The following is a 67,620-nucleotide window of genomic DNA, read 5'->3' as shown; positions in this document are numbered from 1 at the left end:
CCCAGCTGGCCCCCCACCAGCCCTTCCACGTAGTTCCATCTCCTGTCTGGAGTCTGTAGAGACCCCCGCACAAGGCAGGGTGGGGTCGTTAGGGGGGGTCACGTGCCTCCCCCCCGCTTTTGGGTCCCTCCCTTGAGTTGCCGTACTGGTAAGAGTTAAAATCTACTTGCACCACCGGTTGGCAGGGCCAGGATACATGGCAGGGATGCGTTCAGCCCTCCCAAATCTTGTGACCGATGCAATCTTCCCCAGGGCACGTTTGGGTGCCCTGCAGCACCGACCAGTAAGGTAGCGGGTAGCTGCACAGGGAGAAGCGTCAGAGCCATCAGACAGGGCAAGCAGAGGGCCCAGCATGAAGGAACTAAGGGAGGGCTAGTAGCCAAGCTAGGTTGCAAGCTAGCCCTAAGGAGAGGTGGCTCTTTTGGCAGCTCAGCTGTGAGCTCTGTGAACAGCTGTGAGTCCAAGCCATGCCCGAAGACACCAGGGTCACATAGGTTTGTATTCAGCAGAGGGGATCTTACCGAGCTCTTCCTCGGTCATGGGGAGGTAGTAGTCCATCAGCTGCTCAGATTTCCCCAATGCTGTGTCTATGACACTCGCAGCCATCTGCCCCATGCGGGAGCCCATCACTGTGCTCATGCTGCTGGTCACGGCAGATTTGGTCACCTCCACGCTCTCCTGGACAGCCCCTTGGGCCACGCCCACCATGCTGGTCACTGCATCCTTGGCCTTAGTGACCGGGCTGCAGACTGCATCCTTGGCACCCACCATTGTGGCACGCAGAACTTCTTGGGCATCCAAAGCCACCTAGAGGGAAAGGGATCAGAAGAGAGGTCACTGAACACCTAGCGGAAGTGAAGGGCCCACAGCCTCATCCTGCTCCAGGACCAGTCGTGACACTCGTGTGGTTACCTTCTCAATCGGCTGCTGCAGGATGGGCAGCTGCTCCTCCAGTCTGTCCAGACCCCGACAGGCATGTTCATTGGCTCCTGCAACTGAAACATAACCACAGAACTCGTTCCCTTAATTCCTTCACGTCCACAGATCTCGTGGGGCTGCTAATCTGCATACATTGGAGGACTGGTGTTCCTAAGCAAGTCTCCCCAGGTTACTGATGGGAGAGCCAAGGAAGAGGGGTTGGGCAAGTTGCCCAAGGCTATGGAGCCAGTCTATTTCAGAGCCAGGTTTAGCACTCAGGAGATCCGGCTGCCAGTCATCTGTTCATCCACCCCCAGCTTCTCCTGGAGGGTTTCAGGAGTCTCCAGTGCCTGCCATGGGCTCAGATCCTTTTAGCATTGGAGCTGCTTCCTGTGCCCTCTAGCAGGTATTGCTCCATGGTATTAGGTGCCATACGCAGTGCATGTGGCTGTGTGGTACTGGGCCAGCCACGCACACCAGGGATTGTGGCTGGGCACTGCCTGCCTCTAGGCTGGTCCAGCTCACCGCTGGTACCTGAACAGGAATCCCCCCCCACCAGCAGCTGCTGCAGCCGTCAGAACTCCTCCGCACAAGGCCAATGCCTTGGCCAGATCACGCCTAGGAGCTAGCGGAGTTGAGGGGAGCAGGAGAAGGGAGTCTGTGGATTCTGTTTCCTGCCAGTTGGAGGCCGAGCTCAGTAGTGGGCCTAGAGCCACTGTAGGCTGAGCCTGCCCCCAGACCCACCTCCCCCGCCACACACACAGGAGTGTTCCTGTCTCCCTTCCCTTACTCACGCTGTGGCTCCAGCTGGTCCAGGATAGGCCGTGCCCCAGTGATGGCAGCAGAGGTGATGGCCCTCACCCTAGTCTCTACTACCTGACAGACCCCTTTGATGGCTGGGTGGGTCTCTTTGGTGGCAGCATAGCTGGCAGAGGCCATCTCACAGGCAGAGCTGACCAAGGGCAGGCCAGCCACCCTGTTCCCTGCAGTCTAGGGGAGGGAAAGAGGAGTCAGTTGAGGAAGAGTTCCTGGCTTCTCAAGGTGCCCTTCCTGTCTCTTTTCCTCTGCAACTACTGATTCTGTAGGAGACTGCCCAGCTCTGAGGACAGTCTCCTGTCCATTTCAGCTGGATTTCAGTGGCCTGCCTGTGAGATTAGTTACAGACCCAGAAGCCTGGTTCCATTGGAACAGCTGCCTATATTCAGCAAGGTCTCAGGAACGCTGCTTTTGTCCTGGCACACCCACGAACAAAACAGAACTGTGTCACGGTCTCGTTCCATCAGTGAGAGCAGGAATGGAGAGACCTTTTGTCTTTACAAGTGCAGTCTCTCTCAATCAGGAACCATGTCTCGGTCCAGCACCTGGTACAATGCCCCCACTGGGCATTGCAATCAACGGGATTTGCCAGTGTTCTAATGCAGACAGCATTCACAGGGTCACCTGTGCTCCTCCCGGATTCAGGAGGCACTTGTGGGCAGTGACTACGGCACTCTGAGAGCTAGAATCATTGGCTAGTGTTGTGGTTACGAGTCCCTGTCTCCAGCAGTGGAGACATTCAAGCTAGAACAGCCCTTCCAGCCGCCAAGCACACCTGCCTCCCCAGGAGGGACCCACCTGTTGCTCCTCTGCCTGGATCTCCACCTGTGGGTCATTTTCCTTAGCAGACATGGTGGAGTGAGATGTCCCTGCAAGACCCAAAGAGGAATATTGAGTGGCTACAGCAGGAAACGGTGAAATCAATCTTGTGTAGGAATACCAGGAGAGCTGCTCCCGGTCCGTTTTCTCTAAGAGCCAGACCAGGTTGTCCCCCTGCAGTAAGTCTCTCTCTACAGAGAGCAGGCCAGGCCCTTAAACCTTTGATCTAAGGCAGGCTCAGAAACAGCCAGTTCTTCAAGCCCAGGGATGCACTTGTAATCCACACATCTTGTGGGTGTGTTCTTCTGTCCCATCTCGTGGCACCAGGACCAGTTAGAGAGGCAGAGATTAATTTATCGGCTTTACGGTCTTAGTAAGAGCCTTATGGCTTTTAGCTCATGCAGAAGAGGCTCATGCATTTAGGTCCAGAGGTCCCAGGTTTGATCCTGCCCATTACCAGGGTCTTTTGGCTTTACACACTCCCAAAGCGTCTCCTCAGACTTCTAGACCTGACAATGCCTCCCAAGGGGAGCACCAGGACACCTGCACAGCTGATCAGAGGCACCCTCCCAGTTTAGTCTTTTCCCAGATAGTACCGGGGCTAATTCCATTTGTCCCAGAGTACAATCACTGACAGAAGTTATCCTGCTGAAGGTAGTAGCCATTAACTACACACACAGAACACTGAATTGAGAAGGTACCACTGGGGAGCCTTCAGGGACCTCTTGAGTGAGTAGTGTAGGAGTCTCCCTGGATACTGAATTACATAGGAGATGATCATAATGGTGCCTTCTGACCTTAATATCTATGAGTCTACATAGGAGATGCCCACTATGGCAGGCTGGTTATTTTAAAGCCAATTTAGCTGGTAAAAATACAAATATCTTCTATTGTCAGGTAAAGATGGCCTGGTAAAGAAACAGATTCCAGTTCAGGTAAGTTGACACCATCACTCCTAGAGGCGAGAGTGAGACCACTAACTAGAAAGCTAAGGCCAGGAAGCATTTCCCTTATGGGAAGGCACCAGGCCTGTTTTCCTTTAGTGTTTCCTGCATTATCTGTTTCAGATACATATTGGTTACCCAGCACTCCAGTCTCAGCTGAATCAGCCACCTCAGTCAAGTGTTTCCCCCTGCAGATCTTTAGGACAAGCCAGAACTCAGACCACAACCAGAAGTCCCATTCCCCATCCCTGCGTGGGAACAGCATAGCTTTGCTCAGGTCGAGAGGTGAGTAGGAGTTTTTCCCCTAGTCCAAACTCTAATTTAGTTCTCCTTGTTAAATATTCTATTCTCCTCTAGGGAAGCCTCCATCTCCTAGAACATACCATTAATCCAGGCCTCCCAGTCTGGAAGGCAAATAGTTTCCTTCCCTGGACCATTTGCTCCGAACACTGAACTCAAAATGCTTTACACAAGTACAGCTACTAAGCACTGAAACTAGCTAAGAGCTTCTGACCATTCAATCCGAGCCACTACTAGCCATCAGGCAAGACATTGGGTCACACTCTGTGTAAGAAAAGAGCCCCCATCTTAACAGATACAGAACCTAGGAACCAGAGACATAACACAGAGGTTAACCACACATCTTACCAAACTTCCACACTACTAATCCTTCACCAATACTCAGACCTCCCTCAAGTCTCAGCCATTATATTCCTGTGATAATGTCATCATGGGGCTGGACACACTTGACAGACAGCTCAGGAGACCAGTCACACAGCTGCATTCTCTACTTTGCCCAGTGAGAGCTGTGAGCCCATGAAAAGTTACAGGGTGTGAGAGTTGCCAATCTTGGTTGGATGTGTTCCTGGAGGTCTCATCACATGACAATCTTTAATTAAAGATTAATCTTTAATTCCTGGAGAGTTCAGGACAATCCTGGAGGGCTGGCAAACCTAGTTTCAGATTATGAGCTGTTTGGGGCAGGCCTTTTACTCTGTGTTAAGACAGTACCTAGCACGATGGGATTCCAGTTCTGATTTTGGCTTTGAAATGCTACGGTCATACAAATAATAATAATGGTTCATATTCTCAGAGTACTCCAGTTGTTCTCTCTGAAGAGCGCCTTTACGCTCCATTTCCCTGGTCACATTTTCAGTGTAGAAGATTTTTGAGAGTAAAACCATCTAAGAGAGGAGGAGAATGCTGGTAGCTGTTGTATTATTTTCCTTTCCTGCCCACTCCAAAAGTGGCTGGGGAAGTTATTCTGGCCCAGCTGGCACAAGATACTCCTCAGTTCATTTATAGCTTTCCTGTTGGTTGACTTGTCCAGGGAAGAGAACATGGCACAGGTTTTTAAAGGTATTTAGCTATTGCCCCTCTCAGCATTGCAAGGCCTAAGTGAGTTAGGCCCAGAACCTCAAAGAGAGTTAGGTATCCCCACACTGGGCAATAAGGGGTTAAAGACTGAGGGCAGTTAGCAGTTCCAATATAAGGGTCAGTTCAATACGTGGAATCCCCAGGCTCAGGGGGTATCTGGGGAGCATTTGGGCAGATGCTGGGAGTGACACAGCCAAAGGGAAGCACTAAGTGGGGAGAGAAGCTCAGGGAAAAATTTGGGGGTGTCTGTCAGTTATAGCCACTATGCTCGGCTCTGCCCTCTCCCCATTATCATTCCTGGCCTAGTTACTCCAGTGCCAGGGTCCTTCCAGCCAGAGTGACAGCAGATCACACCAGGCATAACTTCTTCCCATAACCTCCCTACACCTTTCACACAGGGAGTAAAATCAAAGCAGGGAGTGCAAATGCCTGGAGCAGCTGAGCAGAGTGACAGTGGCCTGGGGCTAAGGCAGGTGCTCACCTCCCTCCTTTAAAGCAAGCCTAGATGTTCATACCCATGTGTCTGTCCCACAGAGGGATGTGAGAGGGCCTCCATCTAAACACAAGATCTTCAGCTTCAGTGGCTGCAAGGGCCAGAGTGGGGCCGTTTTAGGCTCTGATTCTACAATGAGCCCTGCACAAACCAGCCCCTGCCTTTACTCAGACCCCCAGTAACTTCAACAGGCAGTTGGGAAGAGCAGCTGAGTTCCAGAGGGCTCTGCACAGGTCCAAGTATCCCTAGCACAGAGAGACCATTGCATGGTCAGGGCTTAGAAACCACCTTCCCACCCATAGCCCTCCCACACAGGCAGCCAGAAGAAGCAGCGAGCCCAACCATGTTGAGAGCACAGTACAAGTCTTCCTACCTGGGATCTACAGCTATAATCACTCATTATCCAGAGGGTGCCACCCAGGAGAGAAAGCCAGTTGGGGGTAGGAAGCATCTCTTTCCTTTTCCCATTCCTCCTTCTAATATTCAGACCATTGGGGTGTAGCTGGTGTGATCTCTATGCTCACACCTTGAATCCTCCAACAGGCCTTTGGATTAAACACTCGAGCCCGTTGGTTTGGGGTTTGCTGAAATAACTCACTGCTCTTTGAATAAATACTGCACCCGGTGGGTTAGTCAGTCACTGAATTTGCTTTATATAACTTGAGAGTGGTGCAGCAACATTTTCCATCGGGTTTCTTAGGTCTGACCCTGCTTGGGGATGTGTTAGAACCGCTCCTTCTCTACGGAAAGATTAGCTGCAGGGGCTGCGCTCGGGAAACGTAGGCTGCAATGTTCTTCATGGCGTAAAGAAAATCCAGCTCCCACTTCTATCCAAGTTTGAAGCTAATATCTGTTGATGTGAAATCCACTCATTGACATCACACATTTTATTAGACTTGGACAAAAGAGGAAAGAGCTTCACTGGGCTTGGATACAGAAGTCATGTTAGCTGACCAGCACTCCTGAAGTCTGCACTTACTCTTCCATATTCCTAAAAGGAGCAGACTAGGACCTTTACTCACCCCAGCAGGGCTCCACCTAGCTAGTGTGTTGGAGGGGCCTCTGTTAATCCAGAACACAGCAGGGTATGTAACACACTTCCAGTTACACAGGCAAATTAGCCTCAGTGATCGCTCACTGTCAGTTAGGGAGTTTCTGACTTTTCTGCAGAAAAGGACCTCGAAGTTACAGTGGACAAGAAACTGGCTATGAGTCAACAGTGTGCCCTTGTTGCCAAGACGGCCAATGACATTTTGGGTTGTGTAAATAGGGGCATTGCCAGCAAATCGACAGACATGATTGTTCTCCTCTATTCAACATTTGTGAGGCCTGATCTGGAGTACTATGTCCAGTTTTAGGCCCTACACTACAAAAAGGATGTGAAAAAATTGGAAAGTGTCCAGCAGAGGGCAACAAAAATGTTTAGGGGACTGGAACACATGATTTATGAGGAGAGGCTAAGGGAACTGGAATTGTTTAGCCTGCAGAAGAGAAGAACGGGGGGGGGGGGGGGGGGGGATTTGATAGCTGCTTACAGCTACCTGAGAGGGAATTCCAAAGAGGATGCTTCTAGACTGTTCTCAGTGGTACAGATGACAGAACAAGGATCAATGGTATCAAGTTGTAGTGGGGAAGGTTTAGGTTGGATATTAGGAAAAACTTTTTCACTAGAAGTGTGGTGAAGCACTGGAATGCATTACCTAGGAAGGTGGTGGAATCTCCTTCCTTTGAAGTTTTTAAGGTCGGGTTTGACAAAACCCTGGCTGGGATGATTTAACTGGGGATTGGTCCTGCTTTGAGCAGGGGGTTGGATTAGATGACCTCCTAAGGTCCCTTCCAACCCCCATATTCTCGGAGTCTATGAAAACCTTTGTAGCCCCAGTCCATTGGGAGTACAAGACAGGCCCTGTTCAATGAGATCCGGAGTAACTACCCCTGGGAGCTGCATCCATCACCATTTTGATTACTAGTCTCTATCTTTGAGAGCTACACACCCATTCCTGCTCATGGTCCTGTTGCAGTGCTGAACCCGAGAGACATTTCCTTGCCTGAAGCTTATTAATAGCTCAAGCTAGAGTTAAGATAAGCAAAAGTGATGGAGCTGCCTAGATGACACTACCCCCTTGTGACTTCAAGCATAGACACAAGCTCTCAGGAAAATGCATTCCAAGCCCAGCACTGGTCCTACTATGGATCTCCCACAACCCTGAGCCATTAGCCTGGCTAGGTTTACACTAGGCAGTAGGAAAGATTACGCAGGTGCTTGGCTAATGGCAGGGAGGAAGGATGCAGGCTGGCTGATGTCCATGCTTCAGCAAGAGTATCTGCTGCTCTCTCTTGCAGCTAGTCTCCCTGTGTGTGTTTTGTTAAATCCCAGTTGCCTGGAGTTGTCAATTCACCATCTTTTCCTAGACACTTCCAACCTGTTGAGCTTCTTGCACTGAACTAGAGGCAAGGCCCGGCAGTCTCCCACCACTGTATGTGACCCTTTTAACTTTGCTCATTACCAGTAGTAGGTTCTCAGTTCTCCACACACCCCATTTCCTCTCAAGTCCATAGTGCCCTATCTCAACAACCTGGGTCTTTCCCTCTGTTAGTTGGGTCTCAGAGCCTGTAATGTTGCCTTGCTACCCACTGGAAGCCAGACGAGTGTTCTCAATGGGGAGAACACTGTTGCCTCCTTCTACATGAGGAAAGGCTCAATGGAAGAGTGTCAAATGGAGGCACCTGAGGAGATGCCTTCACCCAGGAGATGAGCTCAGCCATTCTGGAGCCCTTCCAGAGAAAGTGGGTGGAGGGGGTTTGTGTGTGTGAAGAAGAGGGGCATGGGGTCACCTGTACAGTATATGTTTCTACAGAGCATGAGCCAGGGAGGGAATCACATTAAGCAGACAGAAATTTGAATGCAGTTGAGGTTTATTGTAACATTAAACCCTAGTTTTACACATTACAAAGCTAGGGAAAAGATCAAGCTCAGGAGCACTTCCTGTGTACAGAGGAAGACAGCTGTAAGTATGTCCTGAGAGAAGCAGACTAGCCCTGCAAGGGATGCAGTCCTGCATGACTAGTGATGCCACCCTGTAACTGGTAATACATGGTTCTGGGGAAGTGGGCCTGGGAAATGACATTCAGGTTCTGCAGAAGGAAGACCTGACCTCAGTCCACCATCTGCCAAAGCAGCACTGTGGCCTCAGCAAGGAGACCCCACACTAGCTATGCAGGAAATTCAGCTGGATTCCTTCCAGCAGCAGGGGAAACCCTTCAGGCCTCCACCTTCTTTCCTTCCTCCACCAGCTCATCAGGACACGGTGGGGAGTCTCCAGCAGGAGTGAAGGGTCCCACGATCCAGTCCAGGGGAATGTTCTGCGTCACATATTCCAGCAGCTCATCCAGGGACTCCTGGGCCTTGGTCACCATCTCCCGACTCCGGGCCAGGGCACTGCTGGACAGATCCTGGAAACAGCCGGCACTGGAGAAGGAGGACTGGAGCTCTTCTGTACTGCTCGAGACCTGCTGGGCCTTGTCCTGGATAGTGCTGGGAAGGCCCTGGATGCTGCCCAGGAGAGTAAGGCAGGTGGTTTTCAGTTGCTGGGTGAGGCTCTGGGACATGGCTAGAGCCTGAGCTTCAACCTGCTGGAAGGAGAAAGAGACTGGAGTATCTGCAAGTTTCCCCTACAGATGGGGGGAGTTCACTGGAGCAAGGCTGTGAGGGCGAGAAGGAGAATACCTTGGCGGAGTCTGGATCCTCCTGCCCTTCCAACTTCCCCCTGCAGCACTGGAGCCACATCTGGTACAGACGGTCCTGGCCATTGTGAAGCTTCTGATCTACGGCCTGCTTGGCATGGCTGATCTGCAGGGGGAGAGGGCAGTTAGCTGGGAAGAGCAGGAGGCGGCTGGCCAGGGAAGCTCTCCCACAGCTAGGTGTGGGCAGCAGGCAGGCAGCACTACTGCAGCGATACAGCTGGGTCTTGGAAGAAACAGTGCCAATGGCACTGAGCATGGGAGGCTGCAGAGACCGTGTCAAGGTTCCTCCCCAACTCTGAACTCTGGGGTACAGATATGGGGACCTGCATGAAAACCTCCTAAGCTTACTTTCACCAGCTTAGGTTAAAACTTCCCCAAGGTACAAATTAATTTTACTCTTTGCCCTTGGAATATCCACTGCCACCACCAAACTCTAACTGGGTTTACTGGGAAACGTAGTTTGGACACGTCTTTCCTCCCAAAAACCCTCCCAACCCTTGCACCCCACTTCCTGGGGAAGGTTTGGTAAAAATCCTCACCAATTTGCATACGTGACCGCAGACCCAAACCCTTGGATCTTAGAACAATGAAAAAGCATTCAGTTTTCTTACAAGACGACTTTTAATAGAAGTAAAGGAATCACCTCTGTAAAATCAGGATGGTAGATACCTTACAGGGTAATTAGATTCAAAACAGAGAGTCCCTCTACGCAAAACCGTAAGTTACAAAAAAGAGACACAGACTGGGATAGTCATCACACATCTTTTCTTAGCCATTTAAAGAAATCATAATCTAACACATACCTAGCTAGACTACTTACTAAACGTTCTAAGACTCCATTCCTGTTCTGTTTCCGGCAAAAGCAGCATACAGACAGACACAGACCCTTGGTTTTCTCCCTCCTCCCAGCTTATGAGAGTATCTTGTCTCCTCATTCGTCATTTAGGTCAGGTGCCAGCAAGGTTACCTTTAGCTTCTTAACCCTTTACAGGTGAGAGGACTTTTCCTCTGACCAGGAGGGATTTTGAAGTGGTTTATCCTTCCCTTTATATTTATGACAGACCGTGACCCACAGCAGCTACAGGGCAGGGGAGAGGGGTCGTGTTCCTACCAGGTCAATGATTTGCTGGAGCTGGGAGAGGGCCTCCAGGGTGCGCTGCCTGGCTTGTCTCATCTTGCCCAGGGCGTGCTGGTAGGCTCGCTGGCGCAGCGTGCTCGACAGGGAACCCAGACGCACGTAGTAACTCCGCTGCTCTGCAGGAGCCTCTCCAGGCCCCTCCAGGGGAGTTGTGGCAAGCTCAGCTGGAAGGGGGAAGGGGTCAGTTGGCAGCAGTGGTGCAAGTAAGGCAGTACGGTCAGGTACGCCGCACCATTAAGACATTTGTTGCTGGGATGACGTACTGGAATGACATTCGGTATCCACTGAAAACCACAGGGCTCTCAGGAACCTCAGCAGCGAAAGGAGCAGAATGCTGGCACCTCCTCCGGTGTGTCTGTACCGCCCCCAGCTGGTCCCCCACCAGCCCTTCCACGTAGTTGCATCTCCTGTCTGGAGTCTGTAGAGCCCTCCCCGCACGAGGCAGGGTGGGGTCATTTGGGGGGGGGGGGGGGGGGGAGAGTCATGTGCCCCCCTACACTTTTGGGTCCCTCCCATGAGTCGCCGTACTGATAAGAATAAAAATCTACTTGTACCACCGGTTGGCAGGGCCAGGATACAAGGCAGGGATGCGTTCAGTCCTCCCAGAGCTTGTGACCGATGGAATATTTCCCAGGGCACGTTTGGAGGCCCTGCAGCACTGACCAGTAAGACAGTGGGTAGCAGCACAGGGAGCAGCGTCAGAGCCATCAGACAGGGCGAGCACAGGGCCCAGCATGAAGGAACAAAGGGAGGGCTAGTAGCCAAGCTAAGTTGCAAGGAAGCCCGAAGGAGAGGTGGCTCTTTTGGCACATCAGCTGTGAACACTGAGTTCAAGCCACACCCCAAGACACCAGGGTCACATTGGTTTGTATTCAGCAGAGGGGATCTTACCAAGCTCCTCCTCTGTCATGGGGAGGTAGTAGTCCATCAGCTGCTCAGATTTCCCCAATGCTGCGTCTATGACACTCGCAGCCATCTGCCCCATGCTGGAGCCCATCACTGTGCTCATGCTCCTGGTCATGGCGGATTTGGTCACCTCCACGCTCTCCTGGACAGCCCCTTGGGCCACGCTCACCCTGCTGGTCACTGCATCCTTGGCCTCAGTGACCGTGCTGCAGACTGCATCCTTGGCACCCACCAGGTCTTGGGCATCCAAAGCCACCTAGAGGAAAAGGGATCAGAAGAGAGGTCACTGAACACCTAGCGGAAGTGAAGGGCCCACAGCCTCATGCTGCTCCAGGACCAGCCCTGACACTCGTGTGGTTACCTTCTCAATCGGCTGCTGCAGGATGGGCAGCTGCTCCTCCAGTCTGTCCAGACCCCGACAGGCATGTTCATTGGCTCCTGCAACTGAAACATAACCACAGAACTCGTTCCCTTAATTCCTTCATGTGTACAGATCTCGTGGGGCTGCTAATCCGTGTACATTGGAGGACTGGTGTTCCTAAGCAAGTGTCCCCAGGTTACTGATGGGAGAGCCAAGGAAGAGGGGTTGGGGAAGTTGCCCAAGGCTATGGAGCCAGTCTGGTTCATCACACGTTTAGCTCGGGAGATCCCGCTGCCAGTCATCTGTTCATCCACCCCCAGCTTCTCCTAGAGGGTTTCAGGAGTCTCCAGTGCCTGCAATGGGCTCAGATCCTTTTAGCATTGGAGCTGCTTCCTGTACCCTCTAGCAGGTATTCCTCCATGGCATTAGGTGCCATACACAGTGCATGTGGCTGTGTGGTACTGGGCCAGCCACGCACACCAGGGATTGTGCCTGAGCTGGGCCAGCCTAGAGGCACCTCACATATCGCTTTGATGGCTGGGTGGGTCTCTTTGGTGGCAGCGTAGCTGGCAGAGGCCATCTCACAGGCAGAGCTGACCAAGGGCAGGCCAGCCACCCTGTCCCCTGCAGTCTGAGGGAGGGAAAGAGGAGTCAGCTGAGGAAGAGCTCCTGGCTTGTCAAGGTGCCCCTCCTGTCTTTCCTTCTGCAAACTACTGATTCTGTAGGAGACTGTCCTCAGAGCTAGGCAGTCTCCGGTCCCTCTCAGCAGGGGTTCAGTGGCCTGACTGTGATATTAGTTACACACCCAGAAGCCTGGTCCCATTAGAACAGCTGCCTATATTCAGCAAAGTCTCAGGAATGCTGCTTCCATCCTGGCACACCCACCAACAAAACAGAACTGTGTCACGGTCTCATTCCTGCTCTCACTGATGGAACGGAGAGACCTTCTGTCTTTCCAAGTGCTTTCTCTCCCGATCAGGAACCATGTCTCAGTCCAGCACCCGGTACAATGCCCCTACTGGGTATTATAATCAGTGGGATTTGACCGTGTTCGAGTGGAGACAGCATACAGAGGGTCACCAGTGCCGATGCTCCTCCTGGCTTCAGGGGGCACTTGTGGGCAGTGACTACGGCACTCCGAGAACTAGAACTTGGAGCCTTAGCTAGTGTTGTGGTTACGAGTCCCTGTCTCCAGCAGTGGAAACATTCAAGCTAGAACAGCCCTTCCAGCTGCCAAGCACACCTGCCTCCCCAGGAGGGACCCACCTGTTGCTCCTCTGCCTGGATCTCCACCTGTGGTTCATTTTCCTCAGCAGACATGGTGGAGTGAGATGTCCCTGCAAGACCCAAAAAGGAATATTGAGTGGCTACAGCAGGAAACAATGAAATCAATGTTGTGTAGGAACACCAGGAGAGCTGCCCCCGGTCCGTTTTCTCTGAGAGCCAGACCAGGTTGTCCCCCTGTAATAAGTCTCTCTCTACAGAAAACAGGCCAGGGCCTTAAACCTTTGATCTAAGGCAGGCTCAGAGACAGCCAGTTCTTCAAGCCCAGGGATGCACTTGTAATCCATACACCTTCTGGGTGTGTTCTTCTGTCCCATCTCGTGGCACCAGGACCAGTTGGAGAGACAGAGATTAACGCATCGGCTCTGCATCTTTAGCTAAGAGCCTTATGGCTTTTAGCTCATGCAGTATAGGCTCATGCATTTAGCTCCGGAGGACCCAGATTTGATCCTGCCGATCACCAGGGTCTGTTGGTGTTACACACTCCCAAAGCTTCTCCTCAGACTTCTAGACCCAACAATGCCTCCCAAGGGGAGCACCAGGACACCTGCACAGCTCATCAGAGGCATCTTCCTAGTTTAGTCTTTTCCCAGATAATACCAGGGAAAATTCCATTTGTCCCAGACTACAATCACTGACAGAAGTTATCCTGCTGAAGGTAGTAGCCATTGACTACGCACACAGAACACTCAATTCAGAAGGTACCATTGGCGAGCCTTCAGGGACCTCCAGAGTGAGTAGTGTTTAAGTCTCCCCGGATTCTGAGTTACATAGGAGATGATCATAATGGTCCCTTCTGACCTTAATATCTATGAGTCTACATAGGAGATGCCCACTATGGCAGGCTGGTTATTTTAAAGCCGATTTAGCTGGTAAAAATACAAATATTTTCTATTGTCAGTTAAAGACTGGTCTGGTAAAGAAACAGATTCCAGTTCAAGTAAATTGACACCATCACCCCTAGAGGCGAGAGTGAGACCACTAACTAGAAAGCTAGGGCCAGGAAGCATTTCCCTTACAGGAAGGCACCAGGCCTGTTTTCTTTTAGTTTCCCCTGCATTATCTGTTTCAGATACATATTGGTTACCCAGCACTCCAGTCTCAGCTGAATCAGCCACCTCAGTCAAGTGTTTCCACCTGCAGATCATTAGGACAAACCAGAATTCAGACCACAGCCAGCAGTCCCAATCCCCATCCCAGAATGGGGGCAACATAGCTTAACTCAGGTAGAGAGGTGAGTGGAGAGTTTTTCCAAGTCCAAGTTCTAATTTAGTTCTCCTTGTTAAATAGTCTATTCTTCTCTAGGGAAGCCTCCATCTCCTAGAACATACCATTAATCCAGGCCTCCCAGTCTGGAAGGCAGACAGTTACCTTCCCTGGACTGTTTGCTCCAAAGACTCAGCTAGAAATGCTTTACACAAGTACAGCTAGAAAGTACTGAAAGTAGCTAAGAGCTTCTGATCATTCAATCCTAGCTATTACTGGCCACCAGGCAAGACATTGGGTCACAATCTGTGGAAGAAAGAGCCCCCATCTAAACACCCAAAGAACCAGAGACATAGTACAGAGCTTAACCACACATCTTACCAAACTTCTACACTCCTAATCTTTCACTAATACTCAGACCTTCCCCAAGTCTCAGCCATTATATTCCTGTGATGATGTCATCATGGGGCTGGACACACTTGACAGACAGCTCAGGAGACCAATCACACAGCTGCATTCCCAACTTTACCCAGTGCGGGCTGTGAGCCTCTGAAAAGTTACAGGGTTTCGGAGTTGCCAATTTTGGCTCCCGTTGGTCTCTCTGAAGAGCGCCTTTATGCTCCATTTCCCTGGTAACATTTTCAGTGTAGAAGCAAAAAGAAAAGGAGTACTTGTGGCACCTTAGAGACTAACCAATTTATTTGAGCATGAGCTTTCGTGAGCCACAGCTCACTTCATCAGATGTGATCTGATCACATCTGATGAAGTGAGCTGTGGCTCACGAAAGCTCATGCTCAAATAAATTGGTTAGTCTCTAAGGTGCCACAAGTACTCCTTTTCTTTTTGCGAATACAGACTAACACGGCTGTTCCTCTGAAACCTGTCAGTGTAGAAGGTTTTTTCTCACTAAAACAATCTAAGAGAGGAGAGTGCTGATTGCTCAAAGAGAGTTAGGTTGCCCCACACTGGGCAATAAAGGGTTAAGGACTGAGGGCAGTTAGCAGTTCCAATATAAGGGTCAGTTCAATACGTGGAACCCCCAGGCTCAGGGGGAATCAGGGGAGCATTTGGGAAATGATGTGGATGACACAGCCACAGGGAAGGACTAAGAGGGGAGACAAGCTCAGGGAAAAGTTTGGGCAGGGGGGAGTCAGTCATAGCCACTATGCTCGGCTCTACCCTCTCCCCATTGTCATTCCTGGCCTAGTTACTCCAGTGCCAGGGCCCTTCCCAGCTGGAGTGACAGCAGATCACAGCATGTATAACTTCTTCCCATCACCTCCCCATCGCCCTTCACACAGGGAGTAAAATCAAAGCAGGGAGTGACAGTGGCCTGGGGCTGAGGCAGCTGCTCACCTCCCTCCTTTAAAGCAAGCCTAGATGTTCACACCCATGTGTCTGTCCCACAGGGGGATGTGAGTGGGCCTCCATCCAGACACACGACCTTCAGCGGTTGCAAGGGCTAGAGTGGGGCAGTGTAAGGCCCTGATTCTACAATGAGCCCTGCACAAACTAGCCCCTGCCTTTACTCAGACCCCCAGTAACTTCAACAGGCAGTTGGGAAGAGTAGCTGGGTTCCAGAGAGCTCTGCACAGGTCCAAGTAACACGAGCACAGAGAGACCATTGTATGCTCAGGGCTTAGAAACCACCTTCCCACCCATAGCCCTCCCACACAGGCAGCCAGCTGAAAAAGCAGCAAGCCCAACCATGTTCAGAGCACACTACAAGTCTTCCTACCTGGTAGCTACAATCACTAATTATGCAGGCAGTAGTGCCCTGGAAAAATAGCCAGCTGGGGGCAGGAAGCATCTCTTTCCTTTTCCCATTTCTCCTTCTAATATTCAGACCATTGGAGTGTAGCGAGCGTGATCTCTATGCTCACACCTTGGATCCTCCAACAGGCCTTTGGATTAAACACTTGAGCCCATGGGTGAATCATGCTGGGGTTTGCTGAAATAACTCACTGCTCCTTGTGCCATAAATACTGCATCTGGTGGGTTAGTCAGTTACTGCATTTGCTTTGTATAACTTGAGATTGGTCCAGCAACTTTTTTGATGTGGTATCTTACGGCTGACCCTAGCTTGAGGATGTGTTAGAACCACCCCTTCCCTATGGAAAAATTAGCTGTAAGGGCTGTGCTGGGGAAATGTAGGCTGCAATGCTCTTCATGGTGTAAAGAAAATCCAGCTTCTTTCCAAGTTTGAAGCAAGTATCTGCTGATGTGAAATCCACTCATTGACCTCACACATTTTATTAGACTTGGACTAAAGAGGAAAGAGCTTCACGGGGCTTGAACACAGAAGTCAGATTAGCTGACCAGTACTCCTGCAGTCTGTACTTCCTCTTCCATATCCCTAAAAGGAGCAGGCTAAGACCTTTACTCATTCCAGCAGGGCTGCACCTAGCTATTGCTTTTACTCACTCTTCCCCGTGAGTTTGCTGGAGGGGCCATTTTTAATCCATAACAGAGCAGGGTTTAAAACACACCTCCAGTTCCACAGGCAGACTAGCTTCAGTAATTGCTCCCTGGCAGTTAGGGAGTTTCTGACTTTTCTGCAGAAAAGGACCTAGGGGTTACAGTGGACAAGAAGCTGGATAGGAGTCAACAGTGTGCCCTTGTTGCCAAGAAGGCCAATGGCATTTTGGGCTGTATAAGTAGGGGCACTGCCAGCAGATCGAGGGATGTGATCGTCCCCCTCTATTTGACATTGGTGAGGCCTCATCTGGAGTAGTGTGTCCAGTTTTGGGCCCCACATTACAAGGAGGTGGTGAAAAAATTGGAAAGCGTCCAGCACAGGGCAACAAAAGTGATTAGGGGACGGGAACACATGACTTACGAGGAGTGGCTGAGGGAACTGGAATTGTTTAGTCTGCGGAAGAGAAGAATGAGGGGGGATTTGATAGCAGCTTTCAACTACCTGAAAGGGGGTTCCAAAAAGGATGGATCTAGACTGTTAGTGGTAGCAGATGACAAAACAAGGAACAGTGGTCTCAAGCTGCCGTGGGCGAGGTTTAGGTTGGATATTAGTAAACACTTTTTCCACTAGGAGGGTGGTGAAGCACTGGAATAGGTTACCTCGGGAGGTGGTGGAATCTCCTTCCTTTGAAGTTTTTAAGGTCAGGCTTGACAAAGCCCTGGCTGGGATGATTTAGTTGGGGACTGGTCCTGCTTTGAGCAGGGGGTTAGACTAGATGACCTCCTGAGGTCCCTTCCAACCCTGATATTCTATGAACAGCTTGGTATCCTCAGTCAATTGGAGAACAAGGCAGGCCCTTTCCAAGGAGATGACCACTTTGTTACTAGTCTCCATCTTTGGGAGCAACACAGCCATTCCTGCTCATGGTGCTGTTGCAGTGCTGAACCCAAGAGACCTTTCTATCCTAACTCAGGCTTGAGCTACTAAGGAACAGGGATGGAGCTGCCTAGATGACACTACCTACTTGTGACTTCAAGCATAGACACAAGCTCTCAGGAAAATGCATTACAAGCCCAGCACTGGTCTGATTATGGATCTCCCACAACCCTGAGCCATGTGCCTGTAGTGTTATTGACCTGGCTAGGTTTACACTAGGAAGTAGGAAAGGTTAGGCAGGTGCTTGGCTAACAGCAGGGAGGAAGGATGCAGGCTGGCTGATGTCCATGCTTCAGCAAGACTGTCTGCTGCTCTCTATCTTGCAGCTAGTCTCCCTGTGTGTGCGTGCAGGGGTGCGTTTTGACAATTCCAAGCAACTGGGATTTAACAATTCACCATCCCTTTTCCTGGACACTTCCAACCTGTTGAGCTTCTTACACTGGATTAGAGGCAAAGCCTGGCAGTCTCCCACCACTGTATATGACCCTTTTAACTCCACTCATTACCAATAGGGGTGTGTGGAAAGCTGAGAACCTACATTTCCTCTCAAGGACATAGTGCCATAACACACTGGGCTCTTCCCTCTGTTACTTGGTCTCACAGTCTGTATTGTTGCCTTCCTACACACTGGAAGCCAGATGAGTGTTCTCAATGGGCTGTTGCCTCCTTCTACATGAGAAAAGTCTCAATGGAAGAGAGTCAAATGGAGGCACCTGAAGAGATGCCTTCACCCAGGAGACAAGCTCAGCCATTCTGGAGCCCTGCCAGAGAGAAAGGGGGTGTGTGAAGAAGAGGGGGAATGGGGTCATCTGTACAGTAAATGTTTGTAGAGAGCACAAGTCGGGGAGGGAATCACATTAAGCAGACAGGAATTTGAATGCAGTTGAGGTTTATTGTAACATTAAACCCTTGTTTTACACATTACACAGCTAGGGAAAAGATCAAGCTCAGGAGCACTTCCTGTGTACAGAGGAAGACAGCTGTATGTCTGTCCTGAGAGAAGCAGACTAGCCCTGCAAGGGATGCAGTCCTGCATGACTAGTGATGCCACCCTGTAACTGGTAATACATGGTTCTGGGGAAGTGGGCCTGGGAAATGACATTCAGGTTCTGCAGAAGGAAGACCTGACCTCAGTCCACCATCTGCCAAAGCAGGACTACAGCCTCAGTGAGGAGACCCCACACTAGCTATGCAGGCAATTCAGCTGGATTCCTTCCAGCAGCAGGGGGAACCCTTCAGGCCTCCACCTTCTTTCCTTCCTCCACCAGCTCATCAGGACACTGTGGGGAGTCTCCCGTGGGAGTGAAGGGTCCCACGATCCAATCCAGGGGAATGTTCTGCGTCACGTATTCCAGGAGCTCATCCAAGGACTTCTGGGCCTTGGTCACCATCTCCCGACCCCGGGCAAGGGCACTGCTGGACAGATCCTGGAAAGAGCTGGCACTGGAGAAGGAGGCCTGGAGCTCTTCTGTACTGCTCGAGACCTGCTGGGCCTTGTCCTGGATAGTGCTGGGAAGGCCCTGGATGCTGCCCAGGAGAGTAAGGCAGGTGGTTTTCAGTTGCTGGGTGAGGCTCTGGGACGTGGCTAGAGCCTGAGCTTCAACCTGCTGAAAGGAGAAAGAGAGACTGGAGTATCTACAGGTCTCCCCTGCAGATGGGGGGAGTTCACTGGAGCAAGGCTGTCAGGGTGAGAAGGAGGAGAATACCTTGGCGGAGTCTGGTTCCTCCTGCCCTTCCAACTTCCCCCTGCAGTACTGGAGCCACATCTGGTACAGACGGTCCTGGCCATTGTGAAGCTTCTGATCTACGGCCTGCTTGGCATGGCTGATCTGCAGGGGGAGAGGGCAGTTAGCTGGGAAGAGCAGGAGGCGGCTGGCCAGGGAAGCTCTCCCACAGCTAGGTGTGGGCAGCAGGCGGGCAGCACTACTGCAGCGACACAGCTGGGCCCAGGAACAAACAGTGCCAATGGCACTGAGCATGGGAGGCTGCAGAGACCGTGACCCACAGCAGCTACAGGGCAGGGGAGAGGGGTCGTGTTCCTACCAGGTCAATGATTTGATGGAGCTGGGAGAGGGCCTCCAGGGTGCGCTGCCTGGCTTGTCTCATCTTGCCCAGGGCGTGCTGGTAGGCTCGCTGGCGCAGCGTGCTCGACAGGGAACCCAGGCGCACGTAGTAACTCCGCTGCTCTGCAGGAGCCTCTCCAGGCCCCTCCAGGGGAGTTGTGGCAAGCTCAGCTGGAAGGGGGAAGGGGTCAGTTTGCAGCAGTGGTGCTATTAAGCCAGTAAGGTCAGGTACGCCGCACCATTAAGACATTTGTTGCTGGGATGACGTACTGGAAAGACGTTCGGTAGCCGCTGAAAACCGCAGGGCTCTCAGGAACCGCAGCAGCGAAAGGAGCAGAACGCTGGCAGCTCCTCCGGTGTGTCTGTACCACCCCCAGCTGGCCCCCCACCAGCCCTTCCACGTAGTTCCATCTCCTGTCTGGAGTCTGTAGAGACCCCCGCACAAGGCAGGGTGGGGTCGTTTGGGGGGGGGTCACGTGCCTCCCCCCCGCTTTTGGGTCCCTCCCATGAGTTGCCGTACTGCTAAGAGTTAAAATCTACTTGCACCACCGGTTGGCAGGGCCAGGATACATGGCAGGGATGCGTTCAGCCCTCCCAAAGCTTGTGACCGATGCAATCTTCCCCAGGGCACGTTTGGGTGCCCTGCAGCACCGAGCAGTAAGGTAGCGAGTAGCTGCACAGGGAGAAGCGTCAGAGCCATCAGACAGGGCAAGCAGAGGGCCCAGCATGAAGGAACTAAGGGAGGGCTAGTAGCCAAGCTAGGTTGCAAGCTAGCCCTAAGGAGAGGTGGCTCTTTTGGCAACTCAACTGTGAGCACTGTGAACAGCTGTGAGTCCAAGCCATGCCCGAAGACACCAGGGTCACATTGGTTTGTATTCAGCAGAGGGGATCTTACCGAGCTCCTCCTCCATCATGGGGAGGTAGTAGTCCACCAGCTGCTCAGATTTCCCCAATGCTGTGTCTATGACACTCGCAGCCATCTGCCCCATGCGGGAGCCCATCACTGTGCTCATGCTGCTGGTCACGGCAGATTTGGTCACCTCCACGCTCTCCTGGACATCCCCTTGGGCCATGCCCACCATGCTGGTCACTGCATCCTTGGCCTTAGTGACCGGGCTGCAGACTGCATCCTTGGCACCCACCATTGTGGCACGCAGAACTTCTTGGGCATCCAAAGCCACCTAGAGGGAAAGGAGTCAAAAGAGAGGTCACTGAACACCTAGCAGAAGTGAAGGGCCCACAGCCTCAGCCTGCTCCAGGACCAGTCGTGACACTCGTGTGGTTACCTTCTCAATCGGCTGCTGCAGGATGGGCAGCTGCTCCTCCAGTCTGTCCAGACCCCGACAGGCATATTCATTGGCTGCTGCAACTGAAACATAACCACAGAACCCGTTCCCTTAATTCCTTCACGTCCACAGATCTCGTGGGGCTGCTAATCTGTTTACACTGGAGGACTGGTGTTCCTAAGCAAGTCTCCCCAGGTTACTGATGGGAAAGCCAAGGAAGAGGGGTTGGGCAAGTTGCCCAAGGCTATGGAGCCAGTCTGTTTCAGAGCCAGGTTTAGCACTCAGGAGATCCGGCTGCCAGTCATCTGTTCATCCACCCCCAGCTTCTCCTGGAGGGTTTCAGGAGTCTCCAGTGCCTGCCATGGGCTCAGATCCTTTTAGCATAGGAGCTGCTTCCTGTACCCTCTAGCAGATATTGCTCCATGGCATTAGGTGCCATACACAGTGCATGTGGCTGTGTGGTACTGGGCCAGCCATGCACACCAGGGATTGTGGCTGGGCACTGTCTGCCTGTAGGCTGGTCCAGCTCACCGCTGGTACCTGAGCAGGAATCCCCACCAGCAGCTGCTACAGCCGTCAGAACTCCTCCGCACAAGGCCAATGCCTTGGCCAGGTCAAGTTTAGGAGCTCGCTGAGTTCAGGGGAGCAGGAGAAGGGAGTCTGTGGATTCTGTTTCCTGCCAGTTGGAGGCAGAGTTCAGTAGTGGGCCTAGAGCCACTGTAGGCTGAGTCTGCCCCCAGACCCACCTCCCCCGCCACACACACAGGAGTGTTCCTGCCTCCCTTCCCTTACTCACACTGTGGCTCCAGCTGGTCCAGGATAGGCCGTGCCCCAGTGATGGCAGCAGAGGTGATGGCCCTCACCCCAGTCTCTACTACCTCACAGACCCCTTTGATGGCTGGGTGGGTCTCTTTGGTGGCAGCGTAGCTGGCAGAGGCCATCTCACAGGCAGAGCTGACCAAGGGCAGGCCAGCCACCCTGTTCCCTGCAGTCTAGGGGAGGGAAAGAGGAGTCAGTTGAGGAAGAGCTCCTGGCTTCTCAAGGTGCCCCTCCTGTCTCTTTTCCTCTGCAACTACTGATTCTGTAGGAGACTGCCCAGCTCTGAGGACTGTCTCCTGTCCATTTCAGCCGGGTTTCAGTGGCCTGCCTGTGAGATTAGTTACAGACCCAGAAGCCTGGTTCCATTGGAACAGCTTCCAATATTCAGCAAGGTCTCAGGAATGCCGTTTCCATCCTGGCACACCCACCAACAAAAAAGAATTGTGACACGATCTCGTTCCGTCAGCGAGAGCAGGAATGGAGAGACCTGTTGTCTTTCCAAGTGCAGTCTCTCTCGATCAGGAGCCATGTCTCGGTCCAGCACCTGGTACAATGCCCCCACTGGGCATTGCAATCAACGGGATTTCATAGAATCATAGAATATCAAGGTTGGAAGGGACCTCAGGAGGTCATCTAGTCCAACCCCTGCTCAAAGCAGGACCAATCCCCAATTTTTGCCCCAGATCCCTAAATGGCCCCCTCAAGGATTGAACTCACAACCCTGGGTTTAGCAGGCCAATGCTCAAACCACTGAGCTATCCCTCCCCCCCCAGTGTTCTAATGCCAGTGTTCTAATGCAGACAGCATTCACAGGGTCACCTGTGCTCCTCCCGGATTCAGGAGGCACTTGTGGGCAGTGACTACGGCACTCTAGAGCTAGAATCATTGGCTAGTGTTGTGGTTACGAGTCCCTGTCTCCAGCAGTGGAGACATTCAAGCTAGAACAGCCCTTCCAGCCGCCAAGCACACCTGCCTCCCCAGGAGGGACCCACCTGTTGCTCCTCTGCCTGGATCTCCACCTGTGGTTCATTTTCCTTAGCAGACATGGTGGAGTTAGATGTCCCTGCAAGACCCAAAAAGGAATATTGAGTGGCTACAGCAGGAAACAGTGAAATCAATCTTGTGTAGGAACACCAGGAGAGCTGCTCCCGGTCCATTTTCTCCAAGAGCCAGACCAGGTTGTCCCCCTGCAGTAAGTCTCTCTCTACAGAGAGCAGGCCAGGCCCTTAAACTTTTGATCTAAGGCAGGCTCAGAAACAGCCAGTTCATCAAGCCCAGGGATGCACTTGTAATCCACACATCTTGTGGGTGTGTTCTTCTGCCCCATCTCGTGGCACCAGGACCAGTTAGAGAGGCAGAGATTAATTTATCGGCTTTATGGTCTTAGCTAAGAGCCTTATGGTCCAGAGGTCTCAGGTTTGATCCTGCCCATTACCAGGGTCTTTTGGCGTTACACACTCCCAAAGCTTCTCCTCAGACTTCTAGGCCCAACAATGCCTCCCAAGGGGAGCACCAGGACACTTGCACAGCTCATCAGAGGCACCCTCCCAGTTTAGTCTTTTCCCAGATAGTACCGGGGCTAATTCCATTTGTCCCAGAGTACAATCACTGACAGAAGTTACCCTGCTGAAGGTAGTAGCCATTAACTACACACAGAACACTGAATTCAGAAGGTACCACTGGGGAGCCTTCAGGGACCTCTTGAGTGAGTAGTGTAGGAGTCTCCCTGGATACTGAAGTACATAGGAAATGATCATAATGGTCCCTTGTGACCTTAATATCTCTGAGTCTACATAAGAGATGCCCACTATGGCAGGCTGGTTATTTTAAAGCCAATTTAGCTGGTAAAAATACAAATATCTTCTATTGTCAGGTAAAGATGGTCTGGTAAAGGAACAGATTCCAGTTCAGGTAAGTTGACACCATCACTCCTAGAGGCGAGAGTGAGACCACTAACTAGAAAGCTAGGGCCAGGAAGCATTTCCCTTATGGGAAGGCACCAGGCCTGTTTTCCTTTAGTGTTTCCTGCATTATCTGTTTCAGATACATATTGGTTAGCCAGCACTCCAGTCTCAACTGAATCAGCCACCTCAGTCAAGTGTTTCCACCTGCAGATCTTTAGGACAAGCCAGAACTCAGACCACAACCAGAAGTCCCATTCCCCATCCCTGCGTGGGAACAGCATAGCTTTGCTCAGGTCGAGAGGCGAGTAGGAATTTTTCCCCTAGTCCAAACTCTAATTTAGTTCTCCTTGTTAAATATTCTATTCTCCTCTAGGGAAGCCTCCTTCTCCTAGAACATACCATTAATCCAGGCCTCCCAGTCTGGAAGGCAAATAGTTTCCTTCCCTGGACCGTTTGCTCAGAAGACTGAAGTCAAAATGCTTTACACAAGTACAGCTATTAAGCACTGAAACTAGCTAAGAGCTTCTGACCATTCAATCCTAGCCACTACTGGCCATCAGGCAAGACATTGGGTCACACTCTGTGTGAGAAAAGAGCCCCCATCGAAACAGATACAGAACCTAGGAACCAGAGACATAACACAGAAGTTAACCACACATCTTACCAAACTTCCACACTACTAATCCTTCACCAATACTCAGACCTCCCTCAAGTCTCAGCCATTATATTCCTGTGTTGATGTCATCATAGGGCTGGACACACTTGACAGACAGCTCAGGAGACCAATCACACAGCTGCATTCTCTACTTTGCCCAGTGAGAGCTGTGAGCCCATGAAAAGTTACAGGGTGTGAGAGTTGCCAATCTTGGTTGGATGTGTTCCTGGAGGTCTCATCACATGACAATCTTTAATTAAAGATTAATCTTTAATTCCTGGAGAGTTCAGGACAATCCTGGAGGGCTGGCAAACCCAGTTTCAGATTATGAGCTGTTTGGGGCAGGCCTTTTACTCTCTGTTAAGACAGTACCTAGCACGATGGGATTCCAGTTCTGATTTTGGCTTTGAAATGCTACGGTCATACAAACAATAATAATGGTTCATATTCTCAGAGTACTCCGGTTGTTCTCTCTGAAGAGCGCCTTTACGCTCCATTTCCCTGGTAACATTTTCAGTGTAGAAGATTTTTGACAGTAAAACCATCTAAGAGAGGAGAGTGCTGATAGCTATTGTATTATTTTCCTTTCCTGCCCACTCCAGAAGAGGCTGGGGAAGTTATTCTGGCCCAGCTGGCACAAGATACTCCTCAGTTCATTTATAGCTTTCCTGTTGGTTGACTTGTCCAGGGAAGAGAACATGGCACAGGTTTTTAAAGGTATTTAGCTATTGCTCCTCTCAGCATTGCAAGGCCTAAGTGAGTTAGGCCCAGAACCTCAAAGAGACTTAGGTAGCCCCACACTGGGCAATAAGGGGTTAAAGACTGAGGGCAGTTAGCAGTTCCAATATAAGGGTCAGTTCAATACGTGGAACCCCCAGGCTCAGGGGGTATCTGGGGAGCATTTGGGCAGATGCTGGGGGTGACACAGCCAAAGGGAAGCACTAAGTGGGGAGACAAGCTCAGGGAAAAATTTGGGGGGGGGGTGTCAGTTATAGCCACTATCCTCGGCTCTGCCCTCTCCCCATTATCATTCCTGGCCTAGTTACTTCAGTGCCAGGGCCCTTCCCAGCCGGAGTGACAGTAGATCACACCAGGCAGTGTGACAGTGGCCTGGGGCTGAGGCAGGTGCTCACCTCACTCCTTTAAATAAGCCTAGATGTTCATACCCATGTGTCTGTTCCACAGAGGGATGTGAGAGGGCCTCCATCTAAACACAAGATCTTCAGCTTCAGTGGCTGCAAGGGCCAGAGTGGGGCCATTTTAGGCTCTGATTCTATAATGAGCCCTGCACAAACTAGCCCCTGCATTTACTCAGACCCCCAGTAACTTCAACAAGCAGTTGGGAAGAGCAGCTGAGTTCCAGAGGGCTCTGCACAGGTCCAAGTATCCCTAGCACTTGCATGGTCAGGGCTTAGAAACCACCTTCCCACCCATAGCCCTCCCACACAGGCAGCCAGAAGAAGCAGCAAGCCCAACCATGTTGAGAGCACACTACAAGTCTTCCTACCTGGGATCTACAGCTACAATCACTAATTATCCAGAGGGTGCCACCCAGGAGAGAAAGCCAGCTGGGGGCAGGAAGCATCTCTTTCCTTTTCCCATTCCTCCTTCTAATATTCAGACCATTGGGGTGTAGCTGGTGTGATCTCTATGCTCACACGTGGATCCTCCAACAGGCCTCTGGATTAAACAGTCGAGCCCATTGGTTTGGGGTTTGCTGAAATAACTCACTGCTCTTTGAATAAATACTGCACCCGGTGGGTTAGTCAGTCACTGAATTTGCTTTATATAACTTGAGAGTGGTGCAGCAACATTTTCCATCGGGTTTCTTAGGTCTGACCCTGCTTGGGGATGTGTTAGAACCGCTCCTTCTCTACGGAAAGATTAGCTGCAGGGGCTGCGCTCGGGAAAGGGAGGCTGCAATGTTCTTCATGGCGTAAAGAAAATCCAGCTCCCACTTCTATCCAAGTTTGAAGCGAATATCTGTTGATGTGAAATCCACTCATTGACATCACACATTTTATTAGACTTGGACGAAAGAGAAAAGAGCTTCACTGGGCTTGGATACAGAAGTCATGTTAGCTGACCAGCACTCCTGAAGTCTGCACTTACTCTTCCATATTCCTAAAAGGAGCAGACTAGGACCTTTACTCACCCCAGCAGGGCTCCACCTAGCTAGTGTGTTGGAGGGGCCTCTGTTAATCCAGAACACAGCAGGGTATGTAACACACTTCCAGTTACACAGGCAAATTAGCCTCAGTGATCGCTCACTGTCAGTTAGGGAGTTTCTGACTTTTCTGCAGAAAAGGACCTCGAAGTTACAGTGGACAAGAAACTGGCTATGAGTCAACAGTGTGCCCTTGTTGCCAAGACGGCCAATGACATTTTGGGTTGTGTAAATAGGGGCATTGCCAGCAAATCGACAGACATGATTGTTCTCCTCTATTCAACATTTGTGAGGCCTGATCTGGAGTACTATGTCCAGTTTTGGGCCCTACACTACAAAAAGGATGTGAAAAAATTGGAAAGTGTCCAGCAGAGGGTAACAAAAATGTTTAGGGGACTGGAACACATGATTTATGAGGAGAGGCTAAGGGAACTGGAATTGTTTAGCCTGCGGAAGAGAAGAACCGGGGGGGGGGGGGGGGGGATTTGATAGTGCTTTCAGCTACCTGAGAGGGAATTCCAAAGAGGATGTATCTAGACTGTTCTCAGTGGTACAGATGACAGAACAAGCATCAATGGTATCAAGTTGTAGTGGGGAAGGTTTAGGTTGGATATTAGGAAAAACTTTTTCACTAGAAGGGTGGTGAAGCACTGGAATGCGTTACCTAGGAAGGTGGTGGAATCTCCTTCCTTTGAAGTTTTTAAGGTCGGGTTTGACAAAACCCTGGCTGGGATGATTTAACTGGGGATTGGTCCTGCTTTGAGCAGGGGGTTGGATTAGATGACCTCCTAAGGTCCCTTCCAACCCCCATATTCTAGGAGTCTATGAAAACCTTTGTAGCCCCAGTCCATTGGGAGTACAAGACAGGCCCTGTTCAATGAGATCCGGAGTAACTAGCCCTGGGAGCTGCATCCATCACCACTTTGATTACTAGTCTCTATCTTTGAGAGCTACACACCCATTCCTGCTCATGGTGCTGTTGCAGTGCTGAACCAGAGAGACATTTCCTTGCCTGAAGCTTATTAATAGCTCAAGCCGGAGTTAGGATAAGCAAAAGTGATGGAGCTGCCTAGATGACACTACCCCCTTGTGACTTCAAGCATAGACACAAGCTCTGAGGAAAATGCATTACAAGCCCAGCACTGGTCCTACTATGGATCTCCCACAACCCTGAGCCATTAGCCTGGCTAGGTTTACACTACGCAGTAGGAAATGTTAGGCAGGTGCTTGGCTAATGGCAGGGAGGAAGGATGCAGGCTGGCTGATGTCTATGCTTCAGCAAGACAATCTGCTGCTCTCTCTCTTGCAGCTAGTCTCCCTGTGTGTGTTTTGTTAAATCCCAGTTGCCTGGAGTTGTCAATTCACCATCTTTTCCTAGACACTTCCAACCTGTTGAGCTTCTTGCACTGAACTAGAGGCAAGGCCCGGCAGTCTCCCACCACTGTATGGGACCCTTTTAACTTTGCTCATTACCAGTAGTAGGTTCTCAGTTCTCCACACACCCCATTTCCTCTCAAGGCCATAGTGCCCTATCTCAACAACCTGGGTCTTTCCCTCTGTTAGTTGGGTCTCGGAGCCTGTAATGTTGCCTTGCTACCCACTGGAAGCCAGACGAGTGTTCTCAATGGGGAGAACACTGTTGCCTTCTTCTACATGAGAAAAGTCTCAATGGAAGAGTGTCAAATGGAGGCACCTGAAGAGATGCCTTCACCCAGGAGATGAGCTCAGCCATTCTGGAGCCCTTCCAGAGAAAGTGGGTGGAGGGGGTTTGTGTGTGTGAAGAAGAGGGGCATGGGGTCACCTGTACAGTATATGTTTCTACAGAGCATGAGCCAGGGAGGGAATCACATTAAGCAGACAGAAATTTGAATGCAGTTGAGGTTTATTGCAACATTAAACCCTAGTTTTACACATTACAAAGCTAGGGAAAAGATCAAGCTCAGGAGCACTTCCTGTGTACAGAGGAAGACAGCTGTAAGTATGTCCTGAGAGAAGCAGACTAGCCCTGCAAGGGATGCAGTCCTGCATGACTAGTGATGCCACCCTGTAACTGGTAATACATGGTTCTGGGGAAGTGTGCCTGGGAAATGACATTCAGGTTCTGCAGAAGGAAGACCTGACCTCAGTCCACCATCTGCCAAAGCAGAACTGTGGCCTCAGCAAGGAGACCCCACACTAGCTATGCAGGCAATTCAGCTGGATTCCTTCCAGCAGCAGGGGGAACCCTTCAGGCCTCCACCTTCTTTCCTTCCTCCACCAGCTCATCAGGACATGGTGGGGAGTCTCCAGCAGGAGTGAAGGGTCCCACGATCCAGTCCAGGGGAATGTTCTGCGTCACGTATTCCAGCAGCTCATCCAGGGACTCCTGGGCCTTGGTCACCGTCTCCCGACTCCGGGCAAGGGCACTGCTGGACAGATCCTGGAAACAGCCGGCACTGGAGAAGGAGGCCTGGAGCTCTTCTGTACTGCTCGAGACCTGCTGGGCCTTGTCCTGGATAGTGCTGGGAAGGCCCCGGATGCTGCCCAGGAGAGTAAGGCAGGTGGTTTTCAGTTGCTGGGTGAGGCTCTGGGACGTGGCTAGAGCCTGAGCTTCAACCTGCTGGAAGGAGAAAGAGACTGGAGTATCTGCAAGTTTCCCCTACAGATGGGGGGAGTTCACTGGAGGAAGGCTGTCAGGGCGAGAAGGAGGCGAATACCTTTGCGGAGTCAGGATCCTCCTGCCCTTCCAACGTCCCCCTGCAGCACTGGACCCACATTTGGTACAGACGGTCCTGGCCATTGTGAAGCTTCTGATCTACGGCCTGCTTGGCATGGCTGATCTGCAGGGGGAGAGGGCAGTTAGCTGGGAAGAGCAGGAGGCGGCTGGCCAGGGAAGCTCTCCCACAGCTAGGTGTGGGCAGCAGGTGGGCAGCACTACTGCAGCGACACAGCTGGGCCCAGGAACAAACAGTGCCAATGGCACTGAGCATGGGAGGCTGCAGAGACCGTGTCAAGGTTCCTCCCCAACTCTGAACTCTGGGGTACAGATATGGGGACCTGCATGAAAAACCTCCTAAGCTTACTTTCACCAGCTTAGGTTAAAACTTCCCCAAGGTACAAATTAATTTTACCCTTTGCCCTTGGAATTTCCACTACCACCACCAAACTCTAACTGGGTTTACTGGGAAACATAGTTTGGACACGTCTTTCCTCCCAAAAACCCTCCCAACCCTTGCACCCCACTTCCTGGGGAAGGTTTGGTAAAAATCCTCACCAATTTGCATAGGTGACCTGAGACCTAAACCCTTGGATCTTAGAACAATGAAAAAGCATTCAGTTTTCTTACAAGACGACTTTTAATAGAAGTAAAGGAATCACCTCTGTAAAATCAGGATGGTAGATACCTTACAGGGTAATTAGATTCAAAACAGAGTCCCTCTACGCAAAACCTTAAGTTACAAAAAAGACACACAGACTGGGATAGTCATCACAAATCTTTTCTTAGCCATTTAAAGAAATCATAATCTAACACATACCTAGCTAGACTACTTACTAAACGTTCTAAGACTCCATTCCTGTTCTGTTTCCGGCAAAAGCAGCATACAGACAGACACAGACCCTTGGTTTTCTCCCTCCTTTTGAGAGTATCTTGTCTCCTCATTCGTCATTTAGGTCAGGTGCCAGCAAGGTTACCTTTAGCTTCTTAACCCTTTACAGGTGAGAGGACTTTTCCTCTGACCGGGAGGGATTTTAAAGTGGTTTATCCTTCCCTTTATATTTATGACAGACCGTGACCCACAGCAGCTACAGGGCAGGGGAGAGGGGTCGTCTTCTTACCAGGTCAATGATTTGCTGGAGCTGGGAGAGGGCCTCCAGGGTGCGCTGCCTGGCTTGTCTCATCTTGCCCAGGGCGTGCTGGTAGGCTCGCTGGCGCAGCGTGCTCGACAGGGAACCCAGACGCACGTAGTAACTCCGCTGCTCTGCGGGAGCCTCTCCAGGCCCCTCCAGGGGAGTTGTGGCAAGCTCAGCTGGAAGGCATTTTGGGATGTATAAGTAGGGGCATAGCGAGCAGATCGAGGGACGTGATCGTTCCCCTCTATTCGACATTGGTGAGGCCTCATCTGGAGTTCTGTGTCCAGTTTTGGGCCCCACACTTCAAGAAGGATGTGGATAAATTGGAGAGAGTCCAGCGAAGGGCAACAAAAATGATTAGGGGTCTGGAACACATGAGTTATGAGGAGAGGCTGAGGGAGCTGGGATTGTTTAGCCTGCAGAAGAGAAGAATGAGGGGGGATTTGATAGCTGCTTTCAACTACCTGAAAGGGGGTTCCAAAGAGGATGCATCTAGACTATTCTCAATGGTAGCAGATGACAGAACGAGGAGTAATGGTCTCAAGCTGCAGTGGGGGAGGTTTAGATTGGATATTAGGAAAAACTTTTTCACTAGGAGGGTGGTGAAACACTGGAATGCGTTACCTAGGGAGGTGGTAGAATCTCCTTCCTTAGAGGTTTTTAAGGTCAGGCTTGACAAAGCCCTGGCTGGGATGATTTAACTGGGAATTGGTCCTGCTTCGAGCAGGGCGTTGGACTAGATGACCTTCTGGGGTCCCTTCCAACCCTTATATTCTATGAGTCTATGATAAGGGGGAAGGGGTCAGTTGGCAGCAGTGGTGCAAGTCAGGCAGTAAGGTCAGGTACGCAGCACCATTAAGAGATTTGTTGCTAGTATGACGTACTGGAATGACATTCGCTATCCACTGAAAACCGCAGGGCTCTCAGGAACCGCAGCAGCGAAAGGAGTAGAATGCTGGCACCTCCTCTGGTGTGTCTGTACCACCCCCAGCTGGCTCCCCACCAGCCCTTCCACGTAGTTGCATCTCCTGTCTGGAGTCTGTAGAGCCCTCCCCGCACGAGGCAGGGTGGGGTCGTTTGGGGGGAGTCATGTGCCCCCCTACACTTTTGGGTCCCTCCCATGAGTCGCCGTACTGGTAAGAATTAAAATCTACTTGTACCACCAGTTGGTAGGGCCAGGATACAAGGCAGGGATGCGTTCAGCCCTCCCAAAGCTTTTGACCGATGGAATCTTTCCCAGGGCATGTTTGGATGCCCTGCAGCACCGACCAGTAAGGCAGCGGGTAGCTGCACGGGGAGCAGCATCAGAGCCATCCGACAGGGTGAGCGGAGGGCCCAGCATGAAGCAATTAAGGGAGGGCTAGGAGCCAAGCTAGGTTGCAAGCTAGCCCGAAGGAGAGGTGGCTCTTTTGGCAGCTCAGATGTGAACACTGAACAGCTGTGAGTCCAAGCCGTGCCCGAAGACACCAGGGTCACATTGGTTTGTATTCAGCAGAGGGGATCTTACCGAGCTCCTCCTCCGTCATGGGGAGGTAGTAGTCCATCAGCTGCTCAGATTTCCCCAATGCTGTGTCTATGCCACTCACAGCCATCTGCCCCATGCGGGAGCCCATCATTGTGCTCATGCTTCTGGTCACGGCAGATTTGGTCACCTCCACGCTCTCCTGGACAGCCCCTTGGGCCACGCCTACCATGCTGGTCACTGCATCCTTGGCCTCAGTGACCGGGCTGCAGACTGCATCCTTGGCACCCACCATTGTGGCATGCACGAGGTCTTGGGCATCCAAAGCCACCTAGAGGAAAAGGGGTCAGAAGAGAAGTCACTGAACACCTTGCGGAAGTGAAGGGTCCACAGCCTCATCCTGCTCCAGGACCAGCCGTGACACTCGTGTGGTTACCTTCTCAATCGGCTGCTGCAGGATGGGCAGCTGCTCCTCCAGTCTGTCCAGACCCCGACAGGCATGTTCATTGGCTGCTGCAACTGAAACATAACCACAGAACTCGTTCCCTTAATTCCTTCACATGCACAGATCTCGTGGGGCTGCTCATCTGTGTACATTGGAGGACTGGTGTTCCTAAGCAAGTCTCCCCAGGTTACTGATGGGAAAGCCAAGGAAGAGGGGTTGGGCAAGTTGCCCAAGGCTATGGAGCCAGTCTGTTTCAGAGCCAGGTTTAGCACTCAGGAGATCCGGCTGCCAGTCATCTGTTCTGAAACCCTCTGGAGAAGCTGGGGGTGGATGGAGTCTCCAGTGCCTGCAATGGGCTCAGATCCCTTCAGCATTGGAGCTGCTTCCTGTGCCCTCTAGCAGGTATTGCTCCATGGCATTAGGTGCCATACACAGTGCATGTGGCTGTGTGGTACTGGGCCAGCCATGCACACCAGGGATTGTGCCTGGGCACTGCCTGCCTCTAGGCTGGCCCACCTCAGCACCAGTACCTGAGCAAGAGTCCCCAACAGCAGCTGCTGCAGTCCTCAGAGTCGCTCCGCACAAGGCCAATGCCTTGGCCAGGTCACGTCTAGGAGCTAGCGGAGTTGAGAGGAGCAGGAGAAGGGAGTCTGTGGATTCTGTTTGCTGCCAGTTGGAGGCCGAGTTCAGTAGTGGGCCTAGAGCCACTGTAGGCTGAGCCTGCCCCCAGACCCACCTCGCTCACAACACACACAAGAGCGTTCCTGTCTCCCTTTCCCTTACTCACGCTGTGGCTCCAGCTGGTCCAGGATGGGCCATACCCCGGTTGTGGCAGCAGAGGTGATGGCCCTCACCCCAGTCTCTGCCACCTTACATATCGCTTTGATGGCTGGGTGGGTCTCTTTGGTGGCAGCGTAGCTGGTAGAGGCCATCTCACAGGCAGAGCTGACCAAGGGCAGGCCAGCCACCCTGTCCCCTGCAGTCTGAGGGAGGGAAAGAGGAATCAGCTGAGGAAGAGCTCCTGGCTTCTCAAGGTGCCCCTCCTGTCTCTTTCCCTCACAACTACTGATTCTGTAGGAGACTGTCCTCAGAGCTAGGCAGTCTCCGGTCCCTGTCAGCAGGGGTTCAGTGGCCTTCCTGTGACATTAGTTACACACCCAGAAGCCTGGTTCCACTGGAACAGCTGCCTATATGCAGCAAGGTCTCAAGAATTCCGTTTGCATCCTGGCACGCCCACCAACAAAACAGAACTATGTCACGATTTCGTTCCATCCGTGAGAGCAGGAATGGAGAGACCTTTTGTCTTTCCAAGTGCAGTCTCTCCTGATCAGGAACCATGTCTCGCTCTAGCACCCGGTACAATGCCCGCACTGGGTATTATAATCAGCGGGATTTGCCATGTTCGGGTGGAGACAGCATTCACAGGATCACCAGTGCTCCTCCTGGCTTCAGGGGGCACTTGTGGGCAGTGACTACGGCACTCTGAGAACTGGAACTTGGAGCCTTAGCTAGCGTTGTGGTTACGAGTCCCTGTCTCCAGCAGTGGAGACATTCAAGCTAGAACAGCCCTTCCAGCTGCCAAGCACACCTGCCTCCCCAGGAGGGACCCACCTGTTGCTCCTCTGCCTGGATCTCCACCTGTGGGTCATTTTCCTTAGCCGACATGGTAGAGTGAGATGTCCCTGTAAGACCCAAAAAGGAATATTGAGTGGCTACAGCAGGAAACAATATCAATGTTGTGTAGGAACACCAGGAGAGCTGCTCCTGGTCTGTTTTCTCTAAGAGCCAGACAAGGTTGTCCCCCTGTAATAAGTCTCTCTCTACAGAGAGCAGGCAAGGGCCTTAAACCTTTGACCTAAGGCAGGCTCAGAGACAGCCAGTTCCTCAAGCCCAGGGATGCACTTGTAATCCACACACCTTCTGGGTATGTTCTTCTGTCCCATCTCGTGGCACCAGGACCAGTTAGAGAGACAGATTAACGAATCGGCTCTACAGTCTTAGCTAAGAGCCTTATGGCTTTTAGCTCATGCAGTAGAGGTTCATGCATTTAGCTCCAGAGGTCCCAGGTTTGATCCTGCCCATCACCAGGGTCTGTCAGTGTTACACACTCCCAAAGCTTTTCTTTAGCATTCTAGACCCAACAATGCCTCCCAAGGGGAGCACCAGGACACTTGCACAGCTCATCAGAGGCACCCTCCTAGTTTAGTCTTTTCCCAGATAATACCAGGGCTAATTCCATTTCTCCCAGAGTACAATCACTGACAGAAGTTATCCTGCTGAAGATACTAGCCATTGACTACACACACAGAACACTGAATTCAGAAGGTACAACTGGTGAGCCTTCAGAGACCTCTTGAGTGAGTAGTGTAGGAGTCTCCCTGGATACTGAATTACATAGGAGATGATCATAATGGTCCCTTATGACCTTAATATCTATGAGTCTACATAGGAGATGCCCACTATGGCAGGCTGGTTATTTTAAAGCCAATTTAGCTGGTAAAAATACAAATATTTTCTACTGTCAGTTAGAGACTGGTCTGGTAAAGAAACAGATTCCAGTTTAGGTAAATTGACACCATCACTCCTAGAGGCGAGAGTGAGACCACTAACTAGAAAGCTAGGGCCAGGAAGCATTTCCCTTATGGGAAGGCACCAGGCCTGTTTTCCTTTAGTGTTTCCTGCATTATCTGTTTCAAATACATATTGGTTAGCCAGCACTCCAGTCTCAGCTGAATCAGCCACCTCAGTCAAGTGTTTCCACCTGCAGATCATTAGGACAAGCCAGAACTCTGACCACAGCCAGCAGTCCCAATCCCCATCCCTGAGTGGGAACAACATAGCTTTGCTCAGGTGGAGAGGTGAGTGGAGAGTTTTTCATAGTCCAGGCTCTAATTTAGTTCTCCTTGTTCAATATTCTATTCTCCTCTAGGGAAGCCTCCATCTCCTAGAACATACCATTACTCCAGGCCTCCCAGTCTGGAAGGCAGATAGTTTCCTTTCCTGGACTGTTGACTCAGAAGACTGAACTCAAAATGCTTTACACAATTACAGCTACCAAGCACTGAAAGTAGCTAAGAGATTCTGATCATTCAATCCTAGCTACTACTGGCCATCAGGCAAGACATTCGTTCACACTCTGTGTAAGAAAAGAGCTGCCATCTAAACACCCCCAGGACCTAAGACATAGCTTAGCCACACATCTTACCAATCTTCCACACTACTAATTCTTTGCCAGTACTAGGACCTACCCCCCCTCAGCCATTATATTCCTGTGATGATGTCATCATGGGGCTGGACACACTTGACAGACAGCTCAGGAGACCAATCACACAGCTGAATTCTCTACTTTGCTCAGTGAGGGGGCTGTGACCCTCTGAAAAGTTACAGGGTGTGAGAGTTGCCAATCTTGGTTGGATGTCTTGCTGGAGGTCTCATCACATGACAATCTTTTGTTCCTGGAGACTCCGGGACGATCCTGAAGGGTTAGCAAACCCAGTTTCAGATTATGAGCTGTTTGGGGCAGGCCTTTTACTCTCTGTTAAGACAGTACCTAGCACGATGGGATTCCAGTTCTGATTTTGACTTCGAAATGCTACGGTCATACAAATAATAAGAATGCTTCATATTCTCCGAGTGCTCCAGTTGTTCTCTCTGAAGAGAGCCTTTACGCTCCTTTTCCCTGGTAACATTTTCGGTGTAGAATGTTTTTTGTCAGTAAAACCATCTAAGAGAGGAGAGTGCTGGTAGCTGTTGTATTATTTTCCTTTCCTGCACACTCCAGAAGAGGCTGGGGAAGTTATTCTGGCCCAGCTGGCACAAGATACTCCTCAGTTCATTTATAGCTTTCCTGTTGGTTGACTTGTCCAGGGAAGAGAACATGGCACAGGTTTTTAAAGGTATTTAGCTATTGCTCCTCTCAGCATTGCAAGGCCTAAGTGAGTTAGGCCCAGAACCTCAAAGAGAGTCAGGCAGCCCCACACTGGGCAATAAGGGGTTAAAGACTGAGGGCAGTTAGCAGTTCCAATATAAGGGTCAGTTCAATACGTGGAATCCCCAGGCTCAGGGGGTATCTGGGGAGCATTTGGGCAGATGCTGGGGGTGACACAGCCACAGGGAAGCACTAAGTGGGGAGACAAGCTCAGGGAAAAGTTTTAGGGGGCGGGGTTAGTGATAGCCACTATGCTCGACTGTTGCCTCCCCATTATCATTCCTGGCCTAGTTACTCTAGTGCCAGGGCCCTTCCCAGCCGGAGTGACAGCAGATCACAGCATGTATAACTTCGTCCCATCACCTCCCCATCACCCTTCACACAGGGAGTAAAATCAAAGCAGGGAGTGCAGATGCCTGGAGCAGCTGAGGACAGTGACAGAGGCCTGGGGCTGAGGCAGGTTCTCACCTCACTCCTTTAAAGCAAGCCTAGATGTTCATACCCATGTGTCTGTCCCACAGAGGGATGTGAGTGGGCCTCCATCCAGACACACGATCTTCAGCTTCAATGGCTGCCAGGGCCAGAGTGGGGCAGTGTTAGGCCCTGATTCTACAATGAGCCCTGCACAAACCAGTCCCTGCATTTACTCCCTGCATGCTCTGGTTCTCATGGGAGACTTCAATCACCCTGATATCTGCTGGGAGAGCAATACAGCAGTGCACAGACAATCCAGGAAGTTTTTGGAAAATGTAGGGGACAATTTCCTGGTGCAAGTGCTGGAGGAACCAACTAGGGGCAGAGCTCTTCTTGACCTGCTGCTCACAAACCGGGAAGAATTAGTAGGGGAAGCAAAAGTGGATGGGAACCTGGGAGGCAGTGACCATGAGATGGCTGAGTTCAGCATCCTTACAGAAGGAGGAAAGGAAAGCAGCAGAATACGGACCCGGGACTTCAAAAAAGCAGACTTTGACTCCCTCAGGGAACTGATGGGCAAGATCCCCTGGGAGAATAAAATGAGGGGGAAAGGCATCCAGGAGAGCTGGCTTTATTTTAAAGAATCCTTATTGAGGTTAGAGGGACAAACCATCCTGATGTGTAGAAAGAATAGTAACTATGGCAGGCGACCAGCTTGGCTTAACAGTGAAATCCTTGCTGATCTTAAACACAAAAAAGAAGCTTACAAGAAGTGGAAGATTGGACAAATGCGCAGGGAGGAGTATAAAAATATTGCTCGGGCATGCAGGAGTGAAATCAGGAAGGCCAAATCACACCTGGAGTTGCAGCTAGCAAGAGATGTTAAGAGTAACAAGAAGGGTTTCTTCAGGTATGTTGGCAACAAAAAGAAAGTCAAGGAAAGCGTGGGCCCCTTACCGAATGAGGGAGACAACCTAGTGACAGAGGATGTGGAAAAAGCTAATGTACTCAATGGTTTCTTTGCCTCTGTCTTCACGAACAAGGTCAGCTCCCAGACTACTGCACGGGGCAGCACAGCATGGAGAGGAGGTGACCAGCCCTCTGTGGAGAAAGAAGTGGTTCGAGACTATTTAGAAAAGCTGGACGTGCACAAGTCCATGGGTCCGGATGCGTTGCATCTGAGAGTGCTAAAGAAGTTGGCGGATGTGATTGCGGAGCCATTGGCCATTATCTTTGAAAACTCATGGCGAGCCGGGGAAGTCCCGGACAACTGGAAAAAGGCTAAAGTAGTGCCCATCTTTAAAAAAGGGAAGAAGGAGGATCCTGGGAACTTCAGGCCAGTGAGCCTCACCTCAGTCCCTGGAAAAATCATGGAGCAGGTCCTCAAGGAATCAATTCTGAATCACTTAGATGAGAGGAAAGTGATCAGGAACAGTCAGCATAGATTCACCAAGTCACCATGCCTGACTAATCTAATTGCCTTCTATGACGAGACTGGTTCTGTGGATGAAGAGAAAGCAGTGGACGTGGTGTTCCTTGACTTTAGCAAAGCTTTTGACACTGTCTCCCACAGTATTCTTGTCAGCAAGTTAAGGAAGTATGGGCTGGATGAATGCACTACAAGGTGGGTAGAAAGCTGGCTAGATTGTCGGGCTCAACGGGTAGTGATCAATGGCTCCATGTCTAGTTGGCAGCCGGTGTCAAGCAGAGTGCCCCAAGGATCCGTGCTGGGGCCGGTTTTGTTCAATGTCTTCATTAATGATCTGGGAGAATGGTGTGGATTGCACCCTCAGCAAGTTTGCAGGTGACACTAAACTGGGAGGAGTGGTAGATATGCTGGAGGGTAGGGATAGGATACAGAGGGACCTAGACAAATCGGAGGATTTGGCAAAAAGAAATCTGATGAGGTTCAACAAGGACAAGTGCAGAGTCCTGCACTTAGGACGGAAGAATCCAATGCACCGCTACAGACTGGGGACCGAATGGCTCGGCAGCAGTTCTGCAGAAAAGGACCTAGGGGTTACAGTGGACGAGAAGCTGGATATGAGTGAACAGTGTGCCCTTGTAGCCAAGAAGGCCAATGGCATTTTGGGCTGTATAAGTAGGGGCATTGCCAGCAGATCGAGGGATGTGATTGTTCCCCTCTATTCGACACTGGTGAGGGCTCATCTGGAGTAGTGTGTCCAGTTTTGGGCCCCACACTACAAGAAGGATGTGGAAAAATTGGAAAATGTCCAGCGGAGGGCAACAAAAATGATTAGGGGACTGGAACACATGACTTATGAGGAGAGGCTGAGGGAAGTGGGATTGTTTAGTCTACAGAAGAGAAGAATGAGGGGAGATTTGATAGCTGCTTTCAACTACCTGAAAGGTGGTTCCAAAGAGGATGGATCTAGACTATTCTCAGGGATAGCGGGCGACAGGACAAGGAGAAATGGTCTCAAGTTGCAGTGGGGGAGATTTAGGTTGGATATTAGGAAAACTTTTTCACTAAGAGGGTGGTGAAACACTGGAATGCGTTACCTAGGGAGGTGGTGCAATCTCCTTCCTTAGAAGTTTTTAAGGTCAAGCTTGACAAAGCCCTGGCTAGGATGACTTAATTGGGGATCGGTCCTGCTTTGAGCAGGGGGTTGGACTAGATGACCTCCTGAGGTCCCTTCCAACCCTGATATTCTACGATATTCAGACCCCCAGTAACTTCAACAGGCAGTTGGGAAGAGTAGCTGGGTTCCAGAGAGTTCTGCACAGGTGCAAGTAACACCAACACAGAGAGACCATTGTATGCTCAGGGCTTAGCAACCACCTTTCCATCCATAGCCCTCCCACATATGCAGCCAGCAGAAGCAGCAAGACCAACCATGTTCAGAGCACACTACAAGTCTTCCTACCTGGGATCTACAATCACTAATTATGCAGGGGGTGCCACCCAGAAGAGAAAGCCAGCCGGGGGCAGGAAGCATCTCTTTCCTTTTCCCATTCCTCCTTCTAATATTCAGACCATTGGGGGCGTAGCTGGTGTGATCTCAATGCTTACACCTTGGAGCCTCCAACAGGCCTTTGGATTAAACACCTGAGCCTGTTGGTGGATCATGCTGGGGTCTGCTGGAATAGCTCACTCCTCCTTGTGCCATAAACACTGCATCTGGTGGGTTAGTCAGTTACTGCATTTGCTTTGTATAATTTAAGACTGGTCCAGCAACAGTTGCTATAGGGTATCTTACGTCTGACCCTGGCTGAGGATATGTTAGAACCACTCCTTCTCTACAGAAGGATTAGCTGCAGGGGCTATGCTCGGGACATGCAGGCTGCAATGTTCTTCATGGTGTAAAGAAAATCCAGCTCCTACTTCTATCCATGTTTGAAGCTAATATCTGCTGATGTGAAATCCACTCATTGACCTCACACATTTTATTAGACTTGGACTAAAGAGCTTCCTTGGGCTTGAGCACAGAAGTCCCATATGCTGAACAGCACTACTAAAGTCTGCACTTACTGTTCCATGTCCCTAAAAGGAGCAGGCTAGGACCTTTACTCACCCCAGCAGGGCTCCACCTAGCGAGTGCTCTTACTCACTCTTCCCCCTGTGTGTGTTGTAGGGGCCTTTGTTAATCCAGAACACAGCAGGGTTTGTAACACACCTCCAGTTCCACAGGCAGATTAGCCTGTCAGTTTGGCAGTTTCTGACTTTGAAGAGCTTGCTATCCCTTGTCCTTTGGGGTACAAGCCAGGCCCTGTCCAATGAGATCAGCAGTAACCAGACATGGGAGCTGCTTCCATCACCACTTTGATTACTAGTCTCCCTCTTTGAGGGCAACACACCCATTCCTGCTCATGGTGCTGTTGCAGTGCTGAACCTGGGAGACATGGTCTTGCCTAAAGCTTTTTAATAGCTCAAGCCCGAGTTAGGATAAGCAACAGTGACGGAGCTGCCTAGATGTCACTACCCCCTTGTGACTTCAAGCACAGACACAAGCTCTCAGGAAAATGCATTATAAGCCCAGCACTGGTCCTATTATGGATCTCCCACAACCCTGAGCCATGTGCCTGTACAGTTATTGGCCTGGCTAGGTTTACACTAGGCAGTAGGGAAGGTTAGGCAGGTGCTTGGCTAACAGCAGGGAGGAAGGACGCAGGCTGGCTGATGTCCATGCTTCAACAAGACTGTCTGCTGCTCTCTCTCTTGCAGCTAGTCTCCCTGTGTGTGCGCGCAGGGGTGCGTTTTGACAACTCCAGGCAACTGGGATTTAACAATTCAGCATCTCTTTTCCTGGAGACTTCCAACCTTGCACTGGATTAGAGGCAAAGCCTGGAAGTCTCCCACCACTGTATGTGACCCTTTTAACTTTACCAGAAGTAGGTTCTCAGCTCTCCACACACCCCATTTCCTCTCAAGGCCATAGTGCCCTAACACACTGGGTATTCCCTCTGTTAGTTGATCTCAGAGTCTGTATTGTTGCCTTACTACACACTGGAAGCAAGACGAGTGTTCTCAATGGGCTGTTGCCTCCTTCTACCTGAGGATAGTCTCAATGGAAGAGTGTCAAATGGAGGCACCTGAAGAGATGCCTTCACCCAGGAGGAGCTCAGCCATTCTAGAGCCCTGCCAGAAAAAAAAGTGGGTGCAAGGGTGTGTGTGTGTGTATATATAGAGGGGGATGGGGTCACCTGTACAGTATATTTGTACAGAGCACGAGTCAGGGAGGGAATCACATTAAGCAGACAGGAATGTGAATGCAGTTGCAGTTTATTGCGACATTAAAACCCTAGTTTTACACATTACAAAGCTAGGAAAAAAATCAAGCTCAGCAGCACTTCTTATGTACAGAGGAAGACAGCTGTGTGTCAGTTACAATCCATGTCCTGAGAGAAGCAGACTAGCCCTGCAAGGGATGCAGTCCTGCATGACTAGTGATGCCACCCTGTAACAAATGGTTCTCGGGAAGTGGGCCTGGGAAAGGACATTCAGGTTCTTTAATTCTGCAGAAGGAAGAGTTGACCTCAGTCCACCATCTGCCAAAGCAGAACTACGGCCTCAGCGAGGAGACCCCACACTAGCCTTGCAGGAAATTCAGCTGCATTCCCTCCAGCAGCAGGGGTAACCCTTCAGGCCTCCACCTTCTTCCCTTCCTCCACCAGCTCGTCAGGATATGGTGGGGAGTCTCCAGTGGGAGTGAAGGGTCCTACGATCCAATCCAGGGGAATGTTCTGCGTCACGTATTCCAGCAGCTCATCCAGGGACTCCTGGGCCTTCGTCACCATCTCCCGACTCCGGGCCAGGGCACTGCTGGACAGATCCTGGAAACAGCCGGCACTGGAGAAGGAGGCTTGGAGCTCTTGTATACTGCTCGAGACCTGCTGGGCCTTGTCCTGGATAGTGCTGGGAAGGCCCTGGATGCTGCCCAGGAGAGTAAGGCAGGTGGTTTTCAGTTGCTGGGTGAGGCTCTGGGATGTGGCTAGAGCCTGAGCTTCAACCTGCTGGAAGGAGAAAGAGACTGGAGTATCTACAAGTCTCCCCTGCAGATGGGGGGAGTTCACTGGAGCAAGGCTGTGAGGGCGAGAAGGAGGAGAATACCTTTGCGGAGTCTGGTTCCTCCTGCCCTTCCAACTTCCCCCTGCAGTACTGGAGCCACATCTGGTACATACGGTCCTGGCCATTGTGAAGCTTCTGATCTACGGCCTGCTTGGCATGGCTGATCTGCAGGGAGAGAGGGCAGTTAGCTGGGAAGAGCAGGAGGCGGCTGGCCAGGGAAGCTCTCCCACAGCTAGGTGTGGGCAGCAGGCAGGCAGCACTACTGCAGCGACACAGCTGGGCCCAGGAACAAACAGTGCCAATGGCACTGAGCATGGGAGGCTGCAGAGACCGTGACCCACAGCAGCTACAGGGCAGGGGAGAGGGGTCGTGTTCCTACCAGGTCAATGATTTGCTGGAGCTGGGAGAGGGCCTCCAGGGTGCGCTGCCTGGCTTGTCTCATCTTGCCCAGGGCGTGCTGGTAGGCTCGCTGGCGCAGCGTGCTCGACAGGGAACCCAGACGCACGTAGTGACTCCGCTGCTCTGCAGGAGCCTCTCCAGGCCCCTCAAGGGGAGTTGTGGCAAGCTCAGCTGGAAGGGGGAAGGGGTCAGTTGGCAGCAGTGGTTCAAGTCAGGCAGTAAGGTCAGGTACACCGCGCCATTAAGACATTTGTTGCTGGGATGACGTACTGGAATGACGTTCGGTATCCACTGAAAACCACAGGGCTCTCAGGAACCGCAGCAGCGAAAGGAGCAGAACGCTGGCATCTCCTCCAGTGTGGCTGTACTGCCCCCCAGCTGGCCCCCCACCAGCCCTTCCACATAGCTCCTGTCTGGAGTCTGTAGAGCCCCCCGCACAAGGCAGGGTGGGGTCGTTTGGGGGGAGTCATGTGCCCCCCCACACTTTTGGGTCCCTCCCATGAGTCGCTGTACTGGTAAGAATTAAAATCTACTTGTACCACTGGTTGGCAGGGCCAGGATACAAGGCAGGGATGCGTTCAGTCCTCCCAGAGCTTGTGACCGATGGAATCTTTCCCAGGGCACGTTTGGATGCCCTGCAGCACCGACCAGTAAGGCAGCAGGTAGCTGCACAGGGAGCAGCGTCAGAGCCATCAGACAGGGCTAGCTGAGGGCCCAGCATGAAGGAACTAAGGGAGGGCTAGTAGCCAAGCTAGGTTGCAAGGAAGTCCAAAAGGAGAGGTGGCTCTTTTGGCAGCTCAGCTGTGAGCACTGAGTTCAAGCCACACCCCAAGACACCAGGGTCACATTGGTTTGTATTCAGCAGAGGGGATCTTACCGAGCTCCTCCTCCGTCATGGGGAGGTAGTAGTCCATCAGCTGCTCAGATTTCCCCAATGCTGCGTCTATGACACTCACAGCCATCTGCCCCATGCTGGAGCCCATCACTGTGCTCATGCTGCTGGTCATGGCGGATTTGGTCACCTCCATGCTCTCCTGGACAGCCTCTTGGGCCACGCTTACCCTGCTGGTCACTGCATCCTTCGCCTCAGTGACTGTGCTGCAGACTGCATCCTTGGCACCCACCATTGTGGCACGCACGATTTCTTGGGCATCCAAAGCCACCTAGAGGGAAAGGGGTCAAAAGAGAGGTCACTGAACACCTAGCAGAAGTGAAGGGCCCACAGCCTCATCCTGCTCCAGGACCAGTCGTGACACTCGTGTGGTTACCTTCTCAATCGGCTGCTGCAGGATGGGCAGCTGCTCCTCCAGTCTGTCCAGACCCCGACAGGCATGTTCATTGGCTGCTGCAACTGAAACATAACCACAGAACTCGTTCCCTTAATTCCTTTATGTGCACAGATCTCGTGGGGCTGCTAATCTGCGTACATTGGAGGACTGGCGTTCCTAAGCAAGTCTCCCCAGGTTACTGATGGGAAAGCCAAGGAAGAGGGGTTGGGCAAGTTGCCCAAGGCTATGGAGCCAGTCTGTTTCAGAGCCAGGTTTAGCAGTCAGGAGATCCGGCTGCCAGTCATCTGTTCATCCACCCCCAGCTTCTCCTAGAGGGTTTCAGGAGTCTCCAGTGCCTGCCATGGGCTCAGATCCTTTTAGCATTGGAGCTGCTTCCTATGCCCTCTAGCAGGTATTGCTCCATGGCATTAGGTGCCATACACAGTGCATGTGGCTGTGTGGTACTGGGCCAGCCATGCACACCAGGGATTGTGCCTGGGCACTGCCTGTCTCTAGGCTGGTCCAGCTCACCGCTGGTACCTGAGCAGGAATCCCCCCCACCAGCAGCTGCTACAGCCGTCAGAACTCCTCCGCACAAGGCCAATGCCTTGGCCAGATCAAGTTTAGGAGCTCGCTGAGTTCTGGGGAGCAGGAGAAGGGAGTTTGTGGATTCTGTTTCCTGCCAGTTGGAGGCCGAGCTCAGTAGTGGGCCTAGAGCCACTGTAGGCTGAGCCTGCCCCCAGACCCACCTCCCCCACCACACACACAGGAGTGTTCCTGCCTCCCTTCCCTTACTCACACTGTGGCTCCAGCTGGTCCAGGATAGGCCGTGCCCCAGTGATGGCAGCAGAGGTGATGGCCCTCACCCCAGTCTCTACTACCTCACAGACCCCTTTGATGGCTGGGTGGGTCTCTTTGGTGGCAGCGTAGCTGGCAGAGGCCATCTCACAGGCAGATCTGACCAAGGGCAGGCCAGCCACCCTGTTCCCTGCAGTCTAGGGGAGGGAAAGAGGAGTCAGTTGAGGAAGAGCTCCTGGCTTCTCAATGTGCCCCTCCTGTCTCTTTTCCTCTGCAACTACTGATTCTGTAGGAGACTGCCCAGCTCTGAGGACAGTCTCCTGTCCATTTCAGCTGGGTTTCAGTGGCCTGCCTGTGAGATTAGTTACAGACCCAGAAGCCTGGTCCCATTAGAACAGCTGCCTATATTCAGCAAGGTCTCAGGAACGCTGCTTTCGTCCTGGCACACCCACGAACAAAACAGAACTGTGTCACGGTCTCGTTCCATCAGTGAGAGCAGGAATGGAGAGACCTTTTGTCTTTCCAAGTGCAGTCTCTCTCGATCAGGAACCATGTCTCGGTCCAGCACCCGGTACAATGCCACCACTGGGCATTGCAATCAACGGGATTTGCCAGTGTTCTAATGCAGACAGCATTCACAGGGTCACCTGTGCTCCTCCCGGATTCAGGAGGCACTTGTGGGCAGTGACTACGGCACTCTGAGAGCTAGAGTCATTGGCTAGAGTTGTGGTTACGAGTCCCTGTCTCCAGCAGTGGAGACATTCAAGCTAGAACAGCCTTTCCAGCCGCCAAGCACACCTGCCTCCCCAGGAGGGACCCACCTGTTGCTCCTCTGCCTGGATCTCCACCTGTGGTTCATTTTCCTTAGCAGACATGGTGGAGTTAGATGTCCCTGCAAGACCCAAAAAGGAATATTGAGTGGCTACAGCAGGAAACAATGAAATCAATCTTGTGTAGGAACACCAGGAGAGCTGCTCCCGGTCCGTTTTCTGTAAGAGCCAGACCAGGTTGTCCCCCTGCAGTAAGTCTCTCTCTACAGAGAGCAGGCCAGGCCCTTAAACCTTTGATCTAAGGCAGGCTCAGAAACAGCCAGTTCTTCAAGCCCAGGAATGCACTTGTAATCCACACATCTTGTGGGTGTGTTCTTCTGTCCCATCTCGTGGCACAAGGACCAGTTAGAGAGGCAGAGATTAATTTATCAGCTTTACGGTCTTAGCTAAGAGCCTTATGGCTTTAAGCTCATGCAGTAGAGGCTCATGCATTTAGGTCCAGAGGTCCCAAGTTTGATCCTGCCCATTACCAGGGTCTTTTGGCGTTACACACTCCCAAAGCTTCTCCTCAGACTTCTAGACCTGACAATGCCTCCCAAGGGGAGCACCAGGACACCTGCACAGCTCATCAGAGGCACCCTCCTAGTTTAGTCTTTTCCCAGATAGTACCGGGGCTAATTCCATTTGTCCCAGAGTACAATCACTGACAGAAGTTATCCTGCTGAAGGTAGTAGCCATTGACTACACACACAGAACACTGAATTCAGAAGGTACCACTGGGGAGCCTTCAGGGACTTCTTGAGTGAGTAGTGTAGGAGTCTCCCTGGATACTGAATTACATAGGAGATGATCATAATGGTGCCTTCTGACCGTAATATCTATGATTCTACATAGGAGATGCCCACTATGGCAGGCTGGTTATTTTAAAGCCAATTTAGCTGGTAAAAATACAAATATCTTCTATTGTCAGGTAAAGATGGTCTGCTAAAGAAACAGATTCCAGTTCAGGTAAGTTGACACCATCACTCCTAGAGGCGAAAGTGAGACCACTAACTAGAAAGCTAGGGCCAGGAAGCATTTCCCTTATGGGAAGGCACCAGCCCTATCTTCCTTTAGTGTTTCCTGCATTATCTGTTTCAGATACATATTGGTTACTCAGCACTCCAGTCTCAGCTGAATCTGCCACCTCAGTCAAGTGTTTCCCCCTGCAGATCTTTAGGACAAGCCAGAACTCAGACCAGAACCAGAAGTCCCATTCCCCATCCCTGCATGGGAACAGCATAGCTTTGCTCAGGTCGAGAGGTGAGTAAGTTTTTCCCCTAGTCCAAACGCTAATTTAGTTCTCCTAGTTAAATATTCTATTCTCCTCTAGGGAAGCCTCCATCTCCTAGAACATACCATTAATCCAGGCCTCCCAGTCTGGAAGGCAAATAGTTTCCTTCCCTGGACTGTTTGCTCAGAAAACTGAAGTCAAAATGCTTTACACAAGTACAACTACTAAGCACTGAAACTAGCTAAGAGCTTCTGACCATTCAATCCTAGCCACTACTAGCCATCAGGCAAGACATTGGGTCACACTCTGTGTAAGAAAAGAGCCCCCATCTTAACAGATACAGAACCTAGAAACCAGAGATATAACACAGACGTTAACCACACATCTTACCAAACTTCCACACTTCTAATCCTTCACCAATACTCAGACCTCCCTTAAGTCTCAGCCATTATATTCCTGTGATGATGTCATCATGGGGCTGGACACACTTGACAGACATCTCAGGAGACCAATCACACAGCTGCATTCTCTACTTTGCCCAGTGAGAGCTGTGAGCCCATGAAAAGTTACAGGGTGTGAGAGTTGCCAATCTTGGTTGGATGGTTCCTGGAGGTCTCATCACATGACAATCTTTAATTAAAGATTAATCTTTAATTCCTGGAGAGTTCAGGACAATCCTGGAGGGCTGGCAAACCTAGTTTCAGATTATGAGCTGTTTGGGGCAGGCCTTTTACTCTCTGTTAAGACAGTACCTAGCACGATGGGATTCCAGTTCTGATTTTTGCTTTGAAATGCTACGGTCATACAAATAATAATAATGGTTCATATTCTCAGAGTACTCCGGTTGTTCTCTCTGAAGAGCGCCTTTACGCTCCATTTCCCTGGTAACATTTTCAGTGTAGAAGATTTTTGAGAGTAAAACCATCTAAGAGAGGAGAGTGCTGGTAGCTGTTGTATTATTTTCCTTTCCTGCCCACTCCAAAAGAGGCTGGGGAAGTTATTCTGGCCCAGCTGGCACAAGATACTCCTCAGTTCATTTATAGCTTTCCTGTTGGTTGACTTGTCCAGGGAAGAGAACATGGCACAGGTTTTTAAAGGTATTTAGCTATTGCTCCTCTCAGCATTGCAAGGCCTAAGTGAGTTAGGCCCAGAACCTCAAAGAGACTTAGGTAGCCCCACACTGGGCAATAAGGGGTTAAAGACTGAGGGCAGTTAGCAGTTCCAATATAAGTGTCAGTTCAATACGTGGAACCCCCAGGCTCAGGGGGTATCTGGGGAGCATTTGGGCAGATGCTGGGGGTGACAGACAAAGGGAAGCACTAAGTGGGGAGACAAGCTCAGGGAAAAATTTGGGGGGGGGTGTCAGTTATAGCCACTATGCTCAGCTCTGCCCTCTCCCCATTATCATTCCTGGCCTAGATACTTCAGTGCCAGGGCCCTTCCCAGCCAGAGTGACAGCAGATCACACCAGGCATAACTTCCCATAACCTCCCTACACCTTTCACACAGGGAGTAAAATCAAAGCAGGGAGTGCAAATGCCTGGAGCAGCTGAGCAGAGTGACAGTGGCCTGGGGCTGAGGCAGGTGCTCACCTCACTCCTTTAAATAAGCCTAGATGTTCATACCCATGTGTCTGTCCCACAGAGGGATGTGAGAGGGCCTCCATCTAAACACAAGATCTTCAGCTGCAGTGGCTGCAAAGGCCAGAGTGGGGCCGTTTTAGGCTCTGATTCTACAATGAGCCCTGCACAAACCAGTCCCTGCATTTGCTCAGACCCCAGTAACTTCAACAGGCAGTTGGGAAGAGTAGCTGAGTTCCAGAGGGCTCTGCACTGGTGCAAGTAACACCAGCACAGAGAGACCATTGCATGCTCAGGGCTTAGAAACCAGCTTCCCATCCATAGCCCTCCCACACAGGCAGCCAGCAGAAGCAGCGAGCCCAACCATGTAGAGAGCACACTACAAGTCTTCCTACCTGGGATCTACAGCTACAATCACTAATTATCCAGAGGGTGCCACCCAGGAGAGAAAGCCAGCTGGGGGCAGGAAGCATCTCTTTCCTTTTCCCATTCCTCCTTCTAATATTCAGACCATTGGGGTGTAGCTGGTGTGATCTCTATGCTCACATGTGGATCCTCCAACAGGCCTTTGGATTAAACACTCGAGCCCGTTGGTTTGGGGTTTGCTGAAATAACTCACTGCTCTTTGAATAAATACTGCACCCGGTGGGTTAGTCAGTCACTGAATTTGCTTTATATAACTTGAGAGTGGTGCAGCAAGATTTTCGATCGGGTTTCTTAGGTCTGACCCTGCTTGGGGATGTGTTAGAACCGCTCCTTCTCTACGGAAAGATTAGCTGCAGGGGCTGCGCTCGGGAAACGTAGGCTGCAATGTTCTTCATGGCGTAAAGAAAATCCAGCTCCCACTTCTGTCCAAGTTTGAAGCAAATATCTGTTGATGTGAAATCCACTCATTGACATCACACATTTTATTAGACTTGGACGAAAGAGGAAAGAGCTTCACTGGGCTTGGATACAGAAGTCATGTTAGCTGACCAGCACTCCTGAAGTCTGCACTTACTCTTCCATATTCCTAAAAGGAGCAGACTAGGACCTTTACTCACCCCAGCAGGGCTCCACCTAGCTAGTGTGTTGGAGGGGCCTCTGTTAATCCAGAACACAGCAGGGTATGTAACACACTTCCAGTTACACAGGCAAATTAGCCTCAGTGATCGCTCACTGTCAGTTAGGGAGTTTCTGACTTTTCTGCAGAAAAGGACCTCGAAGTTACAGTGGACAAGAAACTGGCTATGAGTCAACAGTGTGCCCTTGTTGCCAAGACGGCCAATGACATTTTGGGTTGTGTAAATAGGGGCATTGCCAGCAAATCGACAGACATGATTGTTCTCCTCTATTCAACATTTGTGAGGCCTGATCTGGAGTACTATGTCCAGTTTTGGGCCCTACACCACAAAAAGGATGTGAAAAAATTGGAAAGTGTCCAGCAGAGGACAACAAAAATGTTCAGGGGACTGGAACACATGATTTATGAGGAGAGGCTGAGGGAACTGGAATTGTTTAGCCTGCAGAAGAGAAGAACGGCAGGGAGGAGGATTTGATAGCTGCTTTCAGCTACCTGAGAGGGAGTTCCAAAGAGGATGCATCTAGACTGTTCTCAGTGGTACAGATGACAGAACAAGGATCAATGGTATCAAGTTGTAGTGGGGAAGGTTTAGGTTGGATGTTAGGAAAAACTTTTTCACTAGAAGGGTGGTGAAGCACTGGAATGCGTTACCTAGGAAGGTGGTGGAATCTCCTTCCTTTGAAGTTTTTAAGGTCGGGTTTGACAAAACCCTGGCTGGGATAATTTAACTGGGAATTGGTCCTGCTTTGAGCAGGGGGTTGGATTGGATGACCTCCTAAGGTCCCTTCCAACCCCCATATTCTAGGAGTCTATGAAAACCTTTGTAGCCCCAGTCCACTGGGAGTACAAGACAGGCCCTGTCCAATGAGATCCGGAGTAACTAGCCCTGGGAGCTGCATCCATCACCATTTTGATTACTAGTCTCTATCTTTGAGAGCTACACACCCATTCCTGCTCATGGTCCTGTTGCAGTGCTGAACCCGAGAGACATTTCCTTGCCTGAAGCTTATTAATAGCTCAAGCTAGAGTTAGGATAAGCAAAAGTGATGGAGCTGCCTAGATGACACTACCCCCTTGTGACTTCAAGCATAGACACAAGCTCTCAGGAAAATGCATTCCAAGCCCAGCACTGGTCCTACTATGGATCTCCCACAACCCTGAGCCATTAGCCTGGCTAGGTTTACACTAGGCAGTAGGAAAGATTACGCAGGTGCTTGGCTAATGGCAGGGAGGAAGGATGCAGGCTGGCTGATGTCCATGCTTCAGCAAGAGTATCTGCTGCTCTCTCTCTTGCAGCTAGTCTCCCTGTGTGTGTTTTGTTAAATCCCAGTTGCCTGGAGTTGTCAATTCACCATCTTTTCCTAGACACTTCCAACCTGTTGAGCTTCTTGCACTGGACTAGAGGCAAGGCCCGGCAGTCTCCCACCACTGTATGTGACCCTTTTAACTTTGCTCATTACCAGTAGTAGGTTCTCAGTTCTCCACACACCCCATTTCCTCTCAAGGCCATAGTGCCCTATCTCAACAACCTGGGTCTTTCCCTCTGTTAGTTGGGTCTCAGAGCCTGTAATGTTGCCTTGCTACCCACTGGAAGCCAGACGAGTGATCTCAATGGGGAGAACCCTGTTGCCTCCTTCTACATGAGAAAAGTCTCAATGGAAGAGAGTCAAATGGAGGCACCTGAGGAGATGCCTTCACCCAGGAGATGAGCTCAGCCATTCTGGAGCCCTTCCAGAGGAAGTGGGTGGAGGGGGTTTGTGTGTGTGTGTGAAGAAGAGGGGCATGGGGTCACCTGTACAGTATATGTTTCTTCAGAGCATGAGCCAGGGAGGGAATCACATTAAGCAGACAGAAATTTGAATGCAGTTGAGGTTTATTGTAACATTAAACCCTAGTTTTACACATTACAAAGCTAGGGAAAAGATCAAGCTCAGGAGCACTTCCTGTGTACAGAGGAAGACAGCTGTAGGTATGTCCTGAGAGAAGCAGACTAGCCCTGCAAGGGATGCAGTCCTGTATGACTAGTGATGCCACCCTGTAACTGGTAATACATGGTTCTGGGGAAGTGGGCCTGGGAAATGACATTCAGGTTCTGCAGAAGGAAGACCTGACCTCAGTCCACCATCTGCCAAAGCAGCACTGTGGCCTCAGCAAGGAGACCCCACACTAGCTATGCAGGAAATTCAGCTGGATTCCTTCCAGCAGCAGGGGGAACCCTTCAGGCCTCCACCTTCTTTCCTTCCTCCACCAGCTCATCAGGACACGGTGGGGAGTCTCCAGTGGGAATGAAGGGTCCCACGATCCAGTCCAGGGGAATGTTCTGCGTCACGTATTCCAGCAGCTCATCCAGGCACTCCAGGGTCTTGGTCACCATCTCCCGACTCCGGGCCAGGGCACTGCTGGACAGATCCTGGAAACAGCCGGCACTGGAGAAGGAGGCCTGGAGCTCTTCTGTACTGCTCGAGACCTGCTGGGCCTTGTCCTGGATAGTGCTGGGAAGGCCCCGGATGCTGCCCAGGAGAGTAAGGCAGGTGGTTTTCAGTTGCTGGGTGAGGCTCTGGGACGTGGCTAGAGCCTGAGCTTCAACCTGCTGGAAGGAGAAAGACTGGAGTATCTGCAAGTTTCCCCTACAGATGGGGGGAGTTCACTGGAGCAAGGCTGTGAGGGCGAGAAGGAGGAGAATACCTTTGCGGAGTCTGGTTCCTCCTGCCCTTCCAAGTTGCCCCTGCAGTACTGGAGCCACATCTGGTACAGACGGTCCTGGCCATTGGGAATCTTCTGATCTACGGCCTGCTTGGCATGGCTGATCTGCAGGGGGAGAGGGCAGTTAGCTGGGAAGAGCAGGAGGCGGCTGGCCAGGGAAGCTCTCCCACAGCTAGCTGTGGGCAGCAGGCGGGCAGCACTACTGCAGCGACACAGCTGGGCCCAGGAACAAACAGTGCCAATGGCACTGAGCATGGGAGGCTGCAGAGACCGTGTCAAGGTTTCTCCCCCACCCTCAACTCTAGGGTACAGATATGGGGACCTGCATGAAAAACCTCCTAAGCTTACTTTCACCAGCTTAGGTTAAAACTTCCCCAAGGTACAAATTAATTTTACCCTTTGCCCTTGGAATTTCCACTGCCACCACCAATCTCTAACTGGGTTTACTGGGAAACATAGTTTGGACACGTCTTTCCTCCCAAAAACCTCCCAACCCTTGCACCCCACTTCCTGGGGAAGGTTTGGTAAAAATCCTCACCAATTTGCATAGGTGACCGCAGACCCAAACCCTTGGATCTTAGAACAATGAAAAAGCATTCAGTTTTCTTACAAGGTGACTTTTAATTGAAGTAAAGGAATCACCTCTGTAAAATCAGGATGGTAGATACCTTACAGGGTAATTAGATTCAAAACAGAGAATCCCTCTACGCAAAACCTTAAGTTACAAAAAAGACACACAGACTGGGATAGTCATCACAAATCTTTTCTTAGCCATTTAAAGAAATCATAATCTAACACATACCTAGCTAGATAACTTACTAAACGTTCTAAGGCTCCATTCCTGTTCTGTTCCCGGCAAAAGCAGCCTACAGACAGACACAGACCCTTTGTTTTTCTCCCTCCTCGCAGCTTTTGAGAGTATCTTGTCTCCTCATTCGTCATTTAGGTCAGGTGCCAGCAAGGTTACCTTTAGCTTCTTAACCCTTTACAGGTGAGAGGACTTTTCCTCTGACCAGGAGGGATTTTGAAGTGGTTTACCCTTCCCTTTATATTTATGACAGACCGTGACCCACAGCAGCTACAGGGCAGGGGAGAGGGGTCGTGTTCCTACCAGGTCAATGATTTGCTGGAGCTGGGAGAGGGCCTCCAGGGTGCGCTGCCTGGCTTGTCTCATCTTGCCCAGGGCGTGCTGGTAGGCTCGCTGGCGCAGCGTGCTCGACAGGGAACCCAGACGCACGTAGTAACTCCGCTGCTCTGCAGGAGCCTCTCCAGGCCCCTCCAGGGGAGTTGTGGCAAGCTCAGCTGGAAGGGGGAAGGGGTCAGTTGGCAGCAGTGGTGCAAGTAAGGCAGTAAGGTCAGGTACGCCGCACCATTAAGACATTTGTTGCTAGTATGACGTACTGGAATGACATTCGGTATCCACTGAAAACCACAGGGCTCTCAGGAACCACAGCAGCGAAAGGAGCAGAATGCTGGCACCTCCTCCGGTGTGTCTGTACCACCCCCAGCTGGTCCCCCACCAGCCCTTCCACGTAGTTCCATCTCCTGTCTGGAGTCTGTAGAGCCCTCCCCGCACGAGGCAGGGTGGGGTCGTTTGGGAGGGAGTCATGTGCCCCCCTACACTTTTGGGTCCCTCCCATGAGTCACCGTACTGGTAAGAATTAAAATCTACTTGTACCACCGGTTGGCAGGGCCAGGATACAAGGCAGGGATGCGTTCAGTCCTCCCAGAGCTTGTGACCGATGGAATATTTCCCAGGGCACTTTTGGATGCCCTGCAGCACTGACCAGTAAGACAGTGGGTAGCAGCACAGGGAGCAGCGTCAGAGCCATCAGACAGGGCGAGCACAGGGCCCAGCATGAAGGAACAAAGGGAGGGCTAGTAGCCAAGCTAAGTTGCAAGGAAGCCCAAAGGAGAGGTGGCTCTTTTGGCACATCAGCTGTGAACACTGAGTTCAAGCCACACCCCAAGACACCAGGGTCACATTGGTTTGTATTCAGCAGAGGGGATCTTACCAAGCTCCTCCTCTGTCATGGGGAGGTAGTAGTCCATCAGCTGCTCAGATTTCCCCAATGCTGCGTCTATGACACTCGCAGCCATCTGCCCCATGCTGGAGCCCATCACTGTGCTCATGCTCCTGGTCATGGCGGATTTGGTCACCTCCACGCTCTCCTGGACAGCCCCTTGGGCCACGCTCACCCTGCTGGTCACTGCATCCTTGGCCTCAGTGACCGTGCTGCAGACTGCATCCTTGGCACCCACCAGGTCTTGGGCATCCAAAGCCACCTAGAGGAAAAGGGATCAGAAGAGAGGTCACTGAACACCTAGCGGAAGTGAAGGGCCCACAGCCTCATGCTGCTCCAGGACCAGCCCTGACACTCGTGTGGTTACCTTCTCAATCGGCTGCTGCAGGATGGGCAGCTGCTCCTCCAGTCTGTCCAGACCCCGACAGGCATGTTCATTGGCTCCTGCAACTGAAACATAACCACAGAACTCGTTCCCTTAATTCCTTCATGTGCACAGATCTCGTGGGGCTGCTAATCCATGTACATTGGAGGACTGGTGTTCCTAAGCAAGTGTCCCCAGGTTACTGATGGGAGAGCCAAGGAAGAGGGGTTGGGGAAGTTGCCCAAGGCTATGGAGCCAGTCTGGTTCATCACATGTTTAGCTCGGGAGATCCCACTGCCAGTCATCTGTTCAGTTAGCTGCTTTCAACTACCTGAAAGGGGGTTCCAAAGAGGATGGCTCTAGACTGTTCTCAATGGTAGCAGATGACAGAACGAGGAGTAATGGTCTCAAGCTGCAGTGGGGGAGGTTTAGATTGGATATTAGGAAAAACTTTTTCACTAAGAGGGTGGTGAAACACTGGAATGCGTTACTTAGGGAGGTGGTAGAATCTCCTTCCTTAGAGGTTTTTAAGGTCAGGCTTGACAAAGCCCTGGCTGGGATGATTTAACTGGGAATTGGTCCTGCTTCGAGCAGGGGGTTGGACTAGATGACCTTCTGGGGTCCCTTCCAACCCTTATATTCTATGATTCATCCACCCCAAGCTTCTCCTAGAGGGTTTCAGGAGTCTCCAGTGCCTGCAATGGGCTCAGATCCTTTTAGCATTGGAGCTGCTTCCTGTGCCCTCAAGCAGGTATTGCTCCATGGCATTAGGTGCCATACGCAGTGCATGTGGCTGTGTGGTACTGGGCCAGCTATGCACACCAGGGATTGTGCCTGGGCACTGACTGTCTCTAGGTTGGTCCAGCTCACCGCTGGTACCTGAGCAAGAGTCCCCAAGAGCAGCTGCTGCAGCCGTCAGAGTCGCTCCGCACAAGGCCAATGCCTTGGACAGGTCATGTCTAGGAGCTAGCGGAGTTGAGAGGAGCAGGAGAAGGGAGTCTGTGGATTCTGTTTCCTGCCAGTTGGAGGCAGAGTTCAGTAGTGGGCCTAGAGCCACTGTAGGCTGAGCCTGCCCCCAGACCCACCTCCCCCGCTACACATACAGGAGCGTTCCTGTCTCCCTTTCCCTTACTCACGCTGTGGCTCCAGCTGGTCCAGGATCGGCCGTGCCCCGGTGATAGCAGCATAGGTGATGGTTCTCACCCCAGTCTCTGCCACCTCACATATCGCTTTGATGGCTGGGTGGGTCTCTTTGGTGGCAGTGTAGCTGGCAGAGGCCATCTCACAGGCAGAGCTGACCAAGGGCAGGCCAGCCACCCTGTCCCCTGCAGTCTGAGGGAGGGAAAGAGGAGTCAGCTGAGGAAGAGCTCCTGGCTCGTCAAGGTGCCCCTCCTGTCTTTCCTTCTGCAAACTACCGATTCTGTAGGAGACTGTCCTCAGAGCTAGGCAGTCTCCGGTCCCTCTCAGCAGGGGTTCAGTGGCCTGACTGTGACATTAGTTACACACCCAGAAGCCTGGTCCCATTAGAACAGCTGCCTATATTAAGCAAAGTCTCAGGAATGCTGCTTCCGTCCTGGCACACCCACCAACAAAACACAACTGTCACGGTCTCATTCCTGCTCTCACTGATGGAACGGAGAGACCTTCTGTCTTTCCAAGTGCATTCTCTCCCGATCAGGAACCATGTCTCAGTCCAGCACCCGGTACAATGCCCCTACTGGGTATTATAATCAGCGGGATTTGACCGTGTTCGAGTGCAGACAGCATACAGAGGGTCACCAGTGCCGATGCTCCTCCTGGCTTCAGGGGGCACTTGTGGGCAGTGACTACGGCACTCCGAGAACTAGAACTTGGAGCCTTAGCTAGCGTTGTGGTTACGAGTCCCTGTCTCCAGCAGTGGAGACATTCAAGCTAGAACAGCCCTTCCAGCTGCCAAGCACACCTGCCTCCCCAGGAGGGACCCACCTGTTGCTCCTCTGCCTGGATCTCCACCTGTGGTTCATTTTCCTCAGCAGACATGGTGGAGTGAGATGTCCCTGCAAGACCCAAAAAGGAATATTGAGTGGCTACAGCAGGAAACAATGAAATCAATGTTGTGTAGGAACACCAGGAGAGCTGCCCCCGGTCCGTTTTCTCTGAGAGCCAGACCAGATTGTCCCCCTGTAATAAGTCTCTCTCTACAGAGAACAGGCCAGGGCCTTAAACCTTTGATCTAAGGCAGGCTCAGAAACAGCCAGTTCTTCAAGCCCAGGGATGCACTTGTAATCCATACACCTTCTGGGTGTGTTCTTCTGTCCCATCTCGTGGCACCAGGACCAGTTGGAGAGACAGAGATTAACGCATCGGCTCTGCATCTTTAGCTAAGAGCCTTATGGCTTTTAGCTCATGCAGTATAGGCTCATGCATTTAGGAGAGTGCTGATTGCTCAAAGAGAGTTAGGTTGCCCCGCACTGGGCAATAAGGGGTTAAAGACTGAGCGCAGTTAGCAGTTCCAATATAAGGGTCAGTTCAATACGTGGAACCCCAGGCTCAGGGGAGCATTTGGGAAATGATGGGGATGACGCAACCATACGGAAGGACTAAGAGGGGAGACAAGCTCAGGGAAAACTTTGGGCAGGGGGGAGTCAGTCATAGCCACTATGCTCGACTCTACCCTCTCCCCATTGTCATTCGTGGCCTAGTTACTCCAGTGCCAGGGCCCTTCCCAGCTGGAGTGACAGCAGATCACAGCATGTATAACTTCTTCCCATCACCTCCCCATCGCCCTTCACACAGGGAGTAAAATCAAAGCAGGGAGTGACAGTGGCCTGGGGCTGAGGCCGGTGCTCACCTCCCTCCTTTAAAGCAAGCCTAGATGTTCACACTCATGTGTCTGTCCCACAGGGGGATGTGAGTGGGCCTCCATCCAGACACACGACCTTCAGCGGTTGCAAAGGCCAGAGTGGGGCAGTGTTAGGCCCTGATTCTACAATGAGCCCTGCACAAACCAGCCCCTGCCTTTACTCAGACCCCCAGTAACTTCAACAGGCAGTTGGGAAGAGTAGCTGGGTTCCAGAGAGCTCTGCACAGGTGCAAGTAACACCAGCACAGAGAGACCATTGTATGCTCAGGGCTTAGAAACCACCTTCCCACCCATAGCCCTCCCACACAGGCAGCCAGCAGAAAAAGCAGCAAGCCCAACCATGTTCAGAGCACACTACAAGTCTTCCTACCTGGTAGCTACAATCACTAATTATGCAGGCAGTAGTGCCCTGGAAAAATAGCCAGCTGGGGGCAGGAAGCATCTCTTTCCTTTTCCCATTTCTCCTTCTAATATTCAGACCATTGGAGTGTAGCGAGCGTGATCTCTATGCTCACACCTTGGATCCTCGAACAGGCCTTTGGATTAAACACTTGAGCCCATGGGTGAATCATGCTGGGGTTTGCTGAAATAACTCACTGCTCCTTGTGCCATAAATACTGCATCTGGTGGGTTAGTCAGTTACTGCATTTGCTTTGTATAAGTTAAGATTGGTCCAGCAACTTTTTTGATGTGGTATCTTACGGCTGACCCTAGCTTGAGGATGTGTTAGAACCACCCCTTCCCTATGGAAAAATTAGCTGTAAGGGCTGTGCTGGGGAAATGTAGGCTGCAATGCTCTTCATGGTGTAAAGAAAATCCAGCTTCTTTCCAAGTTTGAAGCAAATATCTGCTGATGTGAAATCCACTCATTGACCTCACACATTTTATTAGACTTGGACTAAAGAGGAAAGAGCTTCACGGGGCTTGAACACAGAAGTCAGATTAGCTGACCAGTACTCGTGCAGTCTGTACTTCCTCTTCCATATCCCTAAAAGGAGCAGGCTAAGACCTTTACTCATTCCAGCAGGGCTCCACCTAGCTATTGCTTTTCCTCACTCTTCCCCGTGAGTTTGCTGGAGGGGCCATTTTTAATCCATAACAGAGCAGGGTTTAAAACACACCTCCAGTTCCACAGGCAGACTAGCTTCAGTAATTGCTCCCTGGCAGTTAGGGAGTTTCTGACTTTTCTGCAGAAAAGGACCTAGGGGTTACAGTGGACAAGAAGCTGGATAGGAGTCAACAGTGTGCCCTTGTTGCCAAGAAGGCCAATGGCATTTTGGGCTGTATAAGCAGGGGCACTGCCAGCAGATCGAGGGATGTGATCGTCCCCCTCTATTCGACATTGGTGAGGCCTCATCTGGAGTAGTGTGTCCAGTTTTGGTCCCCACATTACAAGGAGGTGGTGAAAAAATTGGAAAGCGTCCAGCACAGGGCAACAAAAGTGATTAGGGGACGGGAACAGATGACTTACGAGGAGTGGCTGAGGGAACTGGAATTGTTTAGTCTGCGGAAGAGAAGAATGAGGGGGGATTTGATAGCAGCTTTCAACTACCTGAAAGGGGGTTCCAAAAAGGATGGATGTAGACTGTTCTCAGTGGTAGCAGATGACAAAACAAGGAACAGTGGTCTCAAGCTGCCGTGGGCGAGGTTTAGGTTGGATATTAGTAAACACTTTTTCCACTAGGAGGGTGGTGAAGCACTGGAATAGGTTACCTCGGGAGGTGGTGGAATCTCCTTCCTTTGAAGTTTTTAAGGTCAGGCTTGACAAAGCCCTGGCTGGGATGATTTAGTTGGGGACTGGTCCTGCTTTGAGCAGGGGGTTAGACTAGATGACCTCCTGAGGTCCCTTCCAACCCTGATATTCTATGAACAGCTTGGTATCCTCAGTCAATTGGAGAACAAGGCAGGCCCTTTCCAAGGAGATGACCACTTTGTTACTAGTCTCCATCTTTGGGAGCAACACAGCCATTCCTGCTCATGGTGCTGTTGCAGTGCTGAACCCAAGAGACCTTTCTATCCTAACTCAGGCTTGAGCTACTAAGAAACAGGGATGGAGCTGCCTAGATGACACTACCTACTTGTGACTTCAAGCATAGACACAAGCTCTCAGGAAAATGCATTACAAGCCCAGCACTGGTCTGATTATGGATCTCCCACAACCCTGAGCCATGTGCCTGTAGTGTTATTGACCTGGCTAGGTTTACACTAGGAAGTAGGAAAGGTTAGGCAGGTGCTTGGCTAACAGCAGGGAGGAAGGACGCAGGCTGGCTGATGTCCATGCTCAGCAAGACTGTCTGCTGCTCTCTATCTTGCAGCTAGTCTCCCTGTGTGTGCGCGCAGGGGTGCGTTTGGCAACTCCAGGCAACTGGGATTTAACAATTCACCATCCCTTTTCCTGGACACTTCCAACCTGTTGAGCTTCTTACACTGGATTAGAGGCAAAGCCTGGCAGTCTCCCACCACTGTATATGACCCTTTTAACTTCACTCATTACCAATAGGGGTGTGTGGAAAGCTGAGAACCTACATTTCCTCTCAAGGCCATAGTGCCATAACACACTGGGCTCTTCCCTCTGTTACTTGGTCTCACAGTCTGTATTGTTGCCTTCCTACACACTGGAAGCCAGATGAGTGTTCTCAATGGGCTGTTGCCTCCTTCTACATGAGAAAAGTCTCAATGGAAGAGAGTCAAATGGAGGCACCTGAAGAGATGCCTTCACCCAGGAGACAAGCTCAGCCATTCTGGAGCCCTGCCAGAGAGAAAGGGGGTGTGTGAAGAAGAGGGGGAATGGGGTCATCTGTACAGTAAATGTTTGTAGAGAGCACAAGTCGGGGAGGGAATCACATTAAGCAGACAGGAATTTGAATGCAGTTGCAGTTTATTGGGACATTAAACCCTTGTTTTACACATTACACAGCTAGGGAAAAGATCAAGCTCAGGAGCACTTCCTGTGTACAGAGGAAGACAGCTGTATGTCTGTCCTGAGAGAAGCAGACTAGCCCTGCAAGGGATGCAGTCCTGCATGACTAGTGATGCCACCCTGTAACTGGTAATACATGGTTCTGGGGAAGTGTGCCTGGGAAAGGACATTCAGGTTCTGCAGAAGGAAGACCTGACCTCAGTCCACCATCTGCCAAAGCAGGACTACAGCCTCAGTGAGGAGACCCCACACTAGCTATGCAGGCAATTCAGCTGGATTCCTTCCAGCAGCAGGGGGAACCCTTCAGGCCTCCACCTTCTTTCCTTCCTCCACCAGCTCATCAGGACACTGTGGGGAGTCTCCCGCGGGAGTGAAGGGTCCCACGATCCAATCCAGGGGAATGTTCTGCGTCACGTATTCCAGGAGCTCATCCAAGGACTTCTGGGCCTTGGTCACCATCTCCCGACCCCGGGCAAGGGCACTGCTGGACAGATCCTGGAAAGAGCAGGCACTGGAGAAGGAGGCCTGGAGCTCTTCTGTACTGCTCGAGACCTGCTGGGCCTTGTCCTGGATAGTGCTGGGAAGGCCCTGGATGCTGCCCAGGAGAGTAAGGCAGGTGGTTTTCAGTTGCTGGGTGAGGCTCTGGGACATGGCTAGAACCTGAGCTTCAACCTGCTGGAAGGAGAAAGAGACTGGAGTATCTACAAGTCTCCCCTGCAGATGGGGGGAGTTCACTGGAGCAAGGCTGTCAGGGCGAGAAGGAGGAGAATACCTTTGCGGAGTCTGGATCCTCCTGCCCTTCCAACTTCCCCCTGCAGTACTGGAGCCACATCTGGTACAGACGGTCCTGGCCATTGTGAAGCTTCTGATCTACGGCCTGCTTGGCATGGCTGATCTGCAGGGGGAGAGGGCAGTTAGCTGGGAAGAGCAGGAGGCGGCTGGCCAGGGAAGCTCTCCCACAGCTAGGTGTGGGCAGCAGGTGGGCAGCACTACTGCAGCGACACAGCTGGGCCCAGGAACAAACAGTGCCAATGGCACTGAGCATGGGAGGCTGCAGAGACCGTGACCCACAGCAGCTACAGGGCAGGGGAGAGGGGTCGTGTTCCTACCAGGTCAATGATTTGCTGGAGCTGGGAGAGGGCCTCCAGGGTGCGCTGCCTGGCTTGTCTCATCTTGCCCAGGGCGTGCTGGTAGGCTCGCTGGCGCAGCGTGCTCGACAGGGAACCCAGACGCACGTAGTAACTCCGCTGCTCTGCAGGAGCCTCTCCAGGCCCCTCCAGGGGAGTTGTGGCAAGCTCAGCTGGAAGGGGGAAGGGGTCAGTTGGCAGCAGTGGTGCAAGTAAGGCAGTAAGGTCAGGTACGCCGCACCATTAAGACATTTGTTGCTGGGATGACGTACTGGAATGACGTTCGGTAGCCGGTGAAAACCGCAGGGCTCTCAGGAACCGCAGCAGCGAAAGGAGCAGAACGCTGGCAGCTCCTCCGGTTTGGCTGTACCGCCCCCAGCTGGCCCCCCACCAGCCCTTCCCAGAGAGGAGATGCAACTACGTGGGTCTGTAGAGCCCCCGCACAGAAGGCAGGGTGGGGTTGTTTGGGGGGGGGGGGGGGGAGGTCACATGCCCCCCGACCTCCCTTCTGGGTCCCTCCCATGAGTTGCTGTATTGGTAAGAGTTAAAATCTACTTGCACCACTGGTTGGCAGGGCCAGGATACAAGGCAGGGATACGTTCAGCCCTCCCAAAGCTTGTGACCGATGCAATCTTTCCTCGGACACGTTTGGATGCCCTGCAGCACCGAGCAGTAAGGCAGCCGGTAGCTGCACAGGGAGCAGCATCAGAGCCATCAGACAGGGCTAGCTGAGGGCCCAGCATGAAGGAACAAAGGGGAGGGTTAGTAGCCAAGCAAGGTTGCAAGGCAGCCCAAAGGAGAGGTGGCTCTTTTGGCAGCTCAGATGTGAGCACTGAACAGCTGTGATTCCAAACCACACCTCAAGACACCAGGGTCACATTGGTTTATATTCAGCAGAGGGGTTTTTACCGAGCTCCTCCTCCGTCATGGGGAGGTAGTAGTCCACCAGCTGCTCAGATTTCCCCAGTGCTGTGTCTATGCCACTCGCAGCCATCTGCCCCATGCTGGAGCCCATCACTGTGCTCATGCTGCTGGTCACGGCAGATTTGGTCGCCTCCACGCTCTCCTGGACAGCCCCTTGGGCCACGCTCACCATGCTGGTCACTGCATCCTTGGCCTCAGTGACTGTGCTGCAGACTGCATCCTTGGCACCCACCATTGTGGCACACATGAGGTCTTGGGCATCCAAAGCCACCTAGAGGGAAAGGGGTCAGAGGAGAGGTCACTGAACACCTAGCGGAAGTGAAGGGCCCACAGCCTCACCCTGCTCCAGCCGTGACACTCGTGTGGTTACCTTCTCAATCGGCTGCTGCAGGATGGACAGCTGCTCCTCCAGTCTGTCCAGACCCCGACAGGCATATTCATTGGCTGCTGCAACCGAAACCACCACTGAACTCATTCCCTTAATTCCTTCATGTGCACAGATCTCGTGGGGCTTCTCATCTGTGTACACTGGAGGACTGGTGTTCCTAAGCAAGTCTCCCCAGGTTACGATGGGGAAGCCAAGGAAGAGGGGTTGGGCAAGTTGCCCAAGGCTATGGAGCCAGTCTGGTTCAGAGCCAGGTTTAGCACTCAGGAGATCCGGCTGCCAGTCATCTGTTCATCCACCCCCAGCTTCTCCTAGAGGGTTTCAGGAGTCTCCAGGGCCTGCCATGGGCTCAGATCCTTTTAGCATTGGAGCTGCTTCCTGTGCCCTCTAGCAGGTATTGCTCCATGGCATTAGGTGCCATACACAGTGCATGTGGCTGTGTGGTACTGGGCCAGCCATGCACACCAGGGATTGTGCCTGGGCACTGCCTGCCTCTAGGCTGGCCCAGCTCACTGCTGCTACCTGAGCAGGAATCCCCCCCACCAGCAGCTGCTACAGCCGTCAGAACTCCTCCGCACAAGGCCAATGCCTTGGCCAGATCACGTCTAGGAGCTCGCTGAGTTCAGGGGAGCAGGAGAAGGGAGTCTGTGGATTCTGTTTGCCGCCAGTTGGAGGCCGAGCTCAGTAGTGGGCCTAGAGCCACTGTAGGCTGAGCCTGACCCCAGACCCACGTCCCCCACCACACACACAGGAGTGTTCCTGCCTCCCTTCCCTTACTCACGCTGTGGCTCCAGCTGGGCCAGGATGGGCTGTGCCCCGTTGATAGCAGCAGAGGTGATGGCCCTCTCCCCAGTCTCTACAACCTCACAGACCCCTTTGATGGCTGGGTGGGTCTCTTTGGTGGCAGTGTAGCTGGCAGAGGCCATCTCACAGGCAGAGCTGACCAAGGGCAGGCCAGCCACCCTGTCCCCTGCAGTCTGGGGGAGGGAAAGAGGAGTCAGCTGGGGAAGAGCTCCTGGCTTCTCAAGATGCCCCTCCTGTCTTTCCTTCTGCAACTGCCGATTCTGTAGGAGACTGTCCTCAGAGCTAGGCAGTCTCCTGTCCCTGTCAGCAGGGGTTCAGTGGCCTGCCTGTGACATTAGTTACACACCCAGAAGCCTGGTCCCATTGGAACAGCTGCCAATATTCAGCAATCTCAGGAATGCCATTTGCACCTTGGCACTCCCACCAACAAAACAGAACTGTGTCACGGTCTAGTTCTGTCAGCGAGAGCAGGAATGGAGAGACCTTTTGTCTTTCCCAGTGCAGTCTCTCCCGATCAGAAACCATGTCTCAGTCCAGGACACGGTACAATGCCCCACTCTTTTTTGAGGGCCCTTGGGCATTAGTCAACGCGATTTGCCAGTGTTCCAGTGCAGCCAGCAGTCAAAGGGTCCCCAGTGCTCCTCCCGGATTCAGGAGGCACTTGTGGGCAGTGACTACGGCACTCAGAGCTAGAATCATTGGCTAGTGTTGTGGTTACGAGTCCCTGTCTCCAGCAGTGGAGACATTCAAGCTAGAACAGCCTTTCAAGCCGCCAAGCACACCTGCCTCCCCAGGAGGGACCCACCTGTTGCTCCTCTGCCTGGATCTCCACCTGTGGTTCATTTTCCTTAGCAGACATGGTGGAGTGAGATGTCCCTGTAAGACCCAAAAAGGAATATTGAGTGGCTACAGCAGGAAATAAAATCAGTATTGTGTAGGAACATCAGGAGAGCTGCTCCCGGTCCATTTTCTCTGAGAGCCAGACCAGGTTGTCCCCCTGTAGGAAGTCTCTCTACAGAGAGAACAGGCCAGGCCTTAAACCTTTCATGTAAGGCAGGCCCAGAAACAGAAACAGCCAGTTCGTCTGGGTGTTGTCTTCTATCCCCTCTAGTGGCACCAGGACCAGTTAGAGAGAGAGATTAACGCATCCACACTACAGTCTTAGCTAGAAGCCATATGGCTTTTAGCTCATGCAGTGGAGCTAAATGCATGAGCCTCTAAAGGGCCTGGGTTTGATCCTGCTGATGAGCAGGGTCTGTTGGTGTTACACATAGATCGATATTATAGTCAGAAGAGACCATTATTGTCATCTAATCTCACCTCCTGCACAACGCAGGCCACAGAATCTCACCCACCCACTCCTGCAAAAACCCTCTCACTTATGTCTGAGCCATTGAAGTCCTCAAATCGTGGTTTAAAGACTTCAAGGAGCAGAGAATGCTCCAGCAAGTGACCCGTGCCCCATGCTATAGAGGGACATTTTCCAATCTGCCCAAGAGGAAAATTCCTTCCTGACCCCAAATATGGCAATCAGCTAAACCCTGAGCATATGGGCAAGATTCACCAGCCAGATAACCAGGAAAGAATTCTCTGTAGCAACTCAGATCCCACCCGATGTAACACCCCATTTACACACGCCCAAAGCTTGTACTCTGACTTCAAGACCCAACAATACCTCCCAAGGGGAGCACCAGGACACCTTCACAGCTCATCAGAGGCACCCGCCTACTTTAGTCTTTTCCCAGATTGTACTCTGGGACAAATGGAATTAGCCCCAGTGCAATCACTGACAGAAGTTACCCTGCTGAAGGTAGTAGCCATTGACTACGCACACAGAACACTGAATTCAGAAGGTACCATTGGCGAGCCTTCAGGGACCTCCAGAGTGAGTAGTGTTTAAGTCTCCCCGGATTCTGAGTTACATAGGAGATGATCATAATGGTCCCTTCTGACCTTATGATCTATGAGTCTACATAGGAGATGCTCACTACGGCAGGCTGGTTATTTTAAAGCCGATTGAGCTGGTAAAAATACAAATATTTTCTATTGTCAGTTAAAGACTGGTCTGGTAAAGAAACAGATTCCAGTTCAGGTAAATTGACACCATCACTCCTAGAGGCAAGAGTGAGACCACTAACTAGAAAGCTAGGGCCAGGAAGCATTTCCCTTACGGGAAGGCACCAGGCCTGTTTTCTTTTAGTGTTTCCTGCATTATCTGTTTCAGATACATATTGGTTACCCAGCACTCCAGTCTCAGCTGACTCAGCCACCTCAGTCAAGTGTTTCCACCTGCAGATCATTAGGACAAACCAGAATTCAGACCACAGCCAGCAGTCCCAATCCCCATCCCAGAATGGGGGCAACATAGCTTAGCTCAGGTAGAGAGGTGAGTGGAGAGTTTTTCCAAGTCCAAGCTCTAATTTAGTTCTCCTTGTTAAATAGTCTATTCTTCTCTAGGGAAGCCTCCACCTGCTAGAACATACCATTAATCAAGGCCTCCCAGTCTGGAAGGCAGATAGTTTCCTTCCCTGGACTGTTTGCTCCGAAGACTCAGCTAGAAATGCTTTACACAAGTACAGCTAGAAAGTACTAAAAGTAGCTAAGAGCTTCTGATCATTCAATCCTAGCTATTACTAGCCACCAGGCAAGACATTAGGTCACAATCTGTGGAAGAAAGAGCCCCCATCTAAACACCCAAAGAACCAGAGACATAGTACAGAGTTTAACCACACATCTTACCAAACTTCTACACTCCTAATCTTTCACCAATACTCAGACCTTCCCCAGGTCTCAGCCATTATATTCCTGTGATGATGTCATCATGGGGCTGGACACACTTGACAGACAGCTCAGGAGACCAATCACACAGCTGCATTCCCAACTTTACCCAGTGCGGGCTGTGAGCCTCTGAAAAGTTACAGGGTTTCGGAGTTGCCAATTTTGGCTCCCGTTGGTCTCTCTGAAGAGCGCTTTTATGCTCCATTTCCCTGGTAACATTTTCAGTGTAGAAGGTTTTTTCTCACTAAAACAATCTAAGAGAGGAGAGTGCTGGTAGCTCAAAGAGAGTTAGGTTGCCCCACACTGGGCAATAAGGGGTTAAAGATTGAGGGCAGTTAGCAGTTCCAATATAAGTGTCAGTTCAATACTTGGAACCCCCAGGCTCAGGGGGAATCAGGGGAGCATTTGGGAAATGATGGGGATGACACAGCCACAGGGAAGGACTAAGAGGGGAGACAAGCTCAGGGAAAAGTTTGGGCAGGGGGGAGTCAGTCATAGCCACTATGCTCGGCTCTACCCTCTCCCCATTGTCATTCCTGGCCTAGTTACTCCAGTGCCAGGGCCCTTCCCAGCTGGAGTGACAGCAGATCACAGCATGTATAACTTCTTCCCATCACCTCCCCATCGCCCTTCACACAGGGAGTAAAATCAAAGCAGGGAGTGACAGTGGCCTGGGGCTGAGGCAGCTGCTCACCTCCCTCCTTTAAAGCAAGCCTAGATGTTCATACCCATGTGTCTGTCCCACAGGGGGATGTGAGTGGGCCTCCATCCAGACACACGACCTTCAGCGGTTGCAAGGGCTAGAGTGGGGCAGTGTAAGGCCCTGATTCTACAATGAGCCCTGCACAAACTAGCCCCTGCCTTTACTCAGACCCCCAGTAACTTCAACAGGCAGTTGGGAAGAGTAGCTGGGTTCCAGAGAGCTCTGCACAGGTCCAAGTAACACGAGCACAGAGAGACCATTGTATGCTCAGGGCTTAGAAACCACCTTCCCACCCATAGCCCTCCCACACAGGCAGCCAGCAGAAAAAGCAGCAAGCCCAACCATGTTCAGAGCACACTACAAGTCTTCCTACCTGGTAGCTACAATCACTAATTATGCAGGCAGTAGTGCCCTGGAAAAATAGCCAGCTGGGGGCAGGAAGCATCTCTTTCCTTTTCCCATTTCTCCTTCTAATATTCAGACCATTGGAGTGTAGCGAGCGTGATCTCTATGCTCACACCTTGGATCCTCGAACAGGCCTTTGGATTAAACACTTGAGCCCATGGGTGAATCATGCTGGGGTTTGCTGAAATAACTCACTGCTCCTTGTGCCATAAATACTGCATCTGGTGGGTTAGTCAGTTACTGCATTTGCTTTGTATAAGTTAAGATTGGTCCAGCAACTTTTTTGATGTGGTATCTTACGGCTGACCCTAGCTTGAGGATGTGTTAGAACCACCCCTTCCCTATGGAAAAATTAGCTGTAAGGGCTGTGCTGGGGAAATGTAGGCTGCAATGCTCTTCATGGTGTAAAGAAAATCCAGCTTCTTTCCAAGTTTGAAGCAAATATCTGCTGATGTGAAATCCACTCATTGACCTCACACATTTTATTAGACTTGGACTAAAGAGGAAAGAGCTTCACGGGGCTTGAACACAGAAGTCAGATTAGCTGACCAGTACTCGTGCAGTCTGTACTTCCTCTTCCATATCCCTAAAAGGAGCAGGCTAAGACCTTTACTCATTCCAGCAG

The 67,620-nt window shown here is 51.5% G+C and overlaps 6 protein-coding genes and 1 pseudogene across 6 annotated transcripts in view; all 7 read right to left on the bottom strand.

Annotated features, from left to right (window-relative positions):
* Positions 1 to 4,633, bottom strand: part of LOC142072261 (perilipin-3-like) — a 5,833-nt gene extending 1,200 nt beyond the window's left edge. The window contains exons 1-5 of the mRNA XM_075128957.1: positions 4,627 to 4,633; positions 2,533 to 2,744; positions 1,713 to 1,908; positions 913 to 995; positions 522 to 807 (exon numbers count right to left, since the gene is read on the bottom strand). Coding sequence (XP_074985058.1) covers positions 522 to 807; positions 913 to 995; positions 1,713 to 1,908; positions 2,533 to 2,744; positions 4,627 to 4,633 — 784 coding nt within the window. The remainder of the gene's footprint in view (positions 1 to 521; positions 808 to 912; positions 996 to 1,712; positions 1,909 to 2,532; positions 2,745 to 4,626) is intronic.
* A 3,995-nt stretch (positions 4,634 to 8,628) lies between these two features.
* On the bottom strand, positions 8,629 to 13,508 carry LOC142072260 (perilipin-3-like; annotated as a pseudogene).
* A 5,067-nt stretch (positions 13,509 to 18,575) lies between these two features.
* Positions 18,576 to 22,686, bottom strand: LOC125628835 (perilipin-3-like). Its single transcript, XM_075128956.1, has 7 exons — positions 22,522 to 22,686; positions 21,507 to 21,702; positions 20,711 to 20,793; positions 20,320 to 20,605; positions 19,405 to 19,595; positions 19,068 to 19,190; positions 18,576 to 18,965 (listed from the first exon to the last, which is right to left on the bottom strand). The coding sequence occupies exons 1-7, from the start codon at positions 22,684 to 22,686 to the stop codon at positions 18,597 to 18,599; spliced, it is 1,413 nt and encodes a 470-aa protein (XP_074985057.1). The 3' UTR covers positions 18,576 to 18,596.
* A 5,796-nt stretch (positions 22,687 to 28,482) lies between these two features.
* On the bottom strand, positions 28,483 to 33,679 carry LOC142072061 (perilipin-3-like). Its single transcript, XM_075128272.1, has 7 exons — positions 33,605 to 33,679; positions 32,781 to 32,976; positions 31,985 to 32,067; positions 31,594 to 31,879; positions 30,072 to 30,262; positions 28,952 to 29,074; positions 28,483 to 28,851 (listed from the first exon to the last, which is right to left on the bottom strand). The coding sequence occupies exons 1-7, from the start codon at positions 33,656 to 33,658 to the stop codon at positions 28,483 to 28,485; spliced, it is 1,302 nt and encodes a 433-aa protein (XP_074984373.1). The 5' UTR covers positions 33,659 to 33,679.
* Positions 33,680 to 41,438: 7,759 nt separating this feature from the next.
* Positions 41,439 to 45,226, bottom strand: LOC142072060 (perilipin-3-like). Its single transcript, XM_075128271.1, has 7 exons — positions 45,152 to 45,226; positions 44,332 to 44,527; positions 43,533 to 43,615; positions 43,142 to 43,427; positions 42,245 to 42,435; positions 41,908 to 42,030; positions 41,439 to 41,807 (listed from the first exon to the last, which is right to left on the bottom strand). The coding sequence occupies exons 1-7, from the start codon at positions 45,203 to 45,205 to the stop codon at positions 41,439 to 41,441; spliced, it is 1,302 nt and encodes a 433-aa protein (XP_074984372.1). The 5' UTR covers positions 45,206 to 45,226.
* A 5,837-nt stretch (positions 45,227 to 51,063) lies between these two features.
* LOC142072059 (perilipin-3-like) lies at positions 51,064 to 56,147 on the bottom strand. The gene is made up of 7 exons (XM_075128270.1): positions 56,073 to 56,147; positions 55,244 to 55,439; positions 54,111 to 54,193; positions 53,735 to 54,005; positions 52,831 to 53,021; positions 51,702 to 51,824; positions 51,064 to 51,603 (listed from the first exon to the last, which is right to left on the bottom strand). Exons 1-7 carry the CDS (start codon positions 56,124 to 56,126, stop codon positions 51,235 to 51,237), a joined length of 1,287 nt encoding a protein of 428 aa, XP_074984371.1. The 5' UTR covers positions 56,127 to 56,147; the 3' UTR covers positions 51,064 to 51,234.
* Positions 56,148 to 60,172: 4,025 nt separating this feature from the next.
* LOC142072259 (perilipin-3-like) lies at positions 60,173 to 65,409 on the bottom strand. Its single transcript, XM_075128955.1, has 8 exons — positions 65,349 to 65,409; positions 63,915 to 64,015; positions 63,087 to 63,282; positions 62,291 to 62,385; positions 61,906 to 62,191; positions 60,979 to 61,169; positions 60,642 to 60,764; positions 60,173 to 60,541 (listed from the first exon to the last, which is right to left on the bottom strand). Exons 1-8 carry the CDS (start codon positions 65,407 to 65,409, stop codon positions 60,173 to 60,175), a joined length of 1,422 nt encoding a protein of 473 aa, XP_074985056.1.
* Between the last annotated feature and the right edge of the window lie 2,211 nt (positions 65,410 to 67,620).

This window comes from Caretta caretta, chromosome 5, assembly GCF_965140235.1.
Source record: "Caretta caretta isolate rCarCar2 chromosome 5, rCarCar1.hap1, whole genome shotgun sequence".
NCBI classification, from domain to species: domain Eukaryota; kingdom Metazoa; phylum Chordata; order Testudines; family Cheloniidae; genus Caretta; species Caretta caretta.
The sequence above is the reverse complement of the archived record's forward strand: the minus strand, read 5'-3'. Positions and strand labels throughout refer to the sequence as shown.

Excerpts from the sequence above, each read along its gene's own strand:
- LOC142072259 (XM_075128955.1), bottom strand. The coding sequence starts at position 65,409 with ATGATCTGCAGGTGGAAACACTTGACTGAGGTGGCTGAGTCAGCTGAG. Across the intron at positions 62,192-62,290 it reads TGCAGCAGCCGATTGAGAAG|GTGGCTTTGGATGCCCAAGA; the intron begins GTAACCACACGA and ends CTTTCCCTCTAG. Across the intron at positions 61,170-61,905 it reads CATGACGGAGGAGGAGCTCG|CTGAGCTTGCCACAACTCCC; the intron begins GTAAAAACCCCT and ends TCCCCCTTCCAG.
- LOC125628835 (XM_075128956.1), bottom strand. The coding sequence starts at position 22,686 with ATGGACCGGGAGCAGCTCTCCTGGTGTTCCTACACAAGATTGATTTCA. Across the intron at positions 20,606-20,710 it reads TGCAGCAGCCGATTGAGAAG|GTGGCTTTGGATGCCCAAGA; the intron begins GTAACCACACGA and ends CTTTCCCTCTAG. Across the intron at positions 18,966-19,067 it reads AGGAACCAGACTCCGCCAAG|GTTGAAGCTCAGGCTCTAGC; the intron begins GTATTCTCCTCC and ends TCCTTTCAGCAG.
- LOC142072059 (XM_075128270.1), bottom strand. The coding sequence starts at position 56,126 with ATGTCTGCTGAGGAAAATGAACCACAGGTGGAGATCCAGGCAGAGGAG. Across the intron at positions 54,194-55,243 it reads GGACCAGCTGGAGCCACAGC|TTGCAGGAGCCAATGAACAT; the intron begins GTGAGTAAGGGA and ends GTTATGTTTCAG. Across the intron at positions 51,604-51,701 it reads AGGAACCAGACTCCGCAAAG|GTTGAAGCTCAGGCTCTAGC; the intron begins GTATTCTCCTCC and ends TCCTTCCAGCAG.
- LOC142072060 (XM_075128271.1), bottom strand. The coding sequence starts at position 45,205 with ATGTCTGCTAAGGAAAATGAACCACAGGTGGAGATCCAGGCAGAGGAG. Across the intron at positions 43,428-43,532 it reads TGCAGCAGCCGATTGAGAAG|GTGGCTTTGGATGCCCAAGA; the intron begins GTAACCACACGA and ends CTTTCCCTCTAG. Across the intron at positions 42,436-43,141 it reads CATGACGGAGGAGGAGCTCG|CTGAGCTTGCCACAACTCCC; the intron begins GTAAGATCCCCT and ends TCCCCCTTCCAG.
- LOC142072061 (XM_075128272.1), bottom strand. The coding sequence starts at position 33,658 with ATGTCGGCTAAGGAAAATGACCCACAGGTGGAGATCCAGGCAGAGGAG. Across the intron at positions 30,263-31,593 it reads CATGACGGAGGAGGAGCTCG|CTGAGCTTGCCACAACTCCC; the intron begins GTAAGATCCCCT and ends AATGCCTTCCAG. Across the intron at positions 29,075-30,071 it reads TCCAGCAAATCATTGACCTG|ATCAGCCATGCCAAGCAGGC; the intron begins GTAAGAAGACGA and ends CTCCCCCTGCAG.